The sequence below is a fragment of the Bidens hawaiensis genome, unplaced genomic scaffold (assembly GCF_021521415.1).
Source record: "Bidens hawaiensis isolate Kalapana, Puna unplaced genomic scaffold, B.hawaiensis_p1.1 tig00006109_1, whole genome shotgun sequence".
NCBI lineage: Eukaryota > Viridiplantae > Streptophyta > Magnoliopsida > Asterales > Asteraceae > Bidens > Bidens hawaiensis.
The window spans coordinates 1,012,632-1,077,724 of record NW_027491407.1 but is presented as its reverse complement, the minus strand read 5'-3'; the positions used below and the strand labels follow the sequence as shown (position 1 = coordinate 1,077,724).

The following is a 65,093-nucleotide window of genomic DNA, read 5'->3' as shown; positions in this document are numbered from 1 at the left end:
TGTTAGAGAGAATTAAGGACCAAGTAAACATCCTATAACTAAAATACAATTCCTAATTCGTTTCCCTCTGCCCAAGATCAGATCTTTACCAATATTTCATTGATTTTTTCCTTAAAACATGTTTACTTGCTTAAACGGGCCAAAAAGCCTATATTTAGTTCATTTTAGCTATTCTTATATAAACAAGCCCCATTCATCTGCTGTAAACCTTAATCAAACCCTAACGAACATACTCCAGCCGTCTTACTTTCTGCCCAGCTCGTAAACCCTTCCGTTTTTGCATATTCGTTAAAGACACAAGCCTTGACTGTTGACTTTGCTTGCTTTAGGACCTTTGACACATCGTTTCTCCTTGTTCTTTCACTTTCCGGGTTCTGATTAGTTAGCTCGTTTGATGCGTTAGTGGACGACTCGCTTAAACCTTACTCGTTTATCGTATTTATTAATCACTTGCCTTCCATCTAAGGTGAGTTTGATCATTCCCTTTTTATCTACTCTTTTCAAACGTTTTGGGGACATATGCGTACTTATTCATATTTTCTATCTATATATATACACAAAATCACAAATATAATCATTGTGTGAATATCAGTTGAATGTTATTTGCTAGTTGCTACATGTTTAATTGTTTACTTGATAACATTTCGGAGAGGTCCAACATATCCCCTTGTAGAAGGTTCTCATTAGTATGATCATACGCCCGTCTTAGTAACCGGAGCCCGATTCGTTTGGCAAAGGTAAAACGACAACCTTAGTCATTGTAATCAATGCCCCATTCGCTTGGCAACGATTTCATTGGCATACACGATTTGGTTATATGCATGTTTGTTATGATTCGATTGATTATTATCACATGGTTGGTTTGCGCATTTATCATTTATCAACTATATATATATATATATATATATATATATATATATATATATATATATATATATATATATATATATATATATATGCTATTATTTAATGTTTCAAAATTGGTGATCATCTCACTCAACATGTGTTGTTGACAAACTCCATTTTCTACGCATATGCAGGTTGTTTAGATTGAAGTATGGATATGTAGTCAAGAACATAGGTTATATTGAAGACAAACTTAAATTTAATTGATTGTATTTATTTATTTGAATTGTTTTGTTGTATTTGATTATTGTGTGTACATTTGAATTAAAATAATTAATTAGATATTGTCACATTTTATTTGTGATAGTATCTTCGAGCTGTGAGCAATCGGATCACGCCCCGGCATTTCTGTCTTAGGTTGGGGTATGACACCGGTCCTGTGTAAACTCTCAACCATATCCAGCTGGTCGCTGTTCATTTTCTAAAAGACACACACCCCTCCTCGAATTCAACGGGATCGTGGTTGTGAGTCTCGTTTACAACTTGAACCCTCTAACAGGCACCCCCTCGAGTCGTACCTGCCCAGAATGTTAAACGGACAGCATTTTTTTATGCTGCCGGTACGTCTAATTGTCGCCTTTATTTTGGGTTCGCCCCCACGATTGCATGCAAGGTCTACAGCGTTTTTCCTTGACCGCAGGACCACAACAACAAACCCATGCCCCCGTCCTCTATTTTTACCCACTTCTCCAGCTCCTCGCGGATCTCAAAAATCTGAAATAGTTTTACGCTATTTATTAGGCCGTTTATTAAATAATATTAACTTAAACAAAAAACACGGTGTCTTACGGCATCTGTTTTATACGAAACCTTCACTTCGCGTATGTAGTCGTCATTGTACTAATCCTCGTTATTTGGGTTTGGCCAGCATGATCGTTTCGGCCATGGTGCGATGAAGACTCGGTTCCATAAAAAGGATCATTTGCTACTGGTGGCTGGTACGATGACGAAGTCTGACCTCCATAATCTGACCAGACGACAGGTGACGGGTACGCCGGCTGAATACCATAATCCGACACGAAGTACTCCTTCAATACATAAATTAGAAATTCAAACAACAGTGCTAGTGATAATAATAAATAATAATAACAGCTATAACGAAACCTGGTTCAAGTTTGGCAAGCTCGGTGAGCTAGTGTTACCATAAAACTGTTCGCAGCCGACAATAAGGTTGTTGGGGCTGGGTATCATACCCAACATACTACTGAAAAACATAATGTAGCATGTGTTAGTAAAAAAAACTACCAAATTCATACTAAATAATTATATAACGAAACCTGGTTCAAGTTGGCTAACCACGATGTGCCAGGCTGATCGTTAGCGGTGTAACCCGGCTCCTCCTCCGGAAATAAATGGTTAAACCAAGTGTAACACCCGTTAATTTTCGGTTCAAAGATTTAAAGCTCGTAAAGTATGTATAGTTCTCGGGGGTTAACCGGCATTTCTAGGAGACCTTCTTATCACAGATACGTTAAACTAATTAAACTTTTTAACCAAGTATCGCATCTTTGAAATTGGAGGGGCTAGGGTGTAACATTTATTATTATATCACAAAACCCTAACTCTCCCCCCCCCCCCCCACTCAGCCGATCGGACTATCTAGCAGCCTCTCCACCCTCGTTTTTCTTTTCTGCAGCCAAGATTAAGGTCTAAAACTCCAATTTAAGGTTAGTTCTATGTTTCCCCAAGTCTTTTACACCTTAATTGGTCATAATAAACCGTTTATTGATCGTTAAAACGCGTGTTGTAGGCTCACCGGGTTGCTGTCAATTCTAACCTTTTCGGGACTGTTTTGGTTGGGACTTTTGCGCAAAAATCTTCCTAGGTATGTCTAGTATAACATACTTAAAAATCAGGTCCGTTGGTGTTAGTTTGATTGGTCAACTAGTTGTAGCTTGAAAGATAGTTTTCGGTTGGCTAGAGTGGTAGATTGTTGCGTTTAACAAGAGGGATGAAGTAAGTGATGACCAATTCAGTTCGAATAGCTTTGGTTTAATATACGGGCTGTTGGAAAATGATTTTTATAAGTATTGGGGCTGAATTGGTTGTCGGTTACTCAAACGGGTCGGTACAACGCGCATTTGCGTTTATTGAATAATTGGTGCGTCGTACTTGCGAGTTACCGACCCATTTGACTCGTGTAGCGTCGTGGGGACTTGTAGGCTGTGAATTTATCATATTGGGTTCACACGGGGCTGATTTTGATGTTAATTGCCTAAACGACTCTTAAACGCGCATGTTAGTATCACCTAGTGCTTCCAGGGGTAATTTGGGAATTCTTTACTCTCGGGAGTATCTATGGGTCGTGTTGGTAAACTTAAGGCCCTGGGGGCTGTTATGATTGAGTTTGATGAGGTCGAGGCTTTAGGTAACTCGAACCATGCTAGAACGTCTCGTAGGATAAACGAGTCCTTTCGGTGTCGTTAGAATGTTTGTATGTAAACCGACAGGCTTTTGAGTTGGGGGGATACTTAGGGGTTCTCTAGCTCGTGGTGAACTCGTGCCTTGTGTCAGGTGAGTTCATGATGCCCCTTTTCACTCTTTTTAAGTTTTTTGTCTAGCATGCACACCTAAGCGATTTTGCTTGATGAATCGTTTAAGTTATTTTATATGGGATTACTTATATAGGGTAGGCCTTGGGATGATGTTATTGTATGTTTGTACGTATGTTTGTACATATATTATCGTATGGCCAAAAATTGGCGATGTTATTTAGTCGTTATCGACTAAGGATGTTTACGTATGCCTACTTTGTGTTTGCATACGTTGGATGAGATGTTACGTGTTTAGGTTATACGTGTGCTCGACCCTGATGTTATTACTTGGATGATATCTATAGAGATATAATTATATGGATGTTTATATATATATATATATATATGATTACTTATTATTGATGATGGCCTAGCTGTTGTATCCCGTTTATTTAAAAACTCTTGGAATGATTATGATGATATTATTATTTTAGGTGTCAACTATTAAAACTTGAACTCACTCAGCTCAAGCTGACTTTGTTTGCATGTTAGTGTGAGTTTCAGGTTAGGAGGAGGATGCGTTTCCGCTTGGACGTGCACGAGGCTACTTGGACGGTGGAGGGCATACTTAGTCGGAAGTTTTAATGATGAACATTTTTCTTTTAAAGTTTTATTAAATACATTGAAGTTTGGTTTTGGGCATAATTCCCGGGTTTTGGGAACTTGTTTTAATAATTATGATTTTCCGCTGAATTAAACTCTGAATTGGTTATTTTAATGGAATGAACTGTTTTTGAGTTTAAGTATTTTTGTAAGTATTTTGTATGAATACCAACTGTAGTATTCCCGGGATTCGGGGTCTTACACCAAGACATTCTGGGTATATATAGTACAAATGATATGTTGTTTTTTGGTTGAATGTCGAGACCAACACCCATGCTTTATAATAGAGAAAGGAAAAAGGGGAAGGGAGGGGAGCCGGGCTCCAATAATTCAGCAAAAGTAATACGCCGCGTATAGATCTATACGCGGCGTATAAGGTACGAGTTGACAACCTAGCCCAGCTTTTGCAGGGCAGGTTGTAATCAAACTAATACGCCGCGTATAGGTCTATACGCGGCGTATTAGGGGCTTTTCTAGATAAACCCACCATTTTGTCTTATTATGTTTATTGTCGTTTTTCTTTTCTTTTTCTTGTTATTTATTGTTATTTATAATTATTTTTATTAATATTATAAAAATACTAGCATGCCCTCCGCGAGTAGCTGCACGCCAAGAGCTAACTTTAAATTGTTTAGTCATTCCTTTGAATTTTAAAGTTTCCAGTATGTGATTAATTGTTTAAGTGTTAGATAGAATGCTAATGTGGTTAGGGTAGGGGTGATTAGGACGGGCGGGTAAAGTAAACGACTAATTACCCCTTATCAACGTCATTAGCAGTTTACCCTTACCTTACATGTTCTAACTGCTACTTGTACGTGACCGTGTTAAAATTCTGTCTTTGTAGGGATAAGTTATGGTTAATACTCGTGCAGCTAAGAGAGGTGGTCCGAGTGTTCGCGGTCGTGGTCGTAAGCCACGTGCCGAAGCTGAGAGTGAAATTCCTACTCCCCAGCGGGAGGAAACCCCGATTCATGAGGAGGGGGATAACCTCGCCTTAGATCCTGCTATGCACGCGGCTATCGCGGATGAGGTTTACCAGGTGCCCCATAGCGCCATTTTCGAGATTGTTGCTGAGGCCGTTAGGGCTATGGAGGAGTTTTGGATGGAAAGAGTTCGGATAAGGAAAGGAAGGGTAAGGAGATGCAGGTCGAGGAGGTGTATGTGCCGAGTGGGGATGAAGACGATGTACAGACTATTAGTGTATTTACCCGGGGTTGTTCGTATAGAGACCTTAAGAAGTGTGACCCTCCTTCTTTCGATGGTACTAGGGATGCATTAGCAGCACATCAGTGGGTGAGGGAGATTGAGGCTGTCCTGAGGGTTAGTAAATGTAAGGGGGATGACATGGTGACTTATGTGACTGCCTCGTTTCGTTCCAAGGCACTATGTTGGTAGGATAATCTGGCGCAGGCTATGGGTGATCGTTCGATTTGGAGGATGACGTGGGAAGAGTTGAAGAAATTGGTTCTTGATCAGTTTTGTCCCCCACATGAATTGGATAAGATTGAACAGGAATTCTTGACCTTGGAGGCGGGTAGCATGACGCATCAGGAGTATACCATAAAGTTTAATAAGATGGCTCGATTATGTCCCGATCTGGTTACTCCCGAAGCTAAGAAAATTAAGAAGTATATGAAGGGTCTTCCGATGGATGTTCGTAGGGGTGTGGTGACCACCGACATGTGCTCGTTTCACTCGGTGGTTACCCTAGTAGGTACATTGTATGATCAGAGGGAGAAGTTACCGCCGACCGAGACTAGAAAGACATGGAACTCAAATTCATATGGTAAGCGGCCCGGGGGAAACAATTTTAATTCGGCTGAGAAGAGGGTAAAGACTGAGACTTCGGATTTTAAGAGGGATGCGGTGTTTGGTAATTGCAATAAGTACGGGAAACCGCACAAGGGGGAATGTAAGATTGGGTCTAGCTCCTGTGTTCGATGTGATAAGGTTGGACACCCCCATTTCGAGTGTCCGACGTTGACTTGTTTCCGATGTAAAGGTGCCGGCCACTTGGCATCAAACTGTCTACCAGCAAGGCGGGGGGGTCCGGTCAGGGGACTTCCTCGAGGGGGAAAGTGGAAGATAAGCCGAAAACCAGAGCGAGGGCCTTCAACATTTCCAATAGAGAGGCAAAGGATGATGCGGACGTTGTTTCAGGTACTTTTTCCTTATTCATCTTTATATTCTACCGTTATAATTTCTCTTTCCTTCGGAATCGTATGTGTGATTGTGTAGCTAAGCAGTAGTGTAATATTATCCCAGGTACCTTTTTACTTGATGAATTACAGGCATCGGTCTTATTTGATTCAGGTGCCAGTAGAAGTTTTGTTTCTACCGCTTTCTGTTCCTCGTTAAATAAATCACCCGAGCACGTAGTCGATGTGTTTGAGGTTGACGGTGCCGTAGGAAAGTCCGTTTCCGTGTCTAGGGCTATCCAGGGTTGTTCCATCGAGTTGTCTGGGTATAGATTTCCGGTACGGTTGTACTTGATGCCGCTTGGCTGTTTTGATGTGGTGCTTGGGATGGATTGGCTCGCAAGTGTTGATGCTCAAATCGTTTGTGGTCAGAAAATTGTACGTCTAAGGGCCCCGGATAGGACCCAAATTAGGGTCTTCGGTGATCGGAATGGTGCGGCGCAACATATCATATCTATGCTTATGGCGGGAAGATTGATGCAGCGGGGTTGCGGGGCGTATCTGGCGTATGCTATAAACGTGAAAACCGAGGTGGTTACCGTCGGTGATGTTCCTATTGTTTGGGATTTCCCGGATGTATTTCCAGATGATTTGTCAGATGTGCCGCTAGATCGCGAGGTCGAGTTCCAAATAGACCTTGTGCCGGGCGCAAAACTCGTTGCTCGAGCCCCTTACCGTCTAGCACCGAATGAAATGAAAGAACTTATGGCTCAATTGGAAGACTTGCTCGACAAGGGCTTTATTCGACCGAGCATCTCACCTTGGGGTGCCCCGGTCCTGTTCGTCAAGAAGAAGGACAGTAGCATGCGGATGTGCATCGACTGCCGTGAATTGAATAAACTCACTGTGAAGAATCGGTACCCTTTACCAAGGATCGACGACTTATTTGATCAGCTCTAGGGAGCTAGTTGGTTCTCGAAGATCGACCTTAGGTCCAGGTTTCATCAGTTGAAAATTCATGTGGAAGATTTCCCTAAGACTGCCTTCCGCACTCGTTATGGGCATTATGAATTCCTCGTGATGTCTTTCGGTTTGACCAACACACTGGTTGTGTTCATGGATCTTATGCACTGGGTGTGTAGGCCGATGCTCGATCGTTCAGTTATTGTGTTCATCGACGATATTCTTGTATATTCCAAAAATGAATCCGATCACGACGGTCATCTCACGGAAGTTTTGGAAGCTGTGCGAAAGAACAAGTTGTACGCGAAATTTTCTAAGTGTTCTTTTTGGTTACGCGAGGTTCAATTCTTGGGTCATGTTATTAACCCGAGTGGTATTTTGGTTGACCCTGTGAAGGTGGAAGCCGTAAACGAATGGGAATCTCCTAAGTCTCCATCCGAAATTCGTAGTTTTCTGGGCTTGGCGGGGTATTACCGCCGCTTCATTCCCGACTTTTCGAAAATTGCATCATCATTAACCAAGTTGACCAAGAAGAGCGTTAAGTTTGTTTGGGGTACCGAGCAGGAGGAGGCTTTTCTCGAATTAAAGAACAAATTGACACATGCCCCGATTTTAGCTTTACCCAATGGCACTGATGATCTGGTTGTATATTCTGATGCCACTTACCAGGGGCATGGGTGTGTTCTGATGTAGCGGGGCCGAGTCATAGCTTATGCCTCGGGGAATTTAAAGCCTCATGAGGCGAATTATCCTACTCACGATTTGGAGCTGGCGGTGGTTGTGTTTGCGCTTAAGTTGTGGCGACATTATTTGTACGGTGTCCCTTGTGTTATCTATACCGATCATATGAGCTTAAAGTACTTCTTCGAGCAAAAGGAATTGAATATGCATCAGCGTCGGCGGCTGGAGTTGATTAAGGATTATGATTTGGAGATTATGTACCATCTCGGTAAGGCTAATGTGATAGCCGACGTGTAGGTTCCCTGGACAGATCGCACGAGATATCTCGGTCTACTCAGGTGCGGAATCCCTGCGTAGATCGTTACGAGCGTAGAACACGAATCACACGAACACACGAAACGAACACACGTTATATATTATAACTCAAACACGTGATGTAATATCACTGTTACAGACTCTCGTCCTCACGTTACAATGAACTTGAACAACTGACACGAACTTAAACACCGATTTTCAATCAAGCCGTAATCTAGGACTATTTATACACGACAACTTCGCCTGGCATGTTCAGGCGAAGTTGTCCATAACTTCGCTTGACTAACAAGTTCGCCTGTTAAGCGAACTTGTCAGTAACTTCGCTTAAACATACAAAACATAATTAAACATTACAGACTCGATTACAGACACTAGACTATGAACCACTGGCATTATGCACCAACAGACTCCCCCTTGGCAGTAGCTTCATGTCTTGATCTTCAAGCACGTGTCTTGTAATCTTCAATCTTGTATCTTCACGCATGCACTCCTTCTCTAACACAAACTGACACAACTCTTTGATACTTCCTCGCTTCGTCCTTCCAAGCAGGAATATAAAAGATTTTCTTCTCATTAAGCACCTTCAGATCAGCTTGCGATAAGTTTACCAAATGCATCGGATCGTAAACTCTTAGGAGCTCTTGTTCATCCTCGTCTTCCATCACCGCCTCTGCTGTCTCACAATCCACATACCACCACTTAAGGTTCTTTAACACATCCTTGGGCATTGTCTTCATCGGCACATCTTTAAGACACCGAATCGGTTTGTACTTCATTACCATCCAAGGCTTGCCATCTGCTCTCATTCCCCTTTCTTTATCTTCCACTAGCTTTCCCTTTTGTGGCTTTAATAACTCAAACTTTTTTTCTTTAATACTTTCTTTCCACACGATCTTCCCAATAACTCTGGCCATGTTGTCGTCACTTCTATTAATCAACCCCAATCTAGCCAAATCCTTCACCTCACATTCAGGCAATGTATTGAGAGATCTCAACGTTCTCTTAAAGTATTGGATCCCATCATATCGTTTAATCACAAAGAGCTTCAACTGCTCATCATAGATCCAGCAAATAATCCCTTTCTTCGCTTCAGCATAGCCTTTAATATTGTAACTCTTCTTAAACATTGTAGGGACCGCTAGTTTCTTCGTTTTGACGAACCACTGAGCATAGCCTTCCTTCCACCTAGGCTGCTCTTCCCATTCAGTCTCATCGATTACTGTCTCATTACCCATATCTGTTTTCTCAATATCTGGGATCTCGTGTTCAACATTTTCTTCTACTATTTCACCTTCTTCAACATCTTCTTCAATCACAATCTGTGCGCCAATCTTCTCAATCTCCTCAATAGGCAGCACATCATCATCAAACATCACATCATCATCTAGCATATCATCATCTAATTTTTTCAAAGCATCAATCACATCATCTTCATCATCAACCATCACCACCTCATCATCACCAGAACCGCCAGCCGCACCTGCAGACTCCCCCTGAGCTGTGGAAGTCCCAAGAGCTTGAGTAGTTCTTGGAAACTCACCACCTGCACCTTTCGATGCATTGGGATCATCGTCTCTATCATTTTTCTTCTTTGTCCTTAACTCGTCGCCTCTACAGCTTGTCTCCCCCTGAGATGCCAAGAACTCCTTCATAGCATCTATAATTCGCCCATGTTCAACCAGGAGGGACGACTGTAGTTGATTCTCTGCTACAAGGCGCTGAATAGCCTGGGTCTGGACAAGATTCACCCTTGATTGTTCAGCCACGACCCGCTCAAGTGCAGCTATTCTCTCCGAGTCTGAGAGGGTTGCATCGAAATCAAACCTCATGTTAGATGTGTCTTGAGTATACTCAGCAGGGATCTCGAATGTAACCGGGACATCAGAAGCAGTTGTGGACGTAACCGCAGGTGGTATCGTGACCGACAACCCTGCAGTTGCAACGACTGTCGACTCTACAAATTGTGCCACCACCTCTGAAGGAGTAAGCGTTGGAGGTGGTAAAGACACAATCTCCGGAGTCGTCATCTGTAGTGTGATGGATGGGATGCCGACAGCTGATGTAGCCACCACGGGAACTTTCGCGGCGCTTAAACTTGTAACCTGTACAGATGTAGGAACAATCGACATACCTTACAGTGCGGATGGAGCGAAACGTACAACTCTTGAAGTCTCTCCAGCTCCCATACCTGCACATGTCCTTTCCCGTCTTGAACGTCTAATCAACTTGTGAATATCCTCCTCTTCTTCTTCTGACTCAGTATCATCAACTGTCCTCTTTCTCTTCCCTAACGTCCTCTCTCGAGTCACCAACATCCTTCTCGCCTCATCCATAACATCATCAAGATCTGAGTCAGCCACCGTCGTAGCTGCTCTAGTAACACGCACAGTCGAGACACGTTCAACTGGGATCTGAACGTTCTCCTCTTGATCCACCCGCTCCATATCGAAGAATCCTTGACCTCCGAATTCTGCATCAAGGTCCACTTCCTCCTCCGGTGACACAACAGGAGCAGCAGGTATAGCTTGAGATGCTCCTGCCTGTTGTGGTGCCGGGTCTCTGAACTCATCCCCACGAGCTGGCACATACCTCGGGTTTATTAAGTACCCAAAGAGTGGAGTATGCCTTGGACGCAGTTCAGGCTTGCTCCTCGCGCTGGATGTTCGGCATTGAGCGAAGATACGTTTGCTCACACTCTCCACGTATCTTATTGGACATCGTTGAGGCAACGTGGGAGCAACATGATTCAAGATCATCTGAATGAATCTTGGATACATGATGAACCTCTCACGGGCCATCGCTCTTCTCTGTCTATCGATCTCGTAAAAGACCATCTGACTAAAGCTATAACGTTTGTTATAAGTCAGAGCAGTCATTGCTGACTGCATGGTCGCACCCATACCATCAGTGCCCGCCTTCCTCCCTGACATGCAGACAATCATTACGTGCATGAGGAAGCGCCACTGATCGAGTAGGAAACCCTTCCTCCTCTGAGTATCACCTAATGGACCAGAATAGCCCATTCGGAGAAACGCTCCATCACGGAACGGAGCCACAAACTCTGTAGGGTCATCCCTAGTCTCCTCACCGAACCGTAAAGCCACCCGTATTTGTTCAGATGAGAACTGAACCTCTTGATTGTTGACGGTTGCTCGCATAACCGGGGGCTCAACACGGCAATCGTATTCCACAGTCTGCCAGAAATCCTCGATATTGGGTAAGGATATCGGCAGAGTCGTAGTGATAGCGTGGAATATCCTCGAGCGAATGAGGAATGTGATTATCTCGCGGTAATCCTCAACACCGCTCGCTTCCGGGTCTAAGGTGATATACATGTTATGACCCGGGAAGAATTGCCTCTGATTATCTCCATCGTCACATCCAGCACCTCCAGCGCCTGCTACTGCAGCCATATCTGCAACAAACGAACCAAGTTAGATAAACGTTAAGGCGTACCACAAGTTCGCTTGTTACCATGTGCGAAGTTGTGATAAAAGTTGTATAGGCGAAGTTAAAGTTGGGGCGAAGTTGGGAACAACTTCGCTTCATCTTTAAGTTCGTCTAATAATTAAAAAATTAAAAGGTCCAGGCGAAGTTAATGATAACTTCGCCTCACCACAACATCGCCTCAGGCGAAGTTGAGCCTCAGGCGAAGTTACGGATAACTTCGCCTAAACCTTAAGTTCGCCTGAATCTGAAACGGCGACAGTAAGGTTGATTCAATCATCGAAAATCTGGTGTGTCGGTCAATTTTGACGATTTAGGAGACTAAAACACATGATATTAAGGCAATCCGGACGATCAGTTTGCTCATGAACACGTAAAAACAAGCTTTGAAATCGGGTATAAGGTTCGAACGTCCGAGGTCGCTAACCGGGTGTCGAAACAACCTAGGGTTAACAACATTGAACATCGATTATAAGATATAGAACCCAAACACACCTTGAATACTGATTGAAATCGAAAAAAAAGATAATCAGATGATAATCGAATTAAGTTCGCTGTGATATTCGAGAATAAGTTCGCTGATATATCAAATAATGAACGAATGACCTTTGAAAATCCTTATATAGGGGCGGAGTTATACAGGCGAAGTTACGGTTAACTTCGCCTAGGCGAAGTTATTCACAAGTTCACCTGTTTAACAACATCGCCTATATTTACAAAATCAACCCTTATAATTTGAACATTATGCAATTAACTTTTAAAACTTCCCTTTAAGAATTAAATAACACGATCAAGTCCAAGTAACCAGTTATAAAATCATAAACTACCTAAGTACGAAAAAACTTTTTTTAAAAAAATTAAAGTACAAGGGATCAAATTTCAGTCTCGATAGGGACTACTACGTTTTAGAAAAGATCCGAACATGAATCATACTAACTACGTGACTGTCACATAGATCCATGTTTAGCTGTATTATGACATAAAGAAACAGGTTGTAAGCAGGTAAATAACTTAAGATGGTTTTCATCGTTTCTGTGATACGAGTTAGGTTCAATTAAGCCTCAAAATTTAAGTGGGCACAACTCAGAGATTATGATGCCTCCTATCTATTCTCAAAGCGTATTTGGCTTTCCCCAAGTCACCCCGAATTGACTTCGACCCATAGTGTCTGATTAATTTTGTAAGTACTCTTCATCTGCTTCTCGTTCTCTTTCTAACTCCATGATTGAGAAGTCTTGACATTTTCATCTCTAGAATGTTTTCATAACTCATAATATTATTATTATTATTATTATTATTATTATTATTATTTTAATAAACATTTGCATAGACTTCAGAGTAGTAATCAACTGCAAGTCCCGAATCTGGATCCCTGCAGTTTCTTCACACACTATCTTTACGGGAATCAGAACATTTATGGGCTCGTGTATGACTGGGTAATCGCTTTTCTGCCTATCATTCGAAAAGATATATATGAAGACATGCAAAACTCTTAAGGAGTTTCCACGTAAAATCGAGTAGTTTTAGTTTGTATCACATCTACTTTTACGCACCATAAAAAGTTACCATGACATACAATGACTGTCATAAAGCCTTTTAAGCCTAATAACTTCACTAGTTAAGCACACAGAATCAGTATATCTATCATTTTCCAAGGTTGGATCAATTTTCTGTTAAACATAGCAAACGAACTTCTTACGAAGTAGTAGACTTGAAAAATAATTTCATTTCCCTTTAAAAAAAATTTAACATTAATCGCCCCGACCAAAACAAAGTCTTCAGGTAAACGGCTATCCCGAAGATCCAATGGATCAGCTGGACCGACCACATACAAGTATGTGTCCTTCTAACTAAGTATGATCGACTAATTTTAAGCGAAAGAATGAAAACTCATCATAAACCGCCTCGGTCACTTTCAGTCCTTTGGTTAATGGCTATCCTCAAATTCTACAAGTAGAAAATGAGGACCAAAACATATCCGAAGACAAGTCCTTCAAATTGAGGCAACCGATAAAGTTTTAAGCGATAGTGACGTTTTTTTTTTTTTTAAACGAATAACATGAAAAGCATGGTTACTCGGGATTGATCATCCCATTCAGCTCGATAAGGTTTTGAAATCTTGTTTTGTCAAACGCTTTAGTATAAAGATCAGCGAAATTATCAAGCGTATCCACCTTTTCAAGCACAATCAGTTTCGTCTCAGCACAATCCCGTATAAAATGATGACGTATGTCAATATGTTTAGTTTTACTGTGCTTCACGGGATTGTTAGTTACTGAGATAGCAGCTGTGTTATCAATGCAAACAGGAGTAAGTAAGAAATTCAGACCATAGTCGCGCAACTGTTGTTGAATCCAAAGAACCTGGGAGCAGCAGTTGGATGCTGCCATGTATTCTGCTTCACAGGTTGAAATTGCGACTGAAGTCTGCTTCTTGCATTGCCACGACACCAATCTGCCAACAAGAAACTGACATCCTCCAGTTGTTGACTTCCGACTCTGATTGCACCCTCCATAATCAGAATCTGTGTAAGCGACTAGCTCCAAGTCTCCTCCTCTCGGGTACCACAACCCCAGCTTCGGCTTGCCCTTGAGATACCTCAGTATCCTCTTCACACCCTTCAGATGAGATTCTTTTGGGTTTGCCTGAAAGCGTGCACAAAGACAAACAGCAAACATTATATCAGGCCTAGAAGCAGTTAAGTACATTAAAGAACCTATAATAGCCCGATATCGAGTTGGGTCCACATCTGCATCACCGTCTGACTCAGCACCCAATTTGTGATTGACGCAGATTGGAGTGTCGAATGGAGTGCTGTCCTCCATCTTGAAGCGTTTGAGCACATCATGGACATACTTGGTCTGATGAATGAACATCCCATCCTTCTTCTGATCAACCTGCAATCCTAAAAAGAAAGTTAGTTCACCCATAGCACTCATTTCAAACCTCTTTTTCATGACGGCCTCAAAATCTTGACACATGGAGACTTTTGATGCAGCAAAGATAATGTCATCCACGTAGACTTGCACCAGCAGGAAGTCGCTTCCATCTCTCTTGAAGAACAACGTGCTATCTATCTTCCCTCTTTCAAACCCATTTTCAAGCAAGTAATCTGATAAAGTTGAATACCAGGCACGAGGTGCTTGATGTAGTCCATACAATGCCTTGCTTAACTTGTACACGTGATCAGGAAAGTCTGGGTCAGGAAAACCCGGAGGTTGCTCAACATACACTACCTCATCAACTTTCCCATTCAGAAACGCACTCTTCACATCCAATTGAAATACCTTCATTTTCTTATAAGCAGCGAACGCCAAAAACAATCTAATGGCTTCCAACCTTGCGACAGGAGCGAACACTTCATTATAATCAATCCCCTCTTGTTGATTAAAACCTTTAACGACTAGCCTCGCCTTGTTTCCTATAATAATCCCTTTCTCATCTCTCTTGCACTTAAACACCCATTTTGTGCCTATCGCATGCACATTCTTCGGTTTTTCAACCAAATCCCATACTTCCATTTTCTTGAACTGAGCCAACTCTTCTTGCATGGCTTCGACCCACGAGCTGTCCTTTAGAGCCATTTGATAGTTCTTCGGTTCAATCTGGCTTATAAAGCAGGTGTACAAGCATTCGTTGATTATGCCTGTCTCCTTAATGCTTGTGTAAACACAGGTGTGCTCATTTAAGCTACGTCTTGTTTGTACACCGGAGGACACATCACCAATCACATTCTCCAAAGGGTGATCTTTATGAATTCTCGTGGTCGGAACAGAACCGACATGCAAATTGTCTTCCAAGTTAGAAGAGAGCTCGTCAATGGTTGTTTCATGCTGAGAGTGAAATGGATTGAAAAATTCTTCTTCAGTCGAGGCAGCAGGGGTATCGACAGCATTTGATGAGGAAGGTTGACATTTATCGATCAGCTGTCTTTGCAATAGGTTTTCTTCCTCATCAAGGATCATCTTCGTAGCAACTCTCTCTTCTTCTTCAGCAATATCCAAATACGGTATGTTAAAAGACTTAAAAAGTTTAACATAGTCGAAAAACTCAGCAGGTCCGTTGCTTGGTTTTGGCGGTTGGTAACTTGTGATATCGGTGTTTCACACCACCTCAACCTTGCTGGTCGATGTATTAAAGACACGTCTGTTGGGAGTGCCAACAACATAACCGACTAAGATTCCTTCATCGGCTACTTCACCAAATTTAGAATTTGTCTTTAAAATTGAACAAGGGGACCCGAATGGTTCAAGACCACTCAAGTTGGGCTTTCTCCCATGCATAAGCTCATAACACGTTTTACCAAGTCTTTTAACAGTTAAGACTCTATTCAGAACATAACAGGCTGTAGCAACTGCTTCAGCCCAAAACACCACAGGAAGCTTCGAATCAGCCAGCATTGTTCTGGCTCCTTCAATTAATGTTCTGTTCTTCCTTTCAGCCACTCCATTCTGTTGCGGTGTATACGGAGCGCTGTATTGGTGTTCAATCCCTTTCTGAAGGCAGAAGATCTCCATCTCAAAATTCTTGAACTCCGTTCCATTGTCAATCCTGATGAACTTAACCCTTTTATCCATAACGTTCTCAACTTTGGTAATCAAATTCTTCACCATCTGAGCCGTTTCGTCTTTTGATTTCAGGAAATATACCCACGAATATCGTGAGTAGTCATCAGTGATCACCAAGCAATAAGAAGTACCTCCCAGACTTTTTGCATTCACGGGACCGAAGAGATCCATGTGAAGCAACTCTAGAGTACTGACAATAGAATTGACCTTCTTGGTGTGATGGGATTTCTTGTGCTGCTTTCCCTTCTTGCACGCTATACATTTATCTTCAAAATTGAAATTCTTCAAGGGAACGCCCAGCACAAGTCCATTCTTGACAATGTTGTTCATCTTCCGAAGATGAATGTGCCCCATTCTCCTATGCCACAATTCGGACTCCAATTCGCTTGCTTTTGTCATAAGGCATGATACTTCCGTGGTCATTTCAGTCGACCTCATATCCATAATGTACGTATTCCTATCACGTGGAGCCTTCATCACAATCCACTCCTCTGGTATCTGAAAACCAGGTTGCAACACAATCTCCTCATTCTTTGTAAAATGAACGGTGTACTCCTTATCACAGATCTGCGACACACTCAGCAGATTGTGCTTCAATTCTTCTACAAAGTTAACTTTCTCCAATGTCATCTTTCCGTTCGACACCGTTCCCATTCCTGTAATCTTGCCTCCACTTTCACCGGCAAAGCTCACTCTCCCTCCTTGAACAGGTTTCAAATCGTGTAACAAGTATTTGTTACCCGTCATGTGCCGGGAACAGCCGCTATCTACAACCCAAAGATTGTTGGCAGCCCTGTTCAACTGTTCCTGCACAATAAAGCAAAAGATTAGAATTTAGGGACCCAAGACCAATTGGTCTTGGATCTATACATCCCAAACTTTGGCTTTCCAAAGTTAGTACTTTGATAATTCCTGTAAGTCCTATTAGGATACCTCCTTGAAGATTGATTGTGAGGCCTTCCAAACCTTTGTGAATTGAAAGAATTATAGCTTGTGGTTTGGTTATTAGCAGTGTAAAACTGAGATTTGTTTCTATGAAAACCTGAATTAGTCACATTTTTGAATTTTAAATGGTTTTCATTTTTAGCAGCATGATAATTACTATTAGGCTTATTCTCAGTTTTAGTAGGCCTTACACCTCTGAATCGCTGCTTCAGAGGGCAATCTGCAACTAGGTGCCCTAATTGATTACACCTAAAACAACACCTATGCTCAACCCTTTTATCAACCGGTGTTTTAGATGTCGAGGCTTTATTACCACCCGTTCGTCTCACATATGGTGGGATGTACGGGTTTAGTGGAGTACTCTTTTTATTCGTCTTAATTTTCTCTCAACCATTGGGTAATACCACCTCCTCTTTTGCCTTACCAGACTCGGATGACTTATCCGAATCCGATGAGACTGGACTTGGATCAGAAATTATAACACTTGAAACAGGCGAACTTGTTTCGCCTCCACGAACATTTGGTTCTTTACAAGTTACTTTAACTGGTACTGTCTGAGCAACCTCAAAGTCAACAGATTTCTGAACACTAGGGTTAAAAGTGTAATTGTGATTATAAGGTGGTGGAACCTCATGATAACCGATTCCTCCTCTCTTAGCAGAGGAACCTTGATCACTAACAAGGTGATCAAGAATAGCAGAGGAATTTCTGAACTGCTCTAGTTTTCTATTCAGTTCCACCACTTTTACCTGGTGATCAGCAATCTGTTTTTCTCTATCAGCAATTAGTTTGGTTTTTTCTTCCAAAACTTCATAGCTTAAATCAATCACTTCAATTTTTTCAGCAAGTTTTGTTTTTAGACTTTTAACATCTTTTTCACAAGCTTTTATTTTGACTTTATAGCTATTTTCTCTTGCTTTTGTAAAATGATGATCTTCTTTTAGGGTTTTAAATTCAGCATCCAACCTAACATACTGATCGGTTATAGTTGCTAATTGCTCAGACAAGTTTTCACATTTAGAACATGTAGGTTTAGAACATACCTCGGAGAGCTGGTCTTTAACATCTGCCATGAAAGCTTTTTCTTCTCCGGTAACCTTCTCACTTTCTTCGGTTTCAACCTTAGCCAAATTTGCCTGCTCAAAAGTTTCTTTAGTCTGCAGGTTCCAGTTGTATTCACCAGCTTCTCTGGACATCATGGCACTATAATCTTTAGAACCCCCACTTTGCTGTGTAGACCTGCCCTGACTTCGTTCTACACGCTCATTCCTGCACTCCTTTGCAAAGTGACCGTTTTGCTGACAATTGTAGCATCTTACCTTCGTCTTGTCGAACCCTGGCCTTCCACCGACAAACTTTCTTCCGGTCTTATTCATAAACCTTTTCACTCTTCTCACGATCATGGCCATCTGCCATTGTAGATCCATTTCTTCCATATCATCAGCATCAATCTGGTCATAGTCTTCATCCAACATAGCTGGATCAACAATCTTCCCCTGAATGTAGTTCTCATAGGAAGCAATAAAAGAAGCATATAGACCAAACTGCTCTTCAGCAGATTTGACACTCATAGGCATCTTAGATTAGTTGTTGCTGGGAATACTTGGAGAGTAACTACTCTTGCTTACCTGGGGTTGAGAACCACTCGATCCACCTGCTACATAGCAAACATCACCATTTGTGTTGACTGACACATGACCCTCATGTGATGAGTTTGCGCCCGACTCTCCCTTCGAGTAGTAGGCAGCAGATTCAGTCTTCGATCCTGAGCTAGTGTTGACTTTAGCTCCATACATACCTGGATCTTGAACCTGATCCGTAGGTGTCTCTTTTCTGACCATGTTAAGCTCAAAGGTTCTGAGCTTGTTGACTGCCGTTTCTAGATCATATGTGGGAAAGTCTTTGTCTTCCCTCATCAGCACAGTGTACATCTCCCATTTTGGTGGGAGAGCATCTAGAAGCTTCTCAACTATTTCTTCTTCTCGGTAGGAAATAGAATAGTTGCTCAGTTCAGTCATCAGATGGTAATATCGAGTGATAATATCATCTAAGGATTCATTCTTCAAATACTTGAAGACTGAGAACTGGGTTTTGAGCAATTTTATCTTGGAAGCACGGATTCCTACATTCCCTTCAAATCTGTTCTCAAGAGCTTCCCAAAGCTCTCTTGCTGACGTATACTTTCTAAACGTATGAAGGATCTCTTGTGGAAGAGCCATAGTAATAGCAGCATGAGCCTTGCTCTCGGCCTCATACATCTTTTTCTCTTCTTCTTCCATTTTGCTATACTTTTTGATTTGATCACGACCTTCATACTCCATAACTGGTGGAATATAACCATCCTGGATGCATACCCACATCTTCGCATCCTGGTATTTGACGTATTGTATGAACCGATCCTTCCATGCAACGAAATCGGTTCCCTTCAGCAATCTTGGGGCCTTAGTAGCTGACCCTGCTTCAACTTCCATCTTTACTAACTCAGAGATGTTAATCGACGACATCTTTCTCGAAAAGTAAGAAACCCGAAAAATTAAATTTTTTTTTAAAGCACTGTAGGCGAAGTTACGGATAAATTCGCTTTAGTCTTAACTTCGCAGAAGAACTTCGCTGATGATTAACTTCGCTTAAGGTAAGCGAACTTAGGAGGTAGGCGGAGTTGTAGAGAACTTCGCTGAGTTAGGCGAACTTGAGAAGGTAGGCGAAGTTGTGGATAACTTCGCTTAACCTTATATCTTCGCTGAAACCCTACGAACAGTGACGGCAACTTCGCCTGATGAACACGGACGTTTTTGCAGATCTGAAATCTGGATATTACGAGGTTTTTGACGGTGCAAAGGCTTGAATACTGTGGTAGGAGGTAAGATTGACTCAAAAACACAGAAAACACGTCCCGCGAACTGTCGAAACGGGACGATTTCTACACCCGCGTGAATATCCCGAACCACACAATCGAGCAAATGCTCTGATACCAATTGTAGGTTCCTTGGACGGATCGCACGAGATATCTCGGTCTACTCAGGTGCGGAATCCCTGCGTAGATCGTTACGAGCGTAGAACACGAATCACACGAACACACGTTATATATTATAACTCAAACACGTGATGTAATATCACTTTTACAGACTCTCGTCCTCACGTTACAATGAACTTGAACAACTGACACGAACTTAAACACCGATTTTCAATCAAGCCGTAACCTAGGACTATTTATACACGACAACTTCGCCTGTCATGTTCAGGCGAAGTTGTCCATAACTTCGCTTGACTAACAAGTTCGCCTGTTAAGCGAACTTGTCAGTAACTTCGCTTAAACATACAAAACATAATTAAACATTACAGACTCGATTACAGACACTAGACTATGAACTACTGGCATTATGCACCAACACGACGCGTTTAGCCGGAATGAGAGACCGAAACCTATTTGTGTGAAATCTTACCAGCTTATTCTTAAACCCGATATTTTGAAACAGATAGCGTACGTTCAGAACGAAGCATTACAGGTGGAATGGATTATGTCAGAGCATATTTGGGGATAAGAAAAATTGTTGGAAGACATTGGTGATGGGGTGAAGTATAAGGATGGGCTTTTATGGGTACCCAGGTATGAGGGATTCAGGGGTAAAATATTGGATGAGGCACACAAGTCGCGCTATTCCATTCATCCGGGCGCGACCAAGATGTACCAAGACCTGAAGAAAAATTATTGGTGGCCTGCGATGAAGTATGAGGTGGATCAGTATGTGAGTAAGTGTTTGACGTGTCTGCAAGTTAAGGCCGAGCACCAGAAGCCTTTCGGGAAACTTCAACCCTTGGAAATACCTGAGTTGAAATGGGAGCACCTTACGATGGATTTTGTAACTAAACTGCCTTGTACTCCTAGGGGTAATTATGACACCATTTGGGTAATGGTTGATAGATTAACCAAGAGCGCTCATTTCTGGCTGATTTGAGAAACTTTTAATTTTGAGCAGCTGGCCGATGTGTTTATTTGTGAGATCGTTTCTAGGCACGGGGTGCCGGTATCTATTGTTTCAGATAGGGATACGCGTTTTACCTCCAGGTTTTGGAAGAAGTTTCATGAGGAGATGGGTACCAAACTTCTCATCAGTACCGTTTATCATCCGCAGACGGATGGTCAATCCGAGAGGACCATTCAGACTCTCGAGGATATGTTGCGAGCTTGCATAATTGATTTTGGTGGTAGTTGGGATTGTCACTTACCGTTAGTCGAGTTTTCTTATAATAACAGTTACCACGCCACGATTGGAATGCCACCGTTTGAGATGTTGTATGGCAGGAGGTGTAGGACTCCAGTCTGTTGGGGTTTCATTGGTCAGAAACAGTTGGGTAGTTTAGAGGTGGTGGAGGCTATGATGGAAAAGCTCGATAAGATTAAGGATTTTATGAAGGACGCTCAGGATCGTCAAAAGTCCTATGCAGACAAAAGGCGGAGGCCTATTGTGTTTGAGGCTGGTGATAGAGTTATGCTAAAAGTTTCTCCTTGGAAGGGTATTATTCATTTTCGTAAGAGGGGGAAGCTTAGTCCGAGGTTCATTGGTCCGTTCCGTATATTGTCCAGTGTTAGTGAGGTAGCGTATAGACTGGAATTGCCCGATGAGCTCGCGAGGATTCATCCTACTTTCCACGTGTCCCATTTGAGGAAATGTTTAGCAGATGAGGAGGCCCATGTGCCTCTTGATGACATTGAGCTTGATAGTAAACTGAACTACGTTGAAGAACCTATCGCTATTCTTGACAGTCAGGAAAGGCGTTTGAGGAATAAAGTGGTTAGGCAGGTGAAGGTGCAGTGGAGGCACCGTAGGGGTTCTAAGGCTACTTGGGAGTCCGAAGACAAACTCTATCCGCAGTTGTTCCTGTCGCATTGGGATTCGGGGACAAATCCCGTTGTAAGGAGGTGGACTTGTAACACCCGTTAATTTTCGGTTCAAAGATATAAAGTATGTATAGTTCTCGGGGGTTAACTGGCATTTCTCGGAGACCTTCTTATCATCCCAGTACATTAAACTAATTAAACTTTTTAACCAAGTATCGCATCTTTGAAATTGGAGGGGCTAGGGTGTAACATTTATTATTATATCACAAAACCCTAACTCTCCCTCCCCCCCCCCCCACTCAGCCGATCGGACTATCTAGCAGCCTCGCCACCCTCGTTTTTCTTTTGTGAAGCCAAGATTAAGGTCTAAAACTCCAATTGAAAGTTAGTTCTATGTTTCCCCAAGTCTTTTACACCTTAATTGGTCATAATAAACCGCTTATTGATCGTTAAATAGCGTGTTGTAGGCTCACCGGGTGGCTGTCAATTCTAACCTTTTCGGGACTGTTTTGGTTGGGACTTTTGCGCCAAAATCTTCCTAGGTATGTCTAGTATATCATACTTAAAAATCATGTCCATTGGTGTTAGTTTGATTGGTCAACTAGTTGTAGTTTGAAAGATAGTTTTCGGTTGGCTAGAGTGGTAAATTGTTGCGTTTAACGCGAGGGATGAAGTAAGTGATGACCAATTCAGTTCGGATAGCTTCGGTTTAATATACGGGCTGTTGGAAAATGTTTTTTATAAGTATTGGGGCTGAATTGATTGTGGGTTACTCAAACGGGTCGGTACAACGCGCATTTGCGTTTATTGAATAATTGGTGCGTTATACTTGCGAGTTACCGACCCATTTGACTCGTGTAGCGTCGTGTGGACTTGTTGGCTGTGAATTTATCATATTGGGTCAACACGGGGCTGAGTTGGATGTTAATTACCTAAACGACTCTTAAACGCGCTTGTTAGTATCACCTAGTGCTTCCGGGGGTAATTTGGGAATTCTTTACTTCCGGGAGTATCTATGGGTCGTGTCGGAAAACTTAAGGCCCTGGGGGCTGATATGATTGAGTTTGATGAGGTTGAGGATTTAGGTAACTCGAACCATGCTAGAACGTCTCGTAGGATAAACGAGTCCTTTCGGTGTCGTTAGAATGTTTGTATGTAAACCGACAGGCTTTTGAGTTGGGGGGATACTTAGGGGTTCTCTAGCTCATGGTGAACTCGTGCCTTGTGTCAGGTGAGTTCTTGATGCCCCCTTTTTACTCTTTTTAAGTTTTTGGGCTAGCATGCACACCTAAGCGATTTTGCTTGATGAACCGTTTAAGTTATTTTATATGGGCTTACTTATATAGGGTAGGCCTTGGGATGATGTTATTGTATGTCTGTACGTATGTTTGTACATATATTATTGTATGGCCAATAATTGGCGATGTTATTTAGTCGTTATCGACTAAGGTTGTTTACGTATGCCTACTTCGTGTTTGCATACGTTGGATGAGATGTTACGTGTTTAGGTTATACGTGTGCTCGACCCTGATGTTATTACTTGGATGATATCTATAGAGATATAATTATATGGATGTTTATATATATATATATATATGATTACTTATTATTGATGATGGCCTAGCTGTTGTATCCCGTTTATTTAAAAACTCTTGGAATGATTATGATGATATTATTATTTTAGGTGTCAACTATTAAAACTTGAACTCACTCAGCTCAAGCTGACTTTGTTTGCATGTTAGTGTGAGTTTCAGGTTAGGAGGAGGATGCGTTTCCGCTTGGACGTGCACGAGGCTACTTGGACGGTGGAGGGCATACTTAGTCGGAAGTTTTAATGATGAACATTTTTCTTTTAAAGTTTTATTAAATACATTGAAGTTTGGTTTTGGGCATAATTCCCGGGTTTTGGGAACTTGTTTTAATAATTATGATTTTCCGCTGAATTATACTCTGAATTGGTTATTTTAATGGAATGAACTGTTTTTGAGTTTAAGTATTTTTGTAAGTATTTTGTATGAATACCAACTGTAGTATTCCCGGGATTCGGGGTCTTACACCAAGACATTCTGGGTATATATAGTACAAATGATATGTTGTTTTTTGGTTGAATGTCGAGACCAACACCCATGCTTTATAATAGAGAAAGGAAAAAGGGGAAGGGAGGGGAGCCGGGCTCCAATAATTCAGCAAAAGTAATACGCCGCGTATAGATCTATACGCGGCGTATAAGGTACGAGTTGACAACCTAGCCCAGCTTTTGCAGGGCAGGTTGTAATCAAACTAATACGTCGCGTATAAGTCTATACGCGGCGTATTAGGGGCTTTTCTAGATAAACCCACCATTTTGTCTTATTATGTTTATTGTCTTTTTTCTTTTCTTTTTCTTGTTATTTATTGTTATTTATAATTATTTTTATTAATATTATAAAAATACTAGTATGCCCACCGCGAGTAGCTGCACGCCAAGAGCTAACTTTAAATTGTTTAGTCATTCCTTTGAATTTTAAAGTTTCCAGTATGTGATTAATTGTTTAAGTGTTAGATAGAATGCTAATGTGGTTAGGGTAGGGGTGATTAGGACGGGCGGGTAAAGTAAACGACTAATTACACCTGATCAACGTCATAAGCAGTTTACCCTTACCTTACATGTTCTAATACTCGTGCAGCTAAGAGAGGTGGTCCGAGTGTTCGTGGTCGTGGTCGTAAGCCATGTGCCGAAGCTGAGAGTGAAATTCCTACTCCCCAGCAAGAGGAAACCCCGATTCATGAGGAGGGGAATAACCCCGCCTTAGATCCTGCTATCGCGGACTTATCTGGGAAAATTGACATTGCGAGGCGACATTCCAATTTATTGGTTGATGCCGTTATGGACAACTTGATAAGTTATAGCGACTACCTTGGGAAAAACTAACAGTGTCAAACGAACCCTTTCTTGGATGCTTTCGGTATCAGCATCTGAAATTCGGTTCTTCGATGTCTTCAAACTCCAGCTGTCTTGACCTTCGGCCACCACCAACAACGGTAGTTGTGGTCACTCAACGCATATCAATCGTCACTAAGCTTAAGCTTAGGATTTTTATTGCTTTAATGTTTAGTTGTGGGTATTGTAAGTTGATCATCTGGCATATGCTAAAAGATTTATCGGCTTATATATACACAGACATATATATAGTAGACGTGCAATATAAGAATTCATTGCTCCGACATAACCAGCACCAGATCGAGATATTAGTTTGATGAGTTTGAATCTCTCGGATCCGTGGTATCGACTAACGGCAGCGATAATCGGAGCCCGTACTTTGGACAGAGAAGTGGAAATTCGGTCATTGCTCCAACATAACGAGCAACAGATTGAGATATTATCTCGGACTTACCTGAACCGGTTGACACGTATGATGACGTGGATTTAGGATCGGTGTTGACGCTGACATTAACACGTTTGCTTACTGCTTTCGTTATCACCGGCATAATACACAATGAAAGCACAAACTCAAACAACAATCCATACAACAACAATGCTATTGTATGGATTGTTGTTTGAGTTTGTGCCTTCATTGTGTATTATGCCCGAGATAACAAAAGCTTTAAGCAAACGTGTTAATGTCATCGTCAACACCGAACCTAAACCCACGCCAGCATACGTGCCAACCTGTTCAGGTAAGTCCTAACTAATATCTCAATCCATTGCTCGTTATGTTGGAGCAATGACCGAATTCCACTTCTCTGTCCAAAGTATGGGCTCCGGTTATCGCTGCCGTTAGCGGATACCGCGGATCCGAGAGATTCAAACTCATCAAACTAATATCTTGATCTGGTGCTGGTTATGTCCGAGCAATGAATTCTTATACCGCACATCTACTATATATATGTATGTGTAGATATAAGCCGATAATTCTTTTAGCATACGCGACATGATCAACTTACAATACCCACAACTAAACATTAAAGCAATAAAAAGCCTAAGCTTAAGCTTGGTGACGACCTTGGATTAAAAAAGCGTGAGGCGAAAAAAAGCGAAGAGGTCCACAGCCGAGGCGAAAAGCGAACGCTTTTTGAACACGAATCGACCATATTTTAAAAAATATTTAATTATTTATAAGCCATATATTATATACAAACCACATTATAATATATATTAAACGTCTAAAACATCAACATATATATATCCCAAAATTTCAAAAGTAGTGTAGAACAATTTTTCGAGTACCATATTAATCGTTCAAAATATAAAAGTAGCATAGAAACAAGTTATTGAGTACCAAATTACTCGAAAGTGTTTCCAAAAGAACACAACTTAAAAATGTTTCAACTTTTAAAAGTTTATTGTCAAATGTGAAAAGTCTAGAAATGGCTAATTATAAAGGTTATGTTGAAAATGAGCTAACTGGTCGCTTTTTGTACATAAAGCCTTCGCCTCCTCGCTTTCTCGCTTCACACAAAAGCGCAAAAAGCGTTCGTTGCACAAGCTTCGCCTTGGGTAAGCAAAAGCGTTGAGGTGCTCACCTTCGGTCGCTTCTCGCCTCACCTCGCCTTAAGCGCGCCTTTTTAATCCAAGGTGATGACTGATATGTGTTTGAGTCAACACAACTACGGTTGTCAGTGGTGACCGACGGTCAAGACAGTTGGAGTTCGAAGAAATCGAAGAACCAGATTTGAGATGTCGATAACGAAAGCAGGCAAGAAATTGAAAGTTCGTTTGGAAATGCCAGTTTTCCCAAGTAAGTCCATACAACTAATTTCAAGATGTCGATAACGAAACCAGCCAATAAATTGAAAGTTTGTTTCGCACTGTCAATTTTCCCAAATAAGCCATGCAACTCAACACCCGTTGTCGAATTTCGAATAATAATATATTATTGATAACTAAATAATAATAATAATAATAATAATAATAATAATAATAATAATAATAAACATAAGTAACATTAATAATAACAATAGAAAAGAAAAAGAAAGAAAAAAAACCATAACAAGACAAAACTGGTGGACTTTTCTAGAAAACTCAGCACCCACCCAACATAACCCGCACCCGTTTGATATAATATAATATAACCTAAATAATATAATATAACATAATATAATATAACATAATAAAATATAATATAATAATAACATTTTATATTATATGATATTATATTATATTATACATTATACTTTAAGAATGTACCTCCGAACGTCTTGCACCGGCGCCTGACACCCGCATCTGAATCTCTGGCGTACATAAGGTACCTAATAATAAGAATATTTTAATACAAATAACAATATATTTATTATTATTTTAATAATAATAATTATATGTCCAGAATAATACTATTTTAATAATCATAATAATAATATTTAATAAATACAATAATAATATTTTATTTTATTAACAATAAAACTTTAATACCAATAACATTTTAATAATAATATTAATATTTTAATAGAAATAATATAATAAAAATTTAAACAATAACGATAACAATACGAGAAACCTAGTTTAAGTGGCCCAATGAACTAGTGTTACCGTAAAACATATACGTAGTGTCTATATAGTAAGTAGGCATTGTGTAATATAACGGTCGGTGCCTAAAAATATAGTTTACTTTTTCAAAAGTCACATAACAAAACTAAACCAGTCACCAAATATTTGTCCTAATATGTATTAAATAAAAATAAAACGAAACCTGGTTTAAGTCCAAATGACCGTTAGCGGCGTACCCCGGCTCCTCCGTGTCCGACTCCGGAAATAAATGGTTGTTGTTGTTTGTTGAATGGAGAGGGTGAGGGTGAGGTAGAAAAAAAAAAGAAAAAAAAAGATGGACAGGGAGGGGTGGGAGCCGGGCTCCAATAATATACAAACTCAATCCGCCGCGTATAGACCTATATACGACGTATAGGATACGATACGATAAGCCTATAACTGGCACTCAGGCCAGATGTCTGATCGTACACTATACGTCACTCACGTATAGATGTATACGCAATGGGGTGTGAAGGTGTTCTAGCCGACCCATTTAAAAACACTCGTTCTACCTCGTCTTCCAACTTCCAAGAAGCCCAAACACAAACTCACAACATCTCTTCCATAAATCTGTCCATTAAGAAACACCAAATCAATCAACCAATGCCTAACTAAACTTCCTCATTCACTTCCATGGAACCCACTACCAATGGCACCGTTCCGGTTCCGCTTCCGGCCGTATACACTCCGCCGCCGTTTCTAGTGAAAACTTATGATATGGTGGATGATCCTTCAACTGATACAATTATTTCGTGGAGTGCCACCAATAATAGCTTCATTGTTAGGGACCCACCCGAGTTTGCTAAGCAACTGTTGCCCAAGCATTTTAAGCATAATAACTTCTCTAGTTTTGTTCGCCAGCTTAATACTTATGTAGTATTCTCTTCTCTTATCCGTTTATCTTGTTATCATTATTTTATTATTGTGTGATTCGTTGATTTGATTTTAATGTGGATGTTCTTTTTGCTTCTGACCCGGTTATTTACAATAGGGTCAGTTCCTGGGTCTGAGAATACCAATTAAACGAGGTTCGGGTTGGATCTGACCCGTTTGCTCACCTAGACCAATTTTTTAGTCTTGTTATTAGTTTTTTTTTTTTTTTGTATAATTTGTGTTTTGGAAGATTTTATAGAAGTTATTAGTATTAACTTGTCATCAATGGTGATATCTAGATTTTAGGGTTTGAAAAGTTTGATCCCGGGACGGGTTGACCAATAACCGATTATCTGAAAATTGTTACTCGGTTTTGGTTATTATTGTCGAATAATTGAACCAAACAATTAACGGGGCGGTTCTGTTAAGCAATAACCGATTAACTGAATATTGTAGGTCGGTTTTGGTTATATTGTGTGATATAGCCGAATTCACCAAACTGAACAATTAGCGGAAGGTTCGGCTACCGATTAATCGAATATTGTTAAGTCGGTTTTGGTTATAGTGTGTGCTATAACCGGATTAACCAAGTTACCAAACTGAACAATTAGTGGGCGGTTGAGTTGGGCAATAACTGATTAACGGAAAATTGTGAGTCGGTTTTGGTTATGCTGTGTCTCACTGAAATAAACTTCATTTTATTATGTAAGACCAAATCGCTTTCGAATATTTAACAGTTTTGTGGGAATAACAGGGATTTAGGAAAATCCATCCCGATCGTTGGGAATTTGCAAACGAGGGATTCTTGCGAGGCCAAAAACACCTCCTTAAAACCATAATACGTCGGAAGCCTGCCTCGGGGCACAACCACCAACCACAACTGCCACACAGGCAGACATCTTCAGTGGGCCCGTGTCTTGAAGTCGGGAAGTTTGGGATCGAGGAAGAAGTTGAGAGGCTAAAACGGGACAAAAACGTGCTAATGCAGGAGCTCGTGAGGCTTAGACAGCAACAGCAAGGGACTGATGATCAAATGCAGTCAGTGGTGCAACGGCTTCAAGGAATGGAACAAAGGCAGCAACAAATGATGGCGTTTTTGGCTAAAGTGGTTAACAGCCCGGGCTTCTTGGCCCAGTTTGTGCAACAAAACGAGACCGCCAAGCTCATAACAAAAGGCAGCAAAAAACGCAAAGTTAAACAGGATCAAGTTGGATCAAATAACAAGTCAACTGGACAGATTGTTAAATACCAACCACTGATTAATGACTCACCAAATTCATTGTTGACACAAAATCTAAAACTTCAAGAAGTCCCGCCACCAACATTGGTTGCAACGAGCCCCGTAACCAATGGTCAAGAACTGGGTCAGGTGACCAACTTAATGGATGATGCACCCATTGACCCAAACTTGGTTCAATTGGATATTGGCAATTTCCCACCTGATGAAGACATGGAATTGGATAGTGATTTGTTGGTTGAGTTGGATTTTCTCCATGAATATGACCCGTCATGGGTTCTTGAGCCCGACCCAGAAGTTGTATTACCCCATGAAATGGGCTCGACGCCCATGGATAATTACTTGATGCAGGGAAGTGAAGTTAAGCCATTGGAAAGTACAAGTCCCACGGGTCGGGTTCAGGATCAGGCTCAGGTGCAACAACTCACACAGCAAATGGGGCTCCTTTCCTCGGAGACAAAAAACGCTTAATTATATTTTAACAATATGTACAAATGTCTGATATTGTCTAAGGTAAAGCTCGTTTTGAATATAATAGCCTTCTAGTTAATGGTTGCGGTTGTAATCTTTTACCATTTTGCCATTAGAGGGAAGGTTATACTGCAATTTCAGACCTGTGTCAAATCTTTCAGGAATACAACACTGTTTTTAGAAGTTAAAAACTGTGTTTCTTTTTTCTTTTTTTTTTCTATCAAACAAACATTTTTGCATGCTTAGAATTTGACCACTAAAATGTTATAAAAATACTAAAAAAATGTACAAGTAGTAGACTTGTTTTGGTTGCGAATCTATTCAAGCTTGGTGCATGTATTATGTAGTATATACTATATACTCAACTTGTTTACAGTATAATCCAAAACATTATGGTTTGTGCCTAATTTTTTTTAATTAATGAGTAATTAATTATTACACTTTAGGGTCTAAAATAGTTGGACTTTTGTAAAAAAAATTACTTAAAATTCATGAATAATAATAATAATAATAATAATAATAATAAAAGTTATAATACATAAGTTTGATAATGAAGGCGATTTTTGGTTTTTACGGTTTGATTTGGTTATAAAACTCCCTTCGGTTCTTATGGTTTGGTTCAGGTTATTATTATTATTATTATTTTTTATATATATGCAAAACTAAAAATGATTTGATCTTTAAAAATATACATGAAACTGATCTTGATTGTCTAAGCACCTTGAAGAGGTGAGGTTTAATTGGTGTAAAGATCTTGATTTGGGTTTTAAGTAATTGATCTTTAAATTTGAAAAGAATTCCAGAAATTGTGTTTTATGTTTGTGCTCAGTTTGTCATTGTCATTTATTTTCAAAGTTGATATGTTTTATCCTTTATATTTACAAATCTAACAGTGGTTGTCCTTCATTTCTAACTCAGTTAGTTTTTCTTGTTAAGTTATATCATGTGTATTGCACATGGGGCAAATTAGTTATTTTACCATGAAGCATGTGAAAGGAATGATGATCTTTGAACCCAAGAAATTTCAGATTGACGAGTTTGAGAGAGAGCGGTTGTAGCACCTGACCCGTCGTACAACCAATACAGTCCACTTTGCCCTCCTAAAAACTCATGAATTTGTTTTTAGTTGTATTAGTGAATACTTCTCAAAAATACAACCGTTTTTAAGGGGTGGTATTGTAATATTCACAACTTAAGATTCAATATTAAAACTATCTCCCTTTCACTAATTTGAAATCAAAATCAATCAGAGATGGACGATGAGCAACAGTTCACTAACATCATCGCCGGCAAGATCATCGATATCTACGACGGCGATTGTCGGATCCAACGCAATGTCTTCATCGCTAGCCGTCGATGAACTCCACTTCACTGCCGATCTCACTACTCTCCAAGAACGTAAAGATGAGGCTCTTCGAGGTTATAAATCTTTCATTTTTACCCTATATTATATCCATACATTATGTTAATTAAGTTTTATGGAACTGGGTTATCTGAATTACTCTGTTGTTAGGGTTAATTTTGACCCTAGAAGTCAAACATGGTGGCTTGTGGTTTTAGGGTTTTGGGTTTGAAAGTAGTGGGTATGATTAGGGGCGGATGACCAAACCCGACACCAACGGTTCATGACCCGTTACAAAGTGGGTGGGTTGACCTGTTTACCCGTTTAAGAGAAGTTAATTAGAGACAAGTGTTGTATTTTAAAGTTAATATTTTGATTTTTCATATAACTATTGGCTTTTAAAGGTAAAATTAATTTTCTTTTTAACTTTTTTTATCTAGTCTTCGCTTCCGGCGTATTTCTTTAATTAGTTCTATCTGTTTATTCTCATTTTTTTATTCTAATCACGAACTAATTATGTAAACCCAAGTTTTTTAATTGGGAATGAAAGATAAATACACAAAAACATTTAATAATATCACAAATTACAAAAATGTTTTTTATGGATCGAAGTAATTAATTGTTTGAATCGTTACTAAGTCAGTAGGTATTACTCATATTCGTAAATAAGCGTAAAGGGTAGACCCTAAACCCAATTGACACCCTAGGCGTGATGAGTTGATTTGTGATGATCAACGTTTGACATTCATATGTTGTAGGACACTAATTGAATATTTAAAAGTGTGATTTCTCATGCTTTGACATTTTAAGTCAAACAAAGAGTATTCATTATTCAATATTTTAAATTGTAACAGCAGTAATATGTTCTTGTTTATAGGGAAAATCATTAAAGAGTGTACAAAGTAACATTGAGCATCTCGAATACAACAGTTACAGATATAAGTTAATTCAGTGTTTGCAATGCAGTTTTGAAATCGGATTTGATGGCTACACTGAACAAGGAAGTTAGAATGTTGGATGAAGATAGTTGGATGTTTGAAGGACCGACCTCGTTCTCGAATTCACCTCATTTCGCGACCAGGTAAACAGCTTAAGTACAGTTAATCCCAAACAACACGAATATTAAGCGTTTTTAAGTTTCTTGTCAGTTAAAATGATTAGGATTCTTAAACTTTCAGGTGGTTTTCTAAGCAAACATTCAGAAACAATGGGGACCAAATTGGGCACCCAAAAACGGAATCAAAATGCCTCAATCAAGTAGAAAACTTTGGAATTCAAAATGCTTGTGGGTAGATTGTCAGAGATTATTTGTGATCTAGCATTCTTTGTATTTGTTAGAAATGTTCAAGCATTTATAAAACATGTATTCTAATTTAAGCAATATTTAGCAAATCTTGTATCTTGAATGTTTTATCTGTGAATCAAAGAGTTGTTGAAACATAAACACTAGGGTAAATTACAGGTTATTTGGGATAACTTGCTGATCATGTTCTTTAACTTAATTTAGTATAGGACCAGATTTTATAAACATCATCGTCCCTGATCTTCATACACGGTCCAAACACCTCTTGATCTTCATGAATGGTCCAAACACCTCTCATGATCTCGCTCTACTCGTCGATCTAGTCCTTTTCTAAATCTTGATCTTTTGTTCTTTTTGTCAACTTTAAACGACTTTCAAATGAAAAAAGTAGCAACCTTTCTGTATGTTTTTGCTATTTGTTTTGCATCTTTGATTCCTCTTGAATCTTTTCAAGATTGAACCCATGATATCTTAAAAAACAGGCACACTTGTTATGCAAAGATTGAGAAATCTGGATGGGTGGGTTTGTTTTCTTAATGGCAGATGTTCTTGCCAACAAAATCTGAGAAAATCTAGGGTCTTTATCCTCTACCAAGATTTTATCTTTTAGATATAGAATTTCGGTGGCTTTGTATCGGCAGTCAACAACACAGATAGCAAATGCTAGTTAAACAACACCATGTCACTACACGGCATGGTTTAACAAGGTGGAGAGGTGGCCATGGCGGCGTCTCCTGACTCCCATAGCGAATGGTCTAAAGGATGCGAATTGTTACAACCATTGAACTTTAGGCACGTCCAGAGTCCCGTTAAATGACAGTATCTATAAGTAACCCCAAATATAAATGGTGTAATTTGTAACTTACCATAAACACAAAGAAGAAAATGATGCAGGAATTTGGGGAAACCAAGTTATTATCAAAGCGCTAAATCCCTATCGTTTCGCCATATTCAGGCGCTCGTTCAGAAGAAAATCTATACAAACAGGTTAAATTACTCTGATAACATTTTCCAACTGTTAAACCCTAACACAATGTATACCCACCTTGATCACAAAATGCAAACCTATATCACCAGCAAGAACACCGAACGCACTTTCCTAAACAAGTAAAGCACCCACATTTCAAACAAGAAGGGCATTTTGGTAACTTCGCATCCGAGCATTTCGGTTTTGACCAACAGTTCCACCTAAAACAACAGCACCCGAGTCCCAGACAATCCGGGCACTTTGGCCTGCTAAAACATCCAAGGCAATCCGGGCACTTTGGCCTGACAAAACATCCCAAGCAATCCGGGCACTTTGGCCTGCAAAAACACTTTGGGCAGTCTGGGCAGCTTGGCTGCCCGATTTTTATACAACAACAATAGCAGCCAGCGGTTGACTTACCGGGATTTGACTTTTTCGGTAACCTGACCTTTTGTTTGATCTTTGTAAGTTGGGTTTTAGCGGTCATGGTTTCCATATCATAAATGAATTTGTAAAGATGACGAATGTAATCAGGATAGAGTTCTAAGTTGCAGTGGGCCCCGCCTTTGACCCATAATGGTTCATACGGGTCCTTAGCCATCTTCCATAGTTTGTTCCCGTGTTGCCAATTTACCACATCGTCCTCCGTACCCTGTTATATTTACATCAAGAAACTAGGTCAACTGGTCTATGCAAAGTTCAAGAACATATAATATATGAACGGGTTAGAACTTACGTGTATCACAAGTGTCGGACATTTCACCTTCCAAATTTTGTTAACATTCTGCAGATATCAACAAGATAATATATTGAAGCCTTAAAAGGAATCGAAATTAATAAGATGGGACACGTTCTACTTACCTTATAAATATCAAAGCAAAATCTGCAATTGACATGACAAACAACACGAAGGCCCGAAAGAATTGCACTGTGTAAAACAACGCCTCTTAACCTTGGTAACTTGGAAGCCAGATGTAATGTGGGCCCGCTTCCAACCGACTGTCCGTAAAGAATTAAATCTTCTTGACTGACTCCATATTCGGTTTGGAGACACTCGTATACTGCCTCTATGTCAGCATATGTATTAAGCTCGGTTGGCTGAAATTTACGAAAAAACATAAAAACAAATATCAGAATTATTTAAACAATCAACAATAATTATTTACTAGTATTAGACAAAATATATTGAAGATGACTCATTTACCTTGCCGGTTGATGCTCCATAGCCCGAATAATCATATCTGTTAAAGAAAATGAGGACAAAAGAAGAACATAATTATCAATCATATCATACATTGAACGAGAAAAGGGACCACATCGTATATAAATACCACTAAAGTTTAGCCAACAACAGCATAATATGTATCAAGACTCATCAGCAACTTGCATTTTTTACCCTTTCATAGGGTAATTGATCAGTGAAAAATGTTCACTTTATAGCCAAAGAATTAAGGAAAATAAAGGATGCATAGTGCATACCCCTACTAAAGTTAAGAACTTTCACTTTTCCTCTTTTACCCTAGCCAGAATATGATTTATGGACCACATAACGTTAACAGTTATTACGTGCATTATCTTGAAAACGAAGTCGAATAGTTTCATCGAAGCACTCGTTTTCACGGGTCATTTTGCTAATTGTATAGATCCATATCACAGAAATCTTGTAATGATTCTTTCCATTTTAGATGCAATCATGCAAACAGTAAAATCTTTAAATCCAAATTGAAATAATTTCTAGAAAAAGAAAAACAAATATGAGCACAAGAACAAATTCACCTCACATCACATCATAGAAGTAATAAGATCAAATCAACAACATGATCCAAAAATGTAAATACCTACAATGTCTATCTTAGAATGGAAAGGAATTCACCTTTTGTAACAAAATCTGCAAATCAAGATTGGTCATCTAAAGGCACATCCATGGATCAAGAATTCAAGATCAAAACTTTATCGAAAACCCTTCAAATTAAAGATTGCAAAAGGCCAAAGAAGACGAAAACCAAACACCCCAGATGAACAGTTGCAAAGATTAAAAAAATAGATAATAATATCTCTTTGCAAAAAGAACAAAAAGCAAATCACATTACTTAAAACAACATTCATAATAATAACCCTAATAATGTATCACCTGAGGGGACATTGATTATAACAAAAGTTAGGTAAGAAACAAAGAAGATAAAACTGACCCCATGAGATTGACTCTAAGATTTGCTTTGAGTTGAACAAACAGGTCAAACAGTTGACCCAAATCAGCAGCATTGCCATGAGAGTACAATAGAGTGAGTCTTGCATATGGGTTCTTAAGATAAAAAGCCACAATCTTGTTCCCTCTTTTTGTGGGTATTGACAACACATCAAGTGAACAACCGCCGCCGCCGCCGTCATCTACACCGCCAGAGGCTGACGTCAGCGGCATGGAGGATGATGTGTAAATGGCATTTAGCTTACCGTCTTCTAGTTTCTTGATCTGGTAGGTGGCTGGTGATGGTGGGAAGAAGGCGAATTTGGCGCTCAGATTGGATATTACACAACCCATCGCTGCCGTATACGGCGGTGTTATAATATTCCGGCGAAGACCCTTCTCATAAATTACTGAAATTTACCAATCTGTGATCAATTTTAGGGAAAAAGCTTTGTGGGTTTGTTAGATAATAAGTAAATCTAGGTGGGTTTTGAAAATGGTTTACAAAAAATTATACTTTTTGAGTTTTTCCGGCGAAGACCCTTTTCATAAATTAATGAAATTTACCGATCTGCGATCAGTTTTAGGGAGAAAGATTTGTGGGTTTGTTAGATAATGAGTAAATCTAGGTGGGTTTTGAAGGGTTTTGAAAATGGTTTACAAAATTTATACTTTTTGTAATGAACTTGAGTTTCTTGATTTGTACAAAAATGGTGAAAATACAGCTGGGTTTTGTGGGGTTTTGAAAAGGGTGAGATGGGTATCTGACTGACTGAGTTTTGGCTTAAAAAGATAAAAGCTTTTACATGTTGCAGTCTTGCAGAGGGTGGTGGAGGGGAGAGAGAGAGAGAGAGACTCACGGCGGAGAGTGAGAGAATCAACGGCGGAGGAAGGTGGTAAAGGGAGAGATGCAAGTGTTCAAAGTTGGGAGTTTGATAACTTTCATTGCGTCAGTTTTGACAGTGTGGGGCCCACCCACACTACCCCTATCCCTAAACGACAAATATTGTTTCAACAGGACTACACATGAGTATTATGTGCATTGTTTACTTGTACGGTGGCTGTGAGTGTCGAGATTTTGATGTACAACTCATCTTTCTTGTTCAGCTTTGAAATCATGTGGAAGGAGTGTATGGGTCATGAGGGTTATGATGGGACCTGGTTGGTACTTGTCTCATTTGTGTGACTAATATATTTTTGGTTTATGAACTATAGAATATTATCAAGATCCAAGTGTTAACGGGATAGGAGAGACAAATAGTTTATATATCTAGTAGAGGTAGCAAAATGCACTGTTTATTTATGATTCGTGTATTAGATAAGCTGTAACTGACAATTTTTCTATAAACGTCCATTATGGATACAAACACGTGTTACATCGATCAAGTTTTACTTGATATAAATGATTCTAAAAATGAAACTAGCTAGAAAAGATGCTCCCGATTTACTTGATAAAACTATGTCTAAATTCAAAACTAGCTTGAAAAGATACCATCATATGAGTCGAATCCTTGTTTTATTCATGAATAACCACCCAATATCCAAAGATACTATTCAACCTTGATATGAGTTTTGCGGATGAAACTAGAGATAAGCATTGAGTGGAAATGAATACTTATCATATGTTGAGATAGATGTTACACAAAGCTCATGTTTTGAATGTTGATTTGTCATGATACATGTTTTCTTCAAGTCATCACATGTTTGATAGTAACTGCAATAGTTTTATCTTTTATTTCTTGTAGTGTTTAAAACAATATAGAACTCAATAGCTTTCAAGAATCTTATGGTAGCGTTTGGTATTTAGAAATGACAGGGAAATGAAATGAATTATTCTGACGGAATGAAAAAATAGGTGTTTGGTTGGTCAATTGAATGTAAACGGCCATTACACATAGAATTTCATTTCATCAAAATCATTCATTCTCACCTCCACCCCCTTCTTTTTTTCATTCTATTCCTCTTTCACTCTACTCTCTTAACAACACTACCTAACAACCACCACCACCACTCACCGCTGCCACCTGATCGCCACCATCGTCTCCATGGCACCATCACCTGACCACTAACGATGTCGCCACCGCCACAACCACCACCTGACTGCCACCACCGCCACCGTCACCGCCACTACTACAATCGTCACAACCACATAACCGCCATCACCACCACCACCACTGCCACTACTACAATCATCACAACGACCTTATCACCATCGTCGCCACTGTTATACCATCACCGGTGCCACCACTGTCGCCATTGCAAAGTTATTTTGGTTTTAAAAAATTGTAATTTTTGAGATATAAGTATTTTTATTTCATTCATACATTTTTATATTACCAAATAACATAAAGCAGTAATTCATTTCATTTCATGTGTTAACCAAACAAGACAAAGAAATGGTAATGATCCATTTCATTTCTTTATCTATTTCATGTTGGAATTATAGACCGGTTCGGGTAAGTCAATACGGTCAACTGGGTTATGACCCGTAAGAGTTACACCATAAGGTAACGAACAATAAACCCGCTTAAGTTAGATAACCGGGATGGACACTTTAAGGAGACAAAATAACATGGAGTGGGCTTTGGAGTTGGAGATGGACTTAATGGCCCGTTGGGTTTTAACTAATTAAGATTAGTTTAACCTAATTAGAGGTTATATAATATATCATATTCTATAACCCTAATATTATTGATTGGAACACAAGTCCTTAACTCTCTCTTCCTCCACCCCTAGTCGCCGGACTACCAACCGCTGCTGTTCGCCGCAACCTGCCGCGACCGCCGCCATCCGCTGCTGCTGTGCTGTCACTGACCGCCACCAGCCACTGCTGCCCACTGTTGCCATTTCCACCGTGCACCGCCATCACCAGTCGTTTGTCTCGTTGCGTCACCTAGCTAAGTTCGTTAGTCTTTGGTGTCTCAACCGGTTATTTATTAACCGAGGTAAACTTATATTGTTAGTTTACAATTTATATTTATGCATTTGGTTCATACTCATATAGTTTTGTAACCGGATCCTGTCATGTTTAGTTTTGGTGCTGATTACTCGTTTACCTTCCGTTCTGCATATATATTGATTAATTGGATTAATTAATTATTTTTCACATATTATTGAACCGAGTTTAATAATAAATTGTTGACTGATCACCACTGGAAACCAACAGTGGTATCAGAGCCTTGGTTACAACATGCGAGTCGAATCCGATATTTTTACCGGTTCTACATCATAAACTTTAAGGTAGTTGACGTTTTTTATCTAGTTAAAATTTTAGGGCAATTTTGGTTTGGTCAAATTTTATTTATTTTATTTAACCAAAATGTTGCCCGACTTTAATTTCATTGAATATGTAAATCTGGCCCGACCTTGTTTGTATGGTTGAATGATTTTGTTTTGGCCATATGGATGGTTCAAAAGTTGTATTTAATTTTCAGTTTTATTTTATGGTTTTTGGCCACCTTGATGGTTCAAAATTGTAATAGATAGGGTTTAGTTTTTCATTACTTGTATTTTAGAATTTTGTAATGAAGAAGACCCGAAGGAAAACCGAGGACGAGCTCATGGAGTTCTTGAAGTCAGTGAGAGTTACCAAAGATGATGGAATGCACCAAGAGTTCATCCTTGTGGTTGTTTCATGTTGTGACCCCTTGACCCGATTGATCTTTCTAATAGGCTCTAGCAAAATCAATCACTTATCTTGGCCATTTAAGATTTGCATATTCTTGTTTGCTATTGTGGTTGCTTGCTTCATTATAATAGGTTATAATACCACCAACCTAATACCAAATATTTTAAAATAAATTTACCAATCATGTTTTGCAAAATTAAACTAATTTTAATTTTCCATAACTAATAACTTAACAGGTAAGCTATTAACATAAAATTGGTTATTATTATCGGCGACAAACTTAGTTTTAATAGTTACAAAAAAACAAGTGGCCTGAGAGATAAAAGGGTTCATCAAGCTGTCCTGATTAATACAGTAAAATTGGACTTTTACTCTATTCGGTAATATTTAAAACTAATCCCAATTTTAAATGAATAGTCTATGCCGTCCTACTATAAGTAACACTTGAGGAATACTGCGAAACTTCAAGTGTTTAGAGCTACAGCACCGCATTTGATTTCTAGCCTATCCCTTCAAGGTGAAAGGATTTCGTTGACACATCCAGCCCTTTCACAAGTGACTATACTAGGGCGACTATTACTTTACTCTCCTATTACGTGCTATAGTTGTCTGGAGACTAAAGTGGGCATAGATGAGGCTAAACGTATCTACTTAGGCAAGTGTTGTCTTAATAGGCCTCATAAACGAGAGTTGTGCTCTATTCACAATTGGTAATCGTTGTCTGTCTGCCTAACCACTTACTAATGTTGTGTGCTACAGCTGCCATTATTAACTGGAAGCCAGATTCTCAAGTTCCTATTTACTAATGTTATTGGGTCATTCATAATAGGATTAAAACATCAAAAATACTAATTAAAAATTACTTTTGCTTATAAACAAATGTCAACTGATAATAACTCCTCATTCACCCTCAAGGCTATTCTTGAGAAATAAAAGCTGAATGGCACCGCAATTTGGGACTTGTTCTCAAGATGGAAAAGAAGCACTATGTTCTCGATGGACCTGTTCCAACCGAGCCTGAAAACAATACTGCTGATGCCAGAAGGGTTCTTAACAAGCATATAGACGACTCTGCTGAAGTCACCTGTATTATGCTAGCCACCATGTCTTACGAGCTTGCTAAAGGCTTGGAAGACTTTGGTGCCTATGAGATGCTTGAGCAACTCAAGGTCTTGTTCAAGAAACAAGCCCGTCAAGAACGCTATGACACCATGAAACAGCTCATCAGCTGCAGAATGGAACAGGGATCACCTGTTAGTGTGCATGTCGTCAAAATTAAATGGTACATTGAACAGTTAAGGAAACTTAATTATCCCCTGTCAGATGAAATGGCAGCAGATTTCATCTTGAACTCTCTTCCCAGCTCTTACGACCAGTTCGTAATGAATTTCAATATGAATGGGTGGGTGAAAACAGTGCCGGAGCTTCATGAAATGCTCAAAACGGCTTAGATGAATATTCCTGCTAAGACTAATCAAGTTCTTATGGTTCGATCTGCTGGTTTCGTGAAGCCTCAACCCAAGAACCGAGGTCATAACGGTAAAGGCAAGAAGAAGGTTATTGTTGCTGCCAGGTCTGCCACCGACACTAACAAGGGTGTTGCAAAGGTACCACTGCCGCCTCATGAGGACTGCCAGTGATAGAAGTTTAACAAAATGGGGCACTGAAATCGTAACTGTCCCGACTATCTTGCTGAGCTGAAAAGGCAGAGGACCAATGGTGAAAGCTACTCTAAAGGTATTTCCATTTACGTTATTAAACTTTTCACTGTCTCTAGCAACACATAGGTATTTGATACCGGATGTGGTTACCACATCATTAATGTCTTGCAGGAGCCTGAAAACTGGAAGAAGCTGAAACAAGGCAGCATGGAACTCATCGTTGGTGATGGGAAGAGAGTCCTAGTTCTTGCAACTGGCACATATCGTTTTGCTTGTCCTTCTGGCCTTGTAGTTACTTTGAATAACTGTTTGTTTGCACCTGGTTTGACCAAAAACATTATTTCAGTTTCTTTACTATTTGAACAAGGATTTAAGTACGTTTTTAATGGTATTGCTATTTCTGCCTACTTGAATGTATCTTTTATTTTGAGGCTAAACCTCGAAATGGTATTTATGAGATTAATGTTCAAATAAGCAATAGTGTATATAATCTTTCTAAACATATCAGATCTGGCATCAATGATACATTTCTACGGCATTGTCAACTTGGCTACATAAGCAAGGCACGAGTTAAGAGACTCCAATCTGAAGGGATTCTTGAATCCACAGGACCAGACTCTTTTGATAACTACGAATCCTGCTTAGCTGGCAAACTCACCAAAGAATCCTTCACTCAAAAGAATGAACGAGCAAAGGATCTGCTAGGAATCATACATACTGATGTATGCGGTCCTTTCATAACCATGTCTAGAAATCATGAAAGATACTTCGTTTCGTTTATTGACGATTACAGTCGATATGCTTATGTGTATCTTATGAAACACAAGCATGAAACTTTTGAAAAGTTCAAAGAGTTTCAAAACGAAGTGGAAAACCAACTCGGGAAAACTATTAAAATGCTTCGATAATGTAAGACCCCGAATCTCGGGAATCCTACAGTTAGTATTCATACAAATACTTACAAAGATACTTAAACTCAAAAACAGTTCATTCCATTCAAATAACCAATTCAGAGTATAATTCCCAAAACCAGTTTTCAATGTATTTAATAAAACTTTAAAGGAAAATGTTCATTATTAAAAACTTCCGACTAAGTATGCCCTTCACCGTCCAAGTAGCTTCGTGCACGTCCAAGCAGTAATGCATCCTCCTCCTAACCTGAAACTCACACTAACATGCACACAAAGTCAGCTTGAGCTGAGTGAGTTCAAGTTTTATTAATTAACATCTATGATAATAATCATAATAGTCATTCCAAGGGTTTTAATATAAAACGGGATATAACAGTTAGGCCATCATCAACAACAAGTAATCATCATTATATATATATACCTATATATATAAACATCCTTATAATTACATCCCTTTATATATATCATCCAAATAATAACATCAGGGTCGAGCACATGTACAACCCAAACACGTAACATCTCATCCAACGTATGCAAACACAAAGTAGGCATACGTGTTTATCCTTAGTCGATAACGACTAACAAACATCGCCAATTATTGGCCATACAATAATACATACAAACATACCATAATATCATCCCAAGGCCTACCCTATACAAGTAAGCCTACACAAAATAGTTTAAACAGTTCATCAAGCAAAATCGCTTAGGTGTGCATGCTAGCCCAAAAACTTAAAAAGAGTAAAAAGGGGCATCATGAACTCACCTGACACAAGACATGAGTTCACCACGAGCTAGAGAACTCCTAAGTATCCCAACAACTCAAACGCCTGTGGGTTTACACACAATCATTACTAATGATATCGAAAGGATTCGTTTATCCTACGAGACATTCTAACATGGTTCGAGTTACCTAAAGCCTCGACCCCATCAAACCCAATCATAACAGCCCCCGGAGCCTTACATTCACCAACACAACCCTTAGATACTTTCGGGAATAAAGAATTCCCAAAATACCCCCGGAAGCACTAGGTGACACTAGCACGCGCGTTTAAGAGTCGTTTAGGGAATTAACATCCAACTCAGCCCCGTGTGGACCCAATATGACAAATTCACAGCCAACAAGTCCACACGACGCTACACGAGTCGAATGGATCGGTAATTCGCAAGTACAACGCGCTAACTATTCAATAAACGCGAATACGCGTTGTACCGACCCATTTGAGTAACCGACAACCAATTCAGCCCCATGACTTATAAAAATGATTTTTCAACAACCCGTACATCAAACCGAGTTCACCCGACCTGAATTGGTCGCTAATCACATCAACCCTCGCGTTAAACGCAACAATCTACCATTCTAGTCAATCGAAAACAATCTTTCAAACTACAACTAGTTGACCAATCAAACGAACACCAATGAATATGATTTTAAAGTATGTTATACTAGACATACCTAGGAAGATATTGGTACAAAAACCTCAACCAAAACATTCCCAGAAAAGCTCAATTGGACAGCCACCCGGTTAGCCTAAAACAAGCCATTAATCGATCAATACGCGTGCTATAATAACCAATTAAGGTGTAAAAGACTTGTAGGGACATAGTACTAACCTTCAATTGGAGTTTTGGACCTTAACCTTGGTTGAACAAAAGAAAATCGTGAGGGGGGGGGGGGGGCTATACATTTCCGATCGGGATAGGAGAGGGAGGGGTTAGGGTTTGGTTTATGTTATAAAAATTTTTCACATCTAGCCCTTCAAATTTTAAAGAAGTAACATCTTGGTTGCAAAGTTAAATGCTTTAACGTACCGGGATGATGAGAAGGTTTCCGAAAAATGTCGGTTAAATCCCGAGAAATATACATACTTTACAAGCTTCGAATCCTTGAACCGAAAATTAACGGGCGTTACAGATTAGATCGAGGTGGAGAGTATCTCAGCTCAGAATTTATACATCATCTGAAAGAACATGGAATTGTTTAACAGCTCACTCCACCCGGCACACCCCAACACAATGGCGTGAGCGAGAGGAGAAATCAAACCTTTCTAAACATGGTCCGATCGATGATGTGTAGAACTAACTTGCCTCACTCCTTTTGGAGCTTTGCCCTTATTACCGCCGCCGGCATTGTCAATCTGCCTCCAACTAAAAAGGTAAGCAAAACCATATATGAGATATGGCATGGGCGAAAACCCAATTTGTCTTTCCTTAGAGTATGGGGATGTGATGCTTATGTCATCAGTGAGTCTGATGACAAGCTCGATCCTTGCGGCGTAAAAGTTGTTTTCGTCGGATACTATAACCAAAGCGGATATTATTTCTTCCATCCTGATACAAATGTGATTTCTATCAAAAGGAAGGGCCACTTCCTCGAGAAGGAAATTCTCGATCGAGGAACTGGATATAATATTGTTGATCTTGAAGAAATTCAAGAACCACAAACAACCGTTGAGGAAGTTGGAACATCTGATCAACAAGTTGTTGTTGCTGATACATCAGACATAAATGCAAGCGTTCGCAGAAGTAATAGGACTCGCGTACCAAACTCTAAATACCTATGGCATCTACGAGTCAAGCAACGAACCTACTAATTACAAATCTGTTATCTTAGATCCGGAATCTGAGAAATGGCAAGATGCCATGAACGCCGAGATGCAATCTATGCGTGACAATCAAGTCTGGAACTTGGTTGAGCTACCCCACGAGTGTCAGGCAGTAGGGAGCAAGTGGATTTTCAAGAAGAAAACTAATATGCATGGAAATGTATAGACTTATAAAGCACGGCTAGTCGCGAAATGTTTTACTCAAACTCAAGGTATTGACTATGATGAAACCTTCTCGCCTGTTGCTATGACTAAGTCGATAAGGATATTACTTACCATAGCCGCTTATTATGACTACGAGATATGGCAAATGGATGTCAAAACAGCTTTTCTTAATGGACACCTTTTAGAAGATGTCTATATGGTTCAGCCAAAAGGTTTTGTCGATCCTAAATATCCTAACAGGGTTTGCAAACTGAATAAGTCCATTTATGGACTTAAACAGGCATCTCGCAGCTGGAATCTTCATTTTGATGATAAAATCAAAGATTTTGGTTTCATAAAAAATGAAGATGAGCCTTGTGTTTACAGAAAGGCTAGTGGAGCACTATATCATTCCTCATACTGTATGTGGATGATATGCTGATAATTGGAAACAACATTCCTATGCTTAAGGAAGTTAAGAACTGGTTGGGATCTTGTTTCACAATGAAAGAACTAGGTGAAGCTGCTTATATTCTAGGAATCAAGATCTACCGAGATAGGTCTAAGTGGCTTCTAGGCTGAGTCAAAGTACATACATAGACAGAGTAATGGCGCGCTTCTCAATGGATAACTCTAAGAAAGGAGCTGTCCCCATGGCTAAAGGAACCGTGTTGAAAAAATCGCAATCTCCGGCAATGGACATTAAAACTAAGCACATGCAAGCAACTCCATATGCTTCAGTGGTTGGTTCAATCATGTATGCAATGCTATGTACTAGATATGACGTCTTGTATGCGTCGAGCATGACTAGTCATTTTCAGCAGAACCCTGGCATTTCCCATTGGACTACTGTAATGAACATTCTAAGGTACCTGAAAAGGACCAAAGACATGTTCTTAGTGTTTGGAGGAGTGGAAAGGTGTTACACTGATGCTAGCTTCCAGACTGACCGAGATGATTCTCGCTCACAATCAGGATATGTATTCACTCTCAATGGAGGAGCTGTTTACTGGAAAAGCTCCAAGCAGAGTGTGGTGGCAGATTCTACCACCGAATCGGAATAAATAGCTGCATCAGATGCTGCTAAAGAGGCAGCTTGGATGAAGAAGTTCATCACTAATCTTGATGCGGTTCCGAGTATTCATAAATCAATCTAGGTGCTCTGTGATAACACGGGTGCTATTGCTCAATCCAAAGAGCCCAGATCTCATCACAGAGCCAAGAACATTCTAAGAAAGTTCCACCTTATAATGGAAATAATAGACGAGGAGACATCATGTAATGTCCGTATTTTGAGATTAATAAATAAAAGAAAGTTTCATTATTAACTGGGTGTCGTTATTTAATTTCATTAAGTAATAGTGGGCTTGAGTGGCAATCTTAGGATAAAAGATGGACCAAGAGATGGTTATGAGCCGATGGCCCATAGGATGGAGTATTTAAACCCCGAATTTCCTCAAACACTCCTCATTCTCTCCATTTCCTTTCCCTCCTACACACACACACTCAAAACACACACAACCTCTCTTCATCTCCCATTCTTCTAAAAACCCAAGAGAAACAAGAAGATTCGTGACCTAACATCTTCAAGTAATAAGAAACACTCTAAGATCTGCTAGTTGTTCAGATCCAAACACAAACCCAAGACCGTAAGGTGAGCTTTGGCTAAAAGGTTAAGCTTTTAAGGCTGGTTTCGACATGCAAACTGATATAACGATAGATCGGGCAATAGGATGTAATAAAAACGTAAACTTGGTAGGTCGTAACCCATCGGGTGCGATATAGGAAAAAAAAGGTGATGTTCGGACCTTGTAAAACACGGGTAGACAAAGTTGGTATAACCCAAAAACCATTAAAAGGGTAAAATCGGGTCATAAGGAAGAATCACGGAGGAAAATGGCTATAAAATAGCAAAATAAAGAAAAAGATGATTCTGATCGCATAGAAAAGAATTGCATCGCACGAGTATGCGGAGCGATCAGAATTTGCCCATGCGATGCGATTCGTTTTGCTTCCATGCGATGCGATTCGTTTTGCTCCATGCGATGCGATTCGTTTTGCTCCATGCGATGCGATTGGTTTACATGTGATCCAAATTGTTGTAAAACTTAGCCCGATTCATTTTTCTGATGATTTTTTAATAAAGGCTTATTAATGGAAATAAAGTTTTTTCAAGCTGACCTGGCAGCTCGACCCCAGCTAGGGGCTCTGCCCCTTGGACCCTATTAGGGGCTGCCGCCGCCCTTAGACCCGGTACCAGGGGCGCTGCCCCCAGACCCCCGTCCGTTAGGGACTTCACTAACCTAGAAATATGATTTGTATAGAAGAAGTTAATTAATACTTATAATTATTACACAGTTAGCCGTGCACAACTAAGGAAGGGTGTTACCATTAACTCAGAGAGAAACCGACTACAGGTGAGTTTCTAGCCCCATTACTCTGTTATGTTTTTGGGGCTATGTGCATACTCCAAAGTGATTAGTTAATACACTTACCTTAAGTGGTAAGTGTATGCCATATGAATGTTTAATAAATGATACTTGTTTGGTATAGAAAGAGTTAAATGTATGTATGAAGATGCATACGAGAATAGATATAACTAATGTATGTATGGCATGTAATGTTTGTATGGTTGAATGGTTAAAGGGTTGCATACCCTAATAATATCTGCGCAGAGTAAAGGGTTGTAGACCCTAATAATATATGCGAAGAGTAAAGGGTTGCGGACCCTAATAATATCTGGGAAGAGTAAAGAGTTGCAGACCCTAATAATATCTGCGAAGAGTAAAGGGTTGCATACCCTAATAATATCTACGAAGACTAAAGGGTTGCAAACCCTAATAATATCTACGAAGGTTATAGGGCGAAGGGCTATTTAAAACGTAGAACGGTTATGTATGTATAAAATAATAAAAGTAAGTTAAAGGACGATATGGAAATATGAAAGGAAGAACGAATGTAATATGTCCCTTCGGATATATATATACATGTGTAAGAATGTGAATGTAATGTATGTTTCCTGCTTAACTAAAACTCACTCAGCGTAGCTGACTTTAAGTATGCACATATGTAAATAGGTTAAAGGAGCTGGCTTGAGGATGGCACATGGTAGGGACTGGAAGACTGGCATCTTGAGAAGAAATATTATGAATTATTATGTTGTGTTTAAGACAAGATTTGCGTTTTGTAATATATTGGTTGATGTTTTTAATTATTCCGCGAAAGTTTTAATTAACTCTGATTTTAGAATTGTGTTTATGAGTAAATCCAACGACAAATGTAAAGCGCCGGGAACAGAGCCTTACACATCATAATAAGTAAATTAGACACAAATCAATACCTAGATGCCCGTTCATTAAACCGATAACTCAAGACAAGCATGATCATCACATAGATGCTATCGGTCTTAGATTAGCTAGTAGTTTTTTTATTTATTATTTGGATTTGTGAACATTTCAACAGTTATACTTTTAAGTTCTCTTTTGATTTAATGGTTAAATGCAAATGTTGAATAATATAACTGTGCTCGGTTTTAATATGTTTAATCCATGAATATTATATTCTAAATTATCTGTAGTCGGTCATACTCGTGGGAACGACTCTGAACTAAGACTATTCTAACTTTAGACTCAAGGAGTTGACCTCCAAACTCACAGACCTCATTATCAATGACGTTGGATGTCACTTGCATCAAATCATCTTCATGGATCTTAGTCATAAGATGTTTTGATACTAGTATACTCATTTAGTATCCTTAGACCTGAGATACATATTAGAACTTTCGTTTACTAAAGGTTATTCTTCAGTGTCAACTGTTGTCGCATAACTACTAGCTATAAAGGTATTGGTTGGGAATAATCTGAAGTTTAGTGGGAGTTGTATGTAATCAAGATGGGATTATGTACTCTTACATGACATGTAACAGTTAGACATCTTGGCGCCCTCGTTGATTCAAACTGGTGAAGTATGAGGCTTCACCCAAACTTACTGTGTGTTTGGTTGGACCACTTTGATTCTAGATCGAGAACTATAATGATTGAACGTAATGTAAGATTGAATCTGATCCATGTCTCATTGTTCAATTGGTGTCTTATACAAAAAGGATAGATGAAGACGATTACCATAAGTTCATTATCTTGCAATAGTGTATTCCAAGATGGTTTTGGTTAATGAATTTAAAATGTTATAACCTGTTAGGGGGGCAGCTATGTGTAGCTAGAGCACCGCTTACTGTCAGTATTGAGAAACTTAACCGGAAACCGTCCAAGTAGGAGACTGTTGGAATTATGGACCGGTTCGGGTAAGTCAATATGGCCTAACGGGTTATGACCCATGAGAGTTACACTATAAGGTAATGAATAATAAACCCGCTTAAGTTAGTTAACTAGGATGGGCACTTTAACAAGACAAAATAACATGGAGTGGGCTTTGGAGTTGGAGATGGACTTAATGGCCTGTTGGGTTTTAACTAATTAAGATTAGTTTAACCTAATTAGAGGTTATATAATATATCATATTCTATAACCCTAATATTATTGATTGGAACACAAGTCCTTAACTCTCTCTTCCTCCACCCCTAGCTGTCAGACTGCCAACTGCTACCGACCGCCGCTGTCCTCCACCGTCCGTCGCTATTCGCCGCAACCTGCTGCTGCCGCCGCCATCCGCTAGACCGCCACCAGCCGCTGCTGCCCGCTGTTGCTGTTGCCGTTGCCACAGTGCACCGCCATCACCAGTCGTTTGTCTTATTATGTCACCTAGCTCGGTTCGTTAGCCTTCGGTGTCTCAACCGGTTATTTATTAACCGAGGTAAACTTAAATATATTGTTAGTTTACAATTTATATTTATGCATTTGACTCGTACTCGTATGGTTTTATAACCGGATCCTGTCGGGTTTAGTTTCGGTGTTGATTACTCGTTTACTTTCCGCTGCGCATATATATTGATTAATTGGATTAATTAATTATTTATCACATATTATTGAATCGGGTTTAATAATAAATTTGTGACTGATCACCACTGGAATCCAACATTTCATTCCTTCTTCGATTTCATTCCTCCTCCACTCAATTACCCCCAACCAACCAAATGGAATGGGTAATTGAATGGAATGGGTGATGGAATAGAACTGATGAATTAATGGAATGAATCATTATCATTCCATTTAGGTGTTTGGTTACAATGAAAGAATTGAATGAATAAAGACGGTAGTGAGTGCCAGTGAGTAGTGGGGGTTGTGGGCGGTGTTAGGTAGTAAATAATAAAGGGACTAAACTGTAAATGCTAGATAGTGCAGGGTTATAGTTGTAATATGTTCATATACATAAGCAGGAGTTGTGAATGAGAACAATAGCTATTGATTTGAGAGTTTAACTCCTCCTCCTTATGTGATTCTTCTTCTTCTACAATTCTTTAGCCCGATTACATTTTGTATCGTAACAAGTGGTATCGGAGCAGTTCGAACCTTTCGGACGCTCTTCCGGCAATCAATTTTGGTGACCTACGACGGCAATTTAGGCGGTGTTCAATTGAACACTACTGGTGGAATTTTACGGTGGTGATAGCAATTTGTGAAGCAATTGAGGGTTACAGCAAGAGGCTTAACAAGAATCGAACAACAATTTAGCAACAACAATCTGTTTCAGGAACTGCTGCATCAACAATCAAATTAGGGAAATAAAGCATTTCGAAATTAGGGCAACAGATTTCTACAAAAATTGAATTAGGGCAACAAAGGTTACTGTCTTAACAATGGTGTACTTGTGTTTGTGTGGGGGTTTGGTATGGGAAAACCGGGTTCATGTTTGTGGGCATCGTAGGTGTTCTTGCGGTTGGTTACAATATGAAGGCAGGGGTCATTGTTGTGGTTACATTCCAAATTATTCAAAGCCACCAACTGATTGGGAACTTTACAGTGGCTACAGATGTGTTGTTGAATTGATGGGATCATCAACATGGGGAAAACGAAGTCCTCGCTTGTTCGAAACCAAATATGAAAAAACAAGAATTCTAAATACAACATCATCCATGGAAGACATCAAGAACTTACAGCAAACAGGTTCATTTCAAGAATACTGGAATACATTTGATTTTCTCCTTAATAAAGTAATTCTAAGTGAGGATTATGCTACAAGTTTATTTATGGGGGGTCTCAAATCTGAAATTAAGTGGTGGGTTATGTTTTTGAGACCAAAAACACTTAAGGAGGCTTATGAAGAGGCAATGAAACAAGATAATTTGCTTACCACTTGCTTTGGCAATAAAGAATTTAAGAAGGTAGGAAGTGGGACTTTTTGTGTGAACCATGATGAGGAATTTGGTGAAAGCAAGATTCAAACCTTTGATGAATTTGAAAATGGGGTTGAGATTCAAGAATCCATTGATGATAATTTCATTGGAGAATGGAAAGGATATTGAAATTGTTCTTGAATCTACCTATTCTTCTTAATTCACAAAAGTGGAATCTGTCCACCAAGTGTTTGATGAAATGCCTAGTAGGGTTGAAATTCAGTTTCAAGGAGCCATTGATCAAGATTTACATAATAATGAAGATTTAAAAGAAAATGAACAAGAAATGGGTTCTTTAAGTCAAAAAGTCATGTTTGGAAATGTCATTCAAGAATCAATCGATAGTGATGATTCAAATGAAACTGAAAAGACTATAAAAATGATCAGATTCATACTACCCTTTTTAGTGACAGATTTGTAAATTATCGAGTTGAGGATGGTACTTTGAATCAAAATAAAAGTGTCAGAACTAAAATGGTGATCAGGAATTTAGGAAAGAGAAGTTAGTGTCCTTGATATAACAACCATTAATAAGGAAGCAATAGAGTTGAAGTCAAAGACAGATTACGGGAAGGTGCAAATCAGTCCTTGGTTAGATAAGTTTAGTTCCGAGTTAGATAATCAAGTTAAATATGATGTAAATGTTGGAATATTTGGTTTAATGAAAGAATTAGGTTCATGGAAATGGAATAAACAGTTAAATTGGATAGATACCGGTTGGGAATGGTTTCATGATCAAATACAGATTCGGTGGTAAGATTAGTGATGCATATTAATGATAACAATGGCGAGTGGATTAGTAGCACTATGGTGGGAAATGGGAATCACTCCCTAGAAAATAATGCATTTGAATTATACTCTAATAGTATTAGAAAATTTGGAGGTGGGTCAGTGGAACAGATAGGGAAAAAGGCTAATTTCACTAATTGTGAATCACAAAGTGCAATTAGTAATGCATTGCAGGTGAAAAATATTAATGATTACTCACAACAAGTTTATTCCTATCTAGTGTTAGCAAAGTTAGATAAGAAAATCGAAGTTCATACAAAATTAATAGAGAAAATTGGTGGTTGTGATAAGAAGAATCTCCTTAATAAAAAGTTTGTAACAACTACATGTGGAGTTGGAGTTATAGAATTTGTTTCATGCCACAAAGTGAAGGTGAATGTTGCATTTACAAGAAACCTTGATTTTTTAAAGTGTGGCTGCACAAATGAATGATGGCAGCAGATTATCACAGACGATGGCAAATATTCAAGAGCAAGTTGAGCTCTGCAGGTACTTTTTAGAGGAACTAGAGCTTCATGTTGCAGAAAGAGGACAAACTGAACTTAAAAAAGACGAAAGTGATGCAGCTACACATGAAGCACAACCTTTTTACTATTTGTTTTTGATGGTTTTGATTAGAATAGATAGATATATATATTTTTTGTATTCAGATTTTTAAGGGCAAAAATCTTTTGAGGGTGGAGTAATGTTAGGTAGTAAATAATAGAGGGACTAAACTATAAATGTTAGATAGTGCATAGTTATAGTTGTAATATGTTCATATACATAAGCAGGAGTCGTGAATGAGAACCATAGCTATTGATTTGAGAGTTTAACTCTTCCTTCTGTGATTCTTCTTCTTCTACAATTCTTTAGATCGATTACATTTTGTATCGTAACTGGCGGTAACGCTGATGGTCGGGAGCCAGGAATGATGGTTGGTGGCGATGAGGTGGTGGGTGGTGGCGGCGGTGGTAGGTGGTTCCAAATTCCAAACATCATATTTTTCATTTCCTTACAATGATCCATTTTATTGTACCTCTTATTCTTACGTACCAAACGCTACCTAAAGAATAGAAATCAACCCACTTTAAGAAACAAAATCACTATCAGACTACATATTACGTCAATTGTTCTATCAAACATCCATCATGGCATCAACTATAAAGATTCACTATATAGACGCAAATTGAATTGTAGTATCTGCCCATTCCAATTGGACCAAATGGTTCGGATTTAATTTTGTGGTTGGTTTGGATCAAAACTAAATGAATTCCGATTCTTGGATTGGTTTTGTTTGCCATCATAACCCGAGGCGTGACAGTTAGGGATGAGATCGGCACCATACCGGTATCGACCGGTCTCGGTTACGAATATCCCGGTCCCGAAAATCATAAATTTTTGGTATCGGTACCGAAATCTTTGGTTCGGCACCGACAGTACTGGTACCAAAGGTAAAAAATTCGGGAAATACCGATACCGATCCCGATACCGAAACTCAAACCTTTGGCACCGATTTGGTACCGGCGGTACCAAATCAGTACCGAGACCAACCGGTAGCAGTACTGAATTTGCTCGTCCCTAGTGGCAGGTAAAGGAGAACGGGGTTCGGCTGAATTCGTAAAGAAAAAAAATTTAGTGTTATATATATATTCATGTATTTTGACATCGCACCCGTAAAAATTTCGACATCGATCCCTAGAAACCTTTGTACAAAATCCTTCGAAACCTGAACAATGAACGTTAACCAGCATATCAATTAAAAATAATATCTTATTAAGCCTATAGCATTTAAGGGGGTGTTTAAGATTGCTTATTTTCACCAACTTATAACTTATTATTAACTTTTTGAAAAGAAATAAGGTGTTTGGGATTGCTTTTAATGTGAGAAGGAAAAGTTAATAATTTATACTTTTATAACTTATTAATTTAATAAAAAATTATAAAAAAAAATAAAATAAAAAATCCCAAACACCCCTTAAAACTTATCAGGTTAACTAAAAAAATATGAGATTTGACACTTCCACAACATTGACAGGCTCCACGGCTCCAGTGTGGTAGTGCTCCACCATTAGCATCTCCGAAATAATATGTATTACGGTTATTTCACTTTCAATGTCTCTTAATTTGTTATTTGTGTAGAAACTAGAAGAGGGGGGTAAGATTAAAATAAGGATTTTATAGTTAACTTATATTTACAGTAAGGTTGCAAAAGTCGTTAGGCGGTTAACTGGGAGTTAAATATACTCGGGGAGTACTCGAACAAGATAAATATAAAAAAAAATTAAATTTAGATATTACGCATAGGGGTGTTCACGGTTCGGTTTTAAACCGTGAAACCGCCCAAACCGGTCGTCGGTTTGGTTTTGCGGTTGGTTTTATGTTTTTAACTTTCGGTCGGTCGGTTTGAAAATTTTCAAACCGTAATGAACGGTTTGGTTTACGATTTATACAAAAAACCGTTGGAATAATACCGGACCGGACCGTAAGATTGGATAATATATTTTAGTTCTTGTTGTATATTTTATAATGCATATATTTAGTTATCTGTATTTAATATTTGATTCGATTAATTAATATGAATATAGGCTAAATCTATTTTTAGCTTCAAAGTGTAGTAGCAGACCACAATTTGTAGTTATAAACTTAAGACTTGTGTTTTTAATCTATTTCATGAGATAATTGTTTTTATACTTTATTTCTTTTATTTGAATGATGAGATTCATATAATTTTAAACGGGTTGTATGCTCTTATAACAAGATTATTTTATGCATTTTGAATAATATTTTATTTTATCTTTTGTGGGTTTTTATTATAAAGACATAACAAGTTTAAACCTTTAAACAGTGAAACCGAACCGGACTAAACCGTTAGTAACGGTTCGGTTTGGTTCGGTTTTGATTATTGATGGCTCGGTTTCGGTTTTCAATTTCCAAAAACCGGTACTAACGGTTTGGTCACGGTTCAACCCAAAAACCGTTCAAACCGGACCCTGAACACCCCTAATTACGTATATCTCAAATATAATAAGTTTACGAGTCCTGCTAAACATACCCCCTCCCCCCCCCCCCCCAAATGTGATTTTTACTAAATGCGCACCCCTTAAGCCTATCCAACCAATTATTATTTTCCCTTAACATTATTTACATACATATTAATCTCTCCAATGTTTTGATTCACTTAATTGTCATCACTAAATATATTAAATTAAAAACTACTTTGTTATTATTAATTATTTTTATTATTATCATTGTAAATATTATTAAATATTATATTTAATAATATCAATATTAGTATCATTCTTTCACATACACACATATTTATATATAGTTTCATAAATATAATAATGCATCGATCGTGATAATAATAAATATTATTATGATGAAGGACAATAAACACAAAAGAAAGAAAATAAAAATAAAACATTAACAAAAAATAAAAGTAAAACTTTTAAAGAGAGACCATAAAGTTTAAAAAATATTATAGGATAATAATATGTCAAATAAAATTGTTGAAGGAAATTAAGGTTCACGGAAGGAGAGTACGTTTAGCCTTCAACAAGTATAGATAAATATAAATATATATAAGAGAAATATATTTTTAAATAACAATTTTTTCTAAAAATTGTTAATAGTTAATTTAAAAAAATGATATTTGTTCTTTAATATTATAGAAATACAAATTATGTTTTATTTTTTAAATCAAAACGACCCAAGTTCACCGACTGGATGCGATTATGGCTGATGTTGACCACCTTTAATCGATCCTTAGTAACTAGGTGGAGTTAAAAAACTTGCCTCTGCGACATACATTGTAGCGAATATTCAGCCCTCTAAACTTACTTTTTACAACACCAATTTATAGAATAATAATGTGTGAGATTGGTGTATTAATGTGTGTTTTAGGGTTTAAATCATGAAGATATAGAGATAATTAAAAAGAAAAGATGAAGGACATAAATCTTCAACTTTAAAGACACGTGAATTTGTTGATTATTTTGGACAATCTTCTTTTAGATTTGGCCAAAAAGAAACCCAATTTCTTCTTTTCATCCAAATAAACAAAATGATACTATGAGGGCATACTTGTTGGAAAATTTTTGTGTAAATAAAATATTTTAATTTTGAATTTTTTTATATTATATGATTAGTTAAAACACCTTTGATGTAGTTAAGATCATTCAACATGTCATTAAGTTTTGGTCAAATTTAAATGCATTAGTTAATGTTGATTGGGGTGTTTCAATTTTTTCTGTAATGATGGTTAAATGGTTTCAACTTTCAACTAGTATAAATACCAAAGGAGCTCCATGGTTGTACACACAAAAACACACGAAATAACACATTCTCTCTTGTGTTTTCTCCAACTTTCTCTCTAAAAAATTCCAACATTCTTGATCATCTTCATCACTTTCTTCAAGGTACTATTCGGGTGCTAGAGCCCTCCCCGGCAGTACATATTGCTTAGGCCGTTGTACCCTGAGAAACAAAACGAGGAAAGACCAGGAATTTGTTTTAAGGGCCCCGTGTAAAACACGATCCTCGGCCATAAAGACCACGACACCATTCTTCTTCTACACCTTTCTTGCATTATTTTATTTCAATTGTATTGTAGTTTTCATTTTTTCCGGTGTAATTCGTATTGTAATTTACTTGCTTTCCTAGATAGGTTTGATTCCTTGTATTGTAATCATTTTATTAAAAGTGTTTTATTTTTATACGCGAACGAATTCATACAATCTTAAAACAAATTTTTAAAAAATCACCGTTCGTGTATTCAAACATTCTCGTGTGATTCAAACTAGTTTTGTTTCACGCAGTTGTGTTTTTAAAAAACATTTTTTTTCGTTTCTATTCAAAGTAGCGACTTTATCAAAACGGAAACCGGTTACAATTTGTATTTTTTAACGCTAAACTCTTGGAAAAACCCATTGTTTGGTCCCTTCAAAGTTGGACTTAGAACACCTTCGGTGGGTTAATACGAGAGTTTGGATTAAAAAGTTTTGCGTAACTTTTTTTTAGTGGGAGCGACCACTATTAATATTTCCGAAAAACTAACTTAGCATAGTTTATTTTTTAGAAAAAATGGCATCACCGTTATCGAGCAACGTTACTGGTACGCCTTCGTCTGTTATGGTAGGAGCGACTACCATGGCTAATCACGCTGAAAAACCCGAGAAGTTCTTGGGTTTGCACTTTAAACAGTGGCAACAGAAGATGTTCTTCTATTTGACCACCTTGAACCTTGCGAGGTTCTTAACAGAATCCGCTCCCCCAGCCACTAACGCGGAGGGCAGACCAACACTCAAGCTTTGAGTGCGGTAGATGTGTGGAAGCATTCGGAATTCTTATGTTGAAACTATGCATTGTATAACGTGTACTCTTCAATAAAGACTACCAAAGAATTATGGGAGTCTTTAGAGAAAAAGTACAAACCGGAGGATGTGGGAAGTTGTCGCCCACTTCTTGGACTATAAAATAGTTGACTCCAAGACTGTAATTAGTCAAGTCCAAGAGTTGCAAGTTATACTTCACGACATCTTTGCTGAGGAAATGACACTTAGTGAGACATTTCAAGTGGCAGCGATGATTGAAAAATTGCCTCCTAGTTGGGTTGAGTTTAAGAATTATCTTAAACACAAGCGAAAGGAGATGACCATTGATGATCTTATTGTTCGACTTTGGATAGAAGAAGACAATAAGAGAGCTAAAAAAGGTAGCCTAGTGGATGTTTCCGCCAAGGCTAACTTAGTCGAGTACCGTCAATCCTCCAAAGGGGGCAAGAAGGGCAAAAACAAAGGTAACAAAAAGAAAGCAAAAGTGTAACTTGGCGTGAAGAAAGGGGCTGTGAAAAAGAAGCCTCCACCTTTCCAAGTACCATGTTACAATTGTAACGAGATGGGGCACCGGGTGAACCAGTGCAACAAAAACCGAAGCGCGAGCGCGCACATTTGGTGGACGAGGATGGCACTCCTCTCGTGGCGATGATTACTGAGTAAACGGCTTTCATCGAGGAAGTCAACGTTGTGGGAGACGCTCCCAAAGGGTGGTACGTTGTGTAACACCCCGACCAAAGGCGGATTATACATCGGGGCGCCACATATTGTTTCATTACTCGTGACACTATTGGGTGTCAATATTTAATAAATACATTCATTCGCGTACGCGCAAAGTAAACATAAGATAACATAAATCATCATAAATCAATATATTATAAATCATAATATTCGAACAGCAATAACTTGTCTTGATACATTTTAATCTAGGTCCAAAATAAAGAAAACTTCCTACGTGTCCTCAAGCTCCAAAACAGCTACTGCAAACCTGAACATGTGTTAAAATAAACGTCAAACACTTGCGTGTTGGTGAGAAATCAAGTTTAATACAGTACATAGATAACAATAAATCTGCGCGCAACATGTGTATGTCTGGTTTTCAACAAGGGTGTAATCCGATCGGGACCAACTCTAAGATTCATAGACTGCCAGTGCTCACAATTGAGCTCACAAACAAGAAAGACTGTGCAAGTGTAAACAAAAGAGAAAATCATAAACGATAGTTCTCCCGTGTTCATCTAATGGTACCATGAGAACTGCGGAATAGACCGACAAGACGGTTAATGATCCACACATACAAATAAACAGCCAAGTCTACGTCCTCAACACATGGGATACTGCGCGACTAAAGTTCATAAACAGATTAAGACTCTAAGTTTGTACGAACACATGAACATCCCAAAACATTAAAAGCAAAAAGGGATTTGGTACGAGATTAATCACTTGATAAACGATGCGGTGTAAGCAAGAACCAACTTTAAACAAGCACAAGTTAACCTATAAATAAGATTATTGTTTTAATGATTGGTTTTTAGTCTTGATTATAAGTTAGCATAATTAATAAGTAAATTATTATATAATATATATTATATATTACCGGAAAAGCAGGGCAGAACAGGGAGGAAGACGGAGGCAGAGAGGAAGACGGCAGAGAGAGCAAGGAGGAGGTTAAATTAAGTGTTTGTGTGTGATGTGTTAGGAAAAATAATATTATTATTTATAGAGAAACCCTAGGGAACACAATCCCTAGAAAAGGGGAAAAGATCTCCAAAAAGTAAAAGATTCCAAAAGCAAAAGATATCAAAAGATATGGCAGCTGCAGGGGACAAGAGAAAGCTGACAGGGAACAGTAAACAGGCATGGGAGGGTCAGGTAAAGGTATTGGTCAAGCATGGAAAAGCAGATCTCAAAAGATAATGTCAGTCACTTTTTCTGTCAACCAATGGGGTTGGTACGCATGTTGCGCCAAAAGTGGCTTTTCAGACATAAGATAGGTCAGGTCAACAGCACAGAAGATAAGACAACACAAAAGTAAACAGCTGGATTAAACAGAAGAAAAGACTCAAGACATAGCGCGAGAAAGCTTGAGCGCGAAGGCAGACACAGAAGGTCAAGAGTGCGCGAGCGCGAAGGCAGACAGAACCAACCTTTGCGCGCCGCGGAAAGAACTACAATTCTAAGCGCGCCGCGGGAAGAACTTCAATTCTAAGCGCGTCGCGAGAAGAACTATATTCCTTAGCGCGTCGCGGGAAGAACGGTATCCATAGCGCGCCGCGGGAAGAACTAAAATCCTTAGCGCGCTGCGGGGACAGTTCGTCTCGCGTATCGCAGTAACAGGTGGTCTTCACGCAGGCTTCCTTGTAAGGAGTCTGGCGCGTGGAGCTGCGCAGACAACCTTAGGCGGGAAGGAACAAAGGACAAGCAAAGAGTTAGAAGAAAAAGAGGGAAACAAGGCTTAAGGGCGGGACGGCGACAAGAGGGAAAAGAAGGCGGAAAGAGAGAAGAAGGAAGAGGGACGGGACGGCGGAAAGAAAGAGAGAGAAAGAGGCGGAAAGGAAAATATATTATTATTATTAAAAGTAAAATATAAGTATAAATAAATATTAAATCATAACAGAAAGAGATCGGATAAGAGAAACGGGTACCTGGGTCGGGTCGGATCGGGGCAGATGTCACAGTCTCCCCTACTTTAACAAATTTCGTCCCGAAATTTATCTCGAAGTAGGTTGCGCAGAGAACAGGTGCGGGTACTTGATCTTCATTTGATCTTCCCTTTCCCATGTAAACTCGGCTCCGCGCTTGGACTCCCAGCGAACTTTCACGATGGGGATGCGACTGCGCTTGGTTTGCTTAACCTCGCGATCCATAATCTCAACAGGCTTCTCAACGAAATGCATAGATTCATCAACTTGAACTTCATCAAGTGGAATGTGAAGGCTCTCGTCAGCTAAACACTTCTTGAGATTGGATACATGGAACGTTGGATGCACATTACTGAGCGCGGGCGGCAGGTCAAGTCTGTAGGCAACTTTTCCTACACGCGCGAGAATCTTAAATGGTCCAACATATCGAGGAGCAAGCTTACCTTTCTTCCCAAAGCGGACAACACCCTTCCAGGGCGACACTTTGAGGAGAACAAGATCACCAACTTGAAATTCGAGAGGCTTCCGCCTACGATCTGCGTAACTCTTCTGTCGGCTTCTGGCAGTCAGCAGATGATCACGGATCTTGGCGATTTTATCGGTTGTCTCTTGAACAAGTTCGGGTCCTGTGATTTGAGCTTCTCCCACTTCGCTCCAACAAATCGGGGAGCGGCACTTACGACCGTAAAGTGCTTCAAATGGGGCCATACCGATACTGGAATGATAGCTGTTATTATAAGAGAAATCAATCAAAGGCAGGTGTGAATCCCAATTACCTCCAAAATCAAGAACACAAGATCGGAGCATATCCTCAAGAGTTTGAATAGTTCGCTCAGACTGACCGTCAGTCTGGGGATGATATGCCGTACTCATGTCCAAGCGAGTTCCTAGCGCAGATTGGAGAGATTTCCAAAAGCGAGATATAAAACGGCCATCGCGATCGGATATGATGCTCAAAGGAGTACCATGGCGGCAGACAATTTCCTTGACATAAAGCTGCGCGAGTTGCTCAACACGGTAGTTTTCACGAATGGGCAGGAAGTGAGCAGACTTAGTCAAACGATCCACTATTACCCAAATGCTATCATGTTTGCTTGTTGTCAAAGGTAACTTGGTAATGAAGTCCATCGCTATACTTTCCCATTTCCACGTAGGAATTTCTGGTTGTTCGAGCAAACCAGATGGGCGTTGGTGCTCAGCTTTTACCTTAGAACAAGTCAGGCATTTAGCTACGAACACAGCAATATCCTTTTTCATACCGGGCCACCAATAAGTAATGCGCAAATCCTTGTACATCATATCAGCGCCAGGATGAATAGAATACCGAGATTTGTGCGCTTCACTCAGGATATCAGCGCGAAGATTCTCATCAAAGGGAATCCAGATGCGATTGAGATAGCAGAGAATTCCACTCAGATTAGGCACAAAATGTGCTTCCGCGCCACACGCTAACTCGGCGCGAAGGTTACCATTACTGATGGATGCGCGCTGCGCGTCACGAATACGCGATTCAAGGTTGCTTTGAATCGGCGCAAAGTGAAGCTGAGTGCGCGGCAAGATACAGTTAAGCTGGCAGGGTTTTCGGCTGAGCGCATCGGCTACCACATTAGCCTTACCAGGATGATACCGGATCTCACAATCGTAATCGCTGATGAGTTCGTTCCATCGGCGTTGTCTCATGTTAAGTTCCTTCTGATCAAAGATATGCTGAAGGCTTTTATGGTCAGTGTAGAGGATACACTTAGTACCATAAAGGTAGTGTCTCCAGATCTTCAAGGCAAATACGACTGCACCAAGTTCGAGATCGTGAGTCGTATAATTCTTTTCATGAACCTTGAGTTGCCTTGATGCGTAAGCGATAACCTTGCCTCGTTGCATAAGAACACAACCGAGACCTTGGTTGGAGGCATCGCAGTACACGACAAAATCATCATTACCCTCAGGTAGCGCAAGGACAGGAGCTTCACACAACAAACGCTTGAGCGTTAGAAAGGCTTCTTCTTGCTTCGAGCCCCAAATATACGGTTTACCTTTGTGCGTTAGAGCTGTTAAAGGCAAAGCGATTTTCGAGAAGTTCGAAATGAAGCGCCGGTAATAACCAGCTAAGCCCAGAAAGGAACGGATCTCGGAAGGAGTGGTCGGCGTAATCCAGTTCTTGATTGCTTCAATTTTGGATGGGTCGACATGAATACCCATCTTGTTCACAACATGGCCAAGAAACTGTACTTCATCAGACCAGAATTCACACTTGGAAAGCTTAGCATAGAGCTGCTCGGTTCGAAGCTTTTGCAATACCAATCGAAGATGTTGCTCATGCTCGGCCTTGGTCTTAGAATAAATCAGAACGTCATCGATAAACACAATCACGAATTTATCCAAGAAAGGCCTACACACCCGATTCATTAGATCCATGAAAACGGCGGGTGCGTTGGTCAAACCGAAGGACATGACCAAGAATTCAAAATGGCCATAACGAGTTCGAAAAGCAGTCTTGGGAACATCTTCATCGCGGATGCGCAACTGGTGATAGCCAGAGCGGAGATCAATCTTGGAGAAACAAGAGGCACCTTGGAGTTGATCAAAGAGGTCGTCAATACGCGGTAAGGGATACCGGTTCTTAATGGTGAGTTTGTTCAACTCGCGGTAATCAATACACATGCGAAACGATCCATCTTTCTTTTTAACGAACAACACCGGAGCACCCCAAGGCGAAGAGCTAGGGCGAATGAATCCTTTAGCAGTCAACTCTTGAAGTTGGCTTGCCAATTCTTGCATCTCAGCGGGCGCAAGACGGTAAGGAGATTTGGCTACGGGGGAAGCACCAGGGACAAGATCAATACGGAACTCGACTTCACGAGCGGGAGGGATACCAGGAAGATCATCAGGAAAAACTTCAGGGAAATCACGCACAACAGGGATATCGCGAAGCTTCTTCTTTTCTTCAGCAGGTTTAACCACATGGGCTAAGAATGAAATACACCTTTTCCGCATGAGCCTTCGGGCTTCGGCGCAAGACATAAGTTTAAGACCGCGGGAGGGTTTCTCGCCGTAGATATGAAGATCACCATTTTCTCGAGGTATGCGAATCATCTTCTTGGCGCAAATAACTTCGGCGCGATTATGCGTAAGCCAGTCCATACCAATGATAACATCAAAGCTTCCAAGAGGCATGGGGATGAGGTCGATCAGAAAATCGTTTTCGTTAAGGTTAAGCGTGCAATCTTTAATCACTGAGTTAATTAAAACAGTTTCGCCATTAGCCAATTCAACTGAAAAATTTTCTTTTAAATCGTTGCGCGGTCGCGCAAGCTTCTGCTCAAACGCGCGAGAAATAAAACTTCGATCGGCGCCAGTATCAAAAAGTACAGAAGCATAAAATCCGTTAAGCAAAAATGTACCATTAACTACGTCATTATTCGCTTGCGCTTGGTGCGCGGTTATGTTAAAAGCTCGTCCGCGTGTCACTTGGTTCGAAATCTGGTTCACCGGATTCGCTTGCGTAATCTGAACTTGTAGCCTCGGGCATGCGTTCCGGAAATGACTGGGATCACCGCAGTTATAGCACGACCTGGGTCGTGGATTAGGGTATGTTGGTTGTGGGTTCTGCAGGTAGGTTGGTGGTGTTGGCGCAATTGGATTGGCGGGAAGGACTCTACAGTTTTCTGCAAGGTAACCAGCGCGGCCACATCGGTTACAAAGTCGACATGGGACTTGAGGTGGGTGGTGGAGTCTACAGGTTGGGCAAAAGGGGTGGTTTCCTGTGTAGGGTTTCTTAGTTGGCGGGGCAGGGAGTGCGGGATTGGTTAAGGCATAGTTGTGGACTACAGGAGGTGTTGGGTAGGTTGAAAGTGGGTTAGGCGCGTATACTGGAGGTTGGTAGGCGGGTTGCTGGACTATGGGCGGGCTGGTAAGCGCGTAAACTTGTCTGCGCCTACGTTTCTGGTTATGGTTTGAGGGTTCTGGTTTGGTTTCTGCGGGTTCATGGACAGTTTTGGTGGGTTTGGTCTTCTCAGATCCCCGCAGGAACAGGGTTCCTGCTCTGACATGGTTGTCGCTGAGCACAGCGGCCAATTCGATAGCGTCAGAGAGGGTAACTGGGTTTCTGGCCCATACAGAATCTTGAATTTCCATGGGGAGACCCCCAAGGAATTTCTCTATGGCTCGGCGGGAAGGGGTAACAAGGTGAGGGACAAGCAGGCTTAGTTCATGGAAGCGCGTCGCGTACTCGCGCGCTTCACCGCTGTATTGCTTCAAGTTCCAAAATTCCTCCTCCAGGCGCTTAACTTCGTTGGGAGGGCAGAATTCTCGCGTCAGAATTTCCTTGAATTCCTCCCATGTCATGCTAGAAGCAGCTTCTGCGCCACGCGCATGAGCTACTCCATTCCACCAAGTAAGCGCCCTTGATTCCAGGACACTAGAGGCATATAGGGTTCGTCGGTCCGGAGGGCATTGGGTATGGAGGAAAGTGTTTTCTATTTTCTCAAGCCACTGGAGCATCACGGTGGCTCCTTCAAGACCTGTGAACTTTGGAGGGTTACCCGCGTTAAAGGACTTAATGTTGTAACAAGAGGTGTTAGCATTGTTTTGGTTTAAGGCTTGGGCTATTGCGGCGGCCATTTCCTGGGAACGTTGCAGCGAACGTCTGCGCGCGGCTTCTTTCTTCTTGAGATGGCGAGCTGATAGCGGAGGCATTCTATAAAAGTTTTAATTTTAGTTAATATCTTGGTTTTAGCGCAAAGTATAACCTCGAAAAGCTTGGTTTCGCGGAGTCAGTTACTGTCAAAAGTTAAAGTAAAATAAATGACCCTAAATGCAGACTTAATAAAGGTAACAAATTCGAATCAAGAATCGACAATTCATGTATCACCATGACTTTCCGAATTCCCAATTTAAAATATACGAGCAAACGAGTATTGGAGATTGACGATTCATGTATCACCATGACTTTTCAATCTTCAATATAAAATATACAAGAAAATGAGTATTGGAGGTTGACAATTCATGTATCACCATGACTTTTCAAGTCTCCAACCACAGAACATAATCGTAAATGGAAATTGAAAATCAACTATTCATGTATCACCATGACTTTTCGGATTTTCAAATCCAACAAACGAATATGTAAGTAAAATCAATAAAAATCGAAATTCAACAAAAATCAAAATATCGCGGAATAAAACATAAAATCATATACTGCGTCTGCGCAAGCATATTTATAAATAACGAGTAATTAACAATAAGCGCGCAAACATGAGATTTCTCTCATGCGCGAGAAGGGACTCTTAGG

The 65,093-nt window shown here is 39.6% G+C and overlaps 1 protein-coding gene and 2 pseudogenes across 2 annotated transcripts; 2 read left to right on the top strand and 1 right to left on the bottom strand.

Annotated features, from left to right (window-relative positions):
• The first annotated feature begins 28,076 nt into the window (after positions 1-28,076).
• Positions 28,077-30,024, top strand: LOC143631596 (heat shock factor protein HSF8 pseudogene; annotated as a pseudogene).
• A 1,256-nt stretch (positions 30,025-31,280) lies between these two features.
• Positions 31,281-32,741, top strand: LOC143631575 (protein SAMBA-like; annotated as a pseudogene). The gene is made up of 3 exons (XR_013153388.1): positions 31,281-31,443; positions 32,333-32,447; positions 32,545-32,741. The product of XR_013153388.1 is annotated as a protein SAMBA-like (transcript).
• Positions 32,742-33,579: 838 nt separating this feature from the next.
• Positions 33,580-36,670, bottom strand: LOC143631574 (uncharacterized). Its single transcript, XM_077100296.1, has 5 exons — positions 35,826-36,670; positions 34,841-34,877; positions 34,498-34,734; positions 34,373-34,420; positions 33,580-34,288 (listed from the first exon to the last, which is right to left on the bottom strand). The coding sequence occupies exons 1-5, from the start codon at positions 36,173-36,175 to the stop codon at positions 33,740-33,742; spliced, it is 1,221 nt and encodes a 406-aa protein (XP_076956411.1). The 5' UTR covers positions 36,176-36,670; the 3' UTR covers positions 33,580-33,739.
• Positions 36,671-65,093: the final 28,423 nt, after the last annotated feature.

What these genes read in the sequence shown, in the direction of transcription:
- LOC143631574 (XM_077100296.1), bottom strand. Translation starts at nt 36,175, where the DNA reads ATGGGTTGTGTAATATCCAATCTGAGCGCCAAATTCGCCTTCTTCCCA. An exon ending in CTTAGAGTCAATCTCATGGG is followed by an intron (nt 34,878 to 35,825) that starts GTCAGTTTTATC and finishes TTTCTTTAACAG; the next exon opens with ATATGATTATTCGGGCTATG. An exon ending in GTCCGACACTTGTGATACAC is followed by an intron (nt 34,289 to 34,372) that starts GTAAGTTCTAAC and finishes TAAATATAACAG; the next exon opens with GGTACGGAGGACGATGTGGT.